This window comes from Neoarius graeffei, chromosome 5 (assembly GCF_027579695.1).
Source record: "Neoarius graeffei isolate fNeoGra1 chromosome 5, fNeoGra1.pri, whole genome shotgun sequence".
Lineage (NCBI taxonomy): Eukaryota > Metazoa > Chordata > Actinopteri > Siluriformes > Ariidae > Neoarius > Neoarius graeffei.
Genome location: NC_083573.1, coordinates 72,911,534 through 72,983,622, shown reverse-complemented (window position 1 = coordinate 72,983,622; position 72,089 = coordinate 72,911,534).

The window sequence follows — 72,089 nt, the reverse complement described above, 5'->3', positions numbered from 1 at the left end:
AATGTTCATTCGCGTAGTCTGGAATCATGACCACGTAAATTTAAGGTTTACAGTACAATCCCAGTCAGATTGTATCTCATTCTCAGGTAATAATTGTATAACAAATACCTTGGTCAATATGCCATTACACAATACACAATAACACATTAATTAACAATTACCACTGTTCAAAATGAATAGCTCCAACATTACAAATGCAGTAGTAGGTCTTGTTTAGTTAAAAATATAACGTAAATATTTGTGTCAGTGGTTGTAAATGTGTAGATATCATAGTTTATTGGGTCAGCTTCTGTTAAAACATTGCATAAGTCTAGTCTTGTCTAGTCTAGTCTTCTTGTCTAGTTAAGTCTAGTCTAAATGCGGAATAAACGTGGAAACACTGTCGTTCAAGCCAAGTGCCTCTGTCAGCTCTGGGGGCTAAGCACCCCCAAAGATCAGATGCTAGAATCGCCCCTGGTAGGAGGAAACTAGAACACATGGAGGAAACCCATGCAGGCACAAGGAGAAAATGCAACCTGCACATGGAAAGGTCTCTGTTGACTAGCAGGTTCAAACCCAGAACCTGTTTGCTGTGAGGCGACAATAGTGTGAACCACTGCACCACCACGCCAAAAGCTTTACTCTTATTGCAATTAATCACAGTGCATTTATGTGACAGTCTTTTTAAAGGTGCACTATATTTTTGTTTCCAGGTGCAATATGTACTGTATATTAAATATATATTTTAAAAGTGCAAATATATATATATATATATATATATATTTTTTTTTCTGAGTGTTCAGGCTACTTTTAAGTGTGGAATAAAGACTCCTGGTGCATATATATATATATATATATATATATATATATATATATATATATATATGTGTGTGTGTGTGTGTGTAATGGCTGAGGTTAGGCACATGTACCACAGAACCTCAATGAGGTGTCTCCCGTTTTGGGCAATATGGGAATAGTGCACTTATACAATTGCCCCCTGTCGCTCAAACCCGACACTACAGCAACGAGTCCGTGCGTTCAGGCAAAACCTGCTGCCTGCGCTCACACACTCATTCCCAGTGCCATACAAACTTAGGTGTGCTCTGTACCCGAAATCATGAATGCAGCGTGTGCACATCGATAACAGGCGCTGGAAATGTTTAAGGGTAAAAACCGTAAAGAGAGATTTATTCTTAATAAGAGACATCCTTCAGTCCAGTGTCCGCAGAGACGCACGAAATGTGTGCGCGCTCTTTCACTGAACGCTTAATTTCAGCAGCACTCAGGAGATTTAATGGCTTTAGATACAAGGGTCTCTCTCTCTCTCTCTCTCTCTCTCTCTCTCTCTCACACACACACCACAGTATTAGCTTTCTATATTGTATAAGCACAGCTTTTTTAAAAAAAATAACTCTGCAGTTATGTGCAACAGCCAACGTGCGCAAAAACTGCGATTGTAAAGTGCACGTTTATAACCAACTGAACTCTTAAGCACTCAAACCTGTCGAAATGTCTATGAAGTTATGTGCATAGTCCCATTCCTGTCACTGGGTTAAAAGAGAACGAGAGAGCGAGAGAGAGGCTCCAGAGAGCTGGAAAGGACAGACTTCACACTTTTAAAAGGAGACTACAAGGTGATAATCCAGAGGGAGATCCGACTGGAAGCAAGTGCGGCGCCTCACAAAGGGAAATGAGAAGAAAACAGATGGCACCATTCTCAGATGACTTTCTAATCAATTTCCTATTTATCTTAAATGTTCATTTTGCTCATGGGAGATATTTTATTTATTATAGACTCAGAAATGTAACGGATTTATAACACGGTATCCTTTATCAACCCGCCTTTATCAATAGGCAGCAAGCCTCCCTCAAGGACCAGGTAGAAACAAAATACGCAGTAACAATAGATAAGTAATTATGGATCCTTCTTTTGGTTTAAAATATAATATACATATAAATGGAAAATAAACAAAAAATTTCCAGGTGGTCTTATGTGGTGCCATGAAGCCTATAGGTTAACCAGATTACTATTCCCACGCAAATGTAGGTATATACTCAGTTTCTAATGAGGTCTTCACTTGCTTTCTATACTTTTGAAATATAACTATGTTTGGGATAAACACATCGGACTATGAGTGTGAAGTTCTCCACACACACACACACACGTCTATGGGAATATCGGCAAAGAATGCAGGGGATTTACCTTTCTAAACTTGGCATCTCCACTCGCCAGACGCATTCGTTCAGAAGCCTTTCCCCAAAGTCCTCTACCATGCCGCCAACTTGTGAAAAAATAAAAATAAATTAAAAAAATATATATATATATGTCCAATTTTCCTTCTTTCAACAGGCTTGAGCTGCTCAGTTTGTCTTGCGCGGATTTCAGGGGGAAACCCGAAACAAGCTTCAATTAAATTAAGAATCCGTAAATTCAGAGCCAGTTCAAATGTCTCAGTAAATGTGTCCTTGAGGAATTCTCCGTGTCACCAAGAAATGTGTGCAATACATCCGAAAGTCTTAGTATTGTTGTCCTGTTTGTTTGAGACGAAAGTGTCCCTCGGGGTGAGTGCAGGCTCCGGGGAGATATGCTCGGGTCTGTCTCGTGTCCTCTGTGCTGAGGGACTGTGCAATTCCTGCTCGCGGCTCTGTCCTGATGTCCCTCTGCCCGTCTGTCTGTCCGCACTAAACACATTCGGGCTTTGAAACCTGGGGGTTCGTCACTGAAATGTTTATCCTGCAAATGCGCCCCCTAGTGGAGATTCAGCAATGAGCAGGTCACACTGAGAGAGAGAGAGAGAGAGAGAGAGAGAGAGAGAGAGAGAGAGAGAGAGTTCTTTGAAGGGAGTGCGCCAAGAGTCACTGAGTAAGATACTAGATTACTAGGCATAGCCTTGTTTAATATTTAGGAATTGTCTAACATTTATTTGTTTATTTGTTTAAATAAGCAGCGAGCTTGTACAGATGGCTCCAGGGTCCCTGGTTCCATCCGGCATTCATGTCACTGTCTGTGCAAGTTCTGCTTCTTCTCCTTGTGTGTGTCGGGGGGTTATCTGGATCATCTGGGTTCTCTGGTTTCCTCTCAACTTCCAAAACATGTCAGGAGATGGATTAGCAAATTGTCCCTCGGAGTAAATAAGCATGTACAAGGTGTCCCATAATGAACTGGCGTCTCATCCAGGGTCCACCAAGGCCAGTGTTCCTGTTATTCTGTAGTTCCTGTGATACGGATTGTGAAGTTTACAACCAGTGACTGGCATGGTTTGTAGTTTACTAAGTAGGCTAATACTTTTGCTGCAAAAAATTTGAGCAGCCAATTATATCATCTTTTATTTAGAAAGTACTAGGAATAGGCACGGGGCGGCACGGTGGTGTAGTGGTTAGCGCTGTCGCCTCACAGCAAGAAGGTCCTGGGTTCGAGCCCCGGGGCCGGCAAGGGCCTTTCTGTGTGGAGTTTGCATGTTCTCCCCGTGTCCGCGTGGGTTTCCTCCGGGTGCTCTGGTTTCCCCCACAGTTCAAAGACATGCAGGTTAGGTTAACTGGTGACTCTAAATTGACCGTAGGTGTGAATGTGAGTGTGAATGGTTGTCTGTGTCTATGTGTCAGCCCTGTGATGACCTGGCGACTTGTCCAGGGTGTACCCCGCCTTTCGCCCGTAGTCAGCTGGGATAGGCTCCAGCTTGCCTGCGACCCTGTAGAAGGATAAAGCGGCTAGAGATAATGAGATGAGATGAGGAATAGGCACATCTTTCCCTCAGAATTGTTTTGGCTTTTCAGGTAGCTAGAGCCAAAAACAACAAACAGAAACTAACACTGACATATTAAATGTGTTATGATTGAACTTTCTATTTATTAAAAGCAAGCAAGCAAGCAAGCAAACAAACAAACAAACAAACAAATAAATAAATAAATAAAAAAAAACACATAGGTTTTGTGGGATCTTATATCACCCAAAGCAAAAATGGTTTAATCTGCCCAAAAGTTAGATTCATCACTTAAACACAGCAAATATCAGATGAATGCTGAGAACCTAAAATTACATTACTCAGTCTGGTGACAATAATGTAAAAATATTGTTGTAGCTGTACCTTCCCATACACCCCACCCTCATTGATGCCCTGCATCATCTAGTATCCTGCTGCAGTGAGAAGCTTCACCCATTCTGGTGCTTCTCAAAGCCCTATGATTATGTTCACCCAAGCTGAGACTTTGTCTAGCTTTGGGATTGGTTTTCAAGGCTTCAGCTCAATGTCACCCTGTAGTTCTACCCTCTTGCAGATCCTGCATGCCTTGTTCTTTTGAAAATGGGCAGCTTCCTGCATGCTGTGTGCTGACAGGATTTGTTCAGTCCCAGCATGGCTGTAGGAGGCTTATCATATTAAAGCTGTTCTACAACCCCAGAAAAGTTGGGATATTTTCCAAAATGCCATAAAAAATGTGATTTGTTAATTCACATGAACCTTTATTTAACTGACAAAAGTACAAAGAAAAACTTTTCAATAGTTTTGTTCAACTTAATTGTATTTTGTAAATATAAATGAAATTAGAGTTTGATGCCTACAACACACTCAAAAAAATTGGGACACAGGCATTATTACCATTGTATTACATCACCTTTCCTTTAATAACACTCTTTAATCATACAGAATCTGAGGATACTAAATGCTGCAGTTTTGCAATTGGAACTTTTGTCCATTTTTGCTTGATACAAGACTTCAGCTGCCCAACAGTCCATGGTCGCCATTGTCCGAGTCTCCTGTTCATGATGCCACATACATTCTCAATAGGAGGCAGATCCAGACTGGCAGCAGGCCAGTCAAGCACATGCACTCTGTGTCTATGAAGCCATACTGTTGTAGTCCATGCAGAATGAGGCCTGGCTTTGTCCTGCTCAAATAAGCATTGACTTCCTGGGAAGAGGCATTACCTTGATGAATATGTCTCTCTAAAATCCCAATATATGCCCCAATATATCAATGGTAGCTTCACACACATGCAATGCAACTCACCCATGCCATGGGCACTGATGCCTCCCATACCATCACAGATGCTGGCTTTTGTACCTTTCTCTGATAACAAACTGGATGGTCATGTTCACCTTTGGCACTGAGAACTCAACGTCTGGTTTTCCTAAAAACAAGCTGAAACTTGTTTTTCAGTCCATCTGAGAGGAGTTTGGGCCCAGAGAATCAGCATTGTTTCTGCACAGAATTGATGAATGGCGTCCACCTTGTGTAATACAGTTTCATGTTGCATTTCTGGATGCAGCGGCAGACTATGTTAACAGTTAACAGTGACAACAGTGACAACAGCTTTCCGAAGTACTCCCGAGCCCATGTGGCTATATTTGTCATGTTAGCATGATGGTTTCTCAGGCAGTGGCGCCTGAGGGCTCAAACATCATGTGCATTCAACAATGGTTTCTGACCTTGCCCTTTATGCATTGAAATGTCTCTGAATTCACTGAATCTCATCTCATCATCTCTAGCCGCTTTATCCTGTTCTACAGGGTCGCAGGCAAGCTGGAGCCTATCCCAGCTGACTACGGGAGAAAGGTGGGGTACACCCTGGACAAGTCACCAGGTCATCACAGGGCTGACACATAGACAGAGACAACCATTCACACTCACATTCACACCTATGGTCAATTTAGAGTCACCAGTTAACCTAACCTGCATGTCTTTGGACTGTGGGGAAAACCAGAGCACCCGGAGGAAACCCACGCGGACACGGGGAGAACATGCAAACTCCACACAGAAAGGCCCTCATCGGCTACAGGGCTCGAACCCAGACCTTCTTGCTGTGAGGCGACAGCGCTAACCACTACACCACCGTGCCGCCCTTCCCTGAATCTTTTCACAATATTATGTACTATATATTTTGAAATACCTAAAATCTTGCATTGAGAAATGTTCTTTTTGAATTGACTAACAATTCTCTTATGAATTTTGGCACAAAGGACTAAGCCACAACCCATCTTTGCTTGCAAAGATTGAGCCTTTGGTGCATGCTCCTTTTATACCCAATAATGATAGCAATTAACCTGCTTATTGTGGAATCTTCCAAAATGGTGTTACTTGAATATCCTATGAACTTTTCAGTCTTATTTTGCCTCTGTCCCAACTTTTTTTTTTTAATGTGTTGTAGGCATCAAATTCTAACTTCATTTGTATTTACAAAATACAATTAAGTTGGTCATTAAAACTATTGAAAATAATTTTTTGTACTTTTATCAGCTGGCATGGTGATGTAGTGGTTAGCACTGTCACCTCACAGCAAGAAGGTCCTGGGTTTGAGCCCAGTGGCCGACAAGGGCCTTTCTGTGTGGAGTTTGCATGTTCTCCCCATGTCTGCGTGGGTTTCCTCCGGGTGCTCCGGTTTCCCCCACAGTCCAAAGACATGCAGGTTAGGCTAATTGGTGGCTCTAAATTGACTGTAGGTGTGAATGTGAGTGTGAATGGTTGTTTGTGTCTATGTGTCAGCCCTGTGATGACCTGGTGACTTGCCCAGGGTGTACCTCACCTCTCGCCTGTAGTCAGCTGAGATAGGCTCCAGCTTGCCCATGACCCTGTACAGGATAAGCAGCTATAGATAATGGATGGATGGATGGATGGATGGATGGATGGATGGATGGATGTACTTTTGTCAGTTAAATAAAGGTTGACACAAATTAACAAATCACATATTTTTGTTTCGATTGCATTTTGGAAAATATCCCAATTTTTATTGAAATGTGGTTGTAGATAAAAAAAAAAAAACTATCAAGAAAAAAAGATTGTGCCAGACTTCAGTGAGCCTGTTGTCATGAAGTCTGTGTCAGGCTGTGTCAGTCACACTGAAAGTTGTTTTTTTTTTATGACAGAGTAATGGTTGAACAAGCATAGTCTGAGGAGTAAGGGTAAAAGTGTGCACATGTGTTAAATTTGCACTCTGTGCATCTTTGCTTTTTGTACTTAGACTATGGGTCCAGGGAACTATTCCATTTTTTTAAAATATAAATTATTATGGAAAGCAATAAGCCTGCAGTGATATCATTTATTATGTGCCTTGTCCAATATGTAGGTTTCAGACAAGAAGGTCCTCTTATTATGCTCAAGATCATGGATTATTTATTGAAGGTTTTTTTTTTTTTTTTTGTCCTTGGCCCAAGCCTCATGTCTGGGGAAATCTTTTGAATTTATACTGAGATCTTAGAGGGATCCCCTCAGTCTGATTTATGTCTCTTGCACACAGCAGGCTATACATAAACAGACTTGTACATGTATACAGAGAATCACCACTTTAGTTGGTGATAATATGAAAAATTCTGTGATTATATTGTGAATTATATGTCTGGTTTTAAGCATGTAGCACAGAAAACCATTAAAATAATATAAATGCTGCACTATATTGCAGAGAACAGAAATATACAGAAAGCTTAACTGAGTGCACCTGACTGAATGTGACTCACCTTCAGCCAATCATCTTATTTCAGCACCAATTCTAAATTACAGTTTTCAGATGCGTTACACTTTTGTGAATTATATGTGGCAGTCTTAGAAAACTCTCATATGGTCAGATTTCAACATTTTCTATTATATATAGTGGGGTCCAAAAGTCTGAGACCTATAGTGAAAAACATTCTACTTTGCATTCCTTTCTACTTTACTGTATTAATTTTCATTTCAAATTATATTTTGACAACAACTTGAGTGAAAAGTAGAATATATTATATATTTACATGAATTTCAGAGTTTCTTAGAATTTTTTACATCCCCAGTGTGCACTTGAGCTGGCACAGACTCCACAACTTTGTGCAAAACCTTATGATCCATTTTAGATCAAATCCATTGGAGTGTTGTCTGAACACATGCTTCCATAGAAGACATTCAGCATGCAGAAAGTTTGACCTTTTGTACAAGGCAGTTAACATGCTCAATATCACAAATGTGCTTACATTTAAATAGTTACCTGTAAATAGTGCAGAATCTTGAAGAGTAAATATTCAATATCTTAAAACTTTCTTTGTTTTAAATATTTCAAAGTTCTAAAACCTTCTGTGTATTTCCAATTTTAAATGAAAAAAAAAAATCCCAGATTTTCAAAGTGGTCTCAGATCTTTGAACCTCACTGTATAGTCTAGAAAACTGCAGGCATCCCTGAACTGAAATGTGTGCATTATTTGCACATACTTGATCTCAATCAGAGGTAAAGTTGCAGCACTTTAAATCCAGTTACATGAAATAGGAGGAAATTGCCTTTCAAGATTCCATTCTAATTTTACTGAAAGACACCAAAACACTGATAATCTAAATAAACTGATATTTATTGATTTAATTTCCATTTAACTAAACAAGTAATAAATAAGATATACACATTATAAACTAACATCTTTGGAACATTGACTGACAGGTTTTTCTGAAGTCCCATCTCTCCAGCTGTAATTTTATGCTTAATAATAATAATAATAATAATAATAATAATAATACAACCTGAATTCCAAAAAAAGTTGGGACATTGTAAAATGTAAATAAAAACAGAATACAATGATATGCAAAGCTCATAAACCCATATTTTTTCCACAACATATCAAATGTTTAAACTGAGACATTTTACTATTTCATGAAAAATATTAGCTCATTTTTTAATTTGATGGCAGCAGCATGTCTCAAAAAAAGTTGGGACAGGGCAACAAAAGGCTAGAAAAGTAAGTGATACTAAAAAGAAACAGTTGGAGGAACATTTTGCAAATAATTAGGTTTATTGGCAACAGGTCAGTAGCATGACTGGGGATAAAAAGAGCATCTTAGAGAGGCAGAGTCTCTCACAAGTAAAGATGGGACGAGGTTCACCAATCTGCAAAAAACTGTGTCTACAAATTATAGAACAATTTTAGAATTACGTTCCTCAACATAAAACTGCAAACATGCCCCTGTCCCAACTTTGAGATGTATTGCTGCCATCAAATTCAAAATTACCTCATTTAATGGTGCAGTTTCTTGGTTTAAACATTTAATATATTGTTTCTGCTCTACTGTGAAAAATATGGATTTATGGGATTTACAAATCACTGCATTCTGTTTTTATTTACATTTATACAACATCCCAACTTTTTTGGAAATGGAGTAATAATAATAATAATAATAATAATAATAATAATAATAATAATAATAATACATTTGTAGATTATTAGAAATAATATTTACAAAATGTTTTTTGAATCCTAAATACTTCTATCATTCCCTGATTATCCCAGTTGGAATCTTGCTTTCTATTATTCTAAGCTGACAGGTGTCTGAACGTCCCACCTACCTCTATATTTATAACCTAACCTACTTATGGTAAAACAATATTACTGTCAAATTTGAAACAATTATACTTTTACAATGGGAAATGAATTCTCATTTTGATTATCAGCATTGTCCACATCAGTCTGTCTCATCACCTGAAGTAAAAGTTACTTAAGGCACTTAAACACAAGCCTCATCATTGCCTGTCCACTGCACTAATCTCTATCCTCTACATTGCTAAGGAAATAACTGCTGATTCATTCCATCAGTTCTGTTGACTAAGTTTCTTATCCTTTATGAAGTCATTTAAATTTTTAAAAACTTTGTCTGCTGTGATCTGGACAAAGCCTCAAAGTGTCAGGAATGCAGGCAACAGACAAACAAAACAACAGATAAAGGCAGAGTAATAAATAAATAAATAAATAAATAAATGCAATGGTCAGGCAAGGCACAAACAGGATATCAAAGGCAAGAACAATAGGCAAAGCTCAAACCACAAACTATGTCCAAACCAGAATATCAGTGCAATAATCAATGGTAAAGTCAGGCAATGATACACTGTAAAACATTTCAGCCTTGTTTAGTTATGTCCACTTACTTTTTCTCTTTAACTCAATGAGCTCTGAAAAGTGTTTTAATTTGAACTAATCTGTACAATTTTTCAAAGGTGAGACTTAAATTACTTCATTGTCTTGACTAAAGCCTTGGTCACAACCGGCCGTATGTGCTCCTACGGCCGGTCTACGTGCAAAAAATGCAAGAAACGCACGGAGGGCGCACGTGAAACGCACGGAGGGTGCGCGTGTGACGTGCTGATTTTCAAGCCGTAGACTGGCCGCAGACCGGCCACAGAGGTTCTTTGTCATGTCAAACAAACTCTACGGGCATTTACATTTTTTTCAGGTTGCAAGACAAACTTACGGCCAACGTGCGTCTTTCTCCATGGACAAAAAATCCACAGTGATTTGGGAAATGCCAAAAATCGCACAGCCAAAAAATCGTACATCCGGTTGTGACCTAGGCTTAATTGAGACTTTTTTTCTGAGTTGAAACAAAGATAATCGTCAAATTGAGTTAACTTGCTTTTTCAAGGCAGCAGGTGAACTTGCATTTCCAAGTTAAACCAATTTGAAATGTTTTCCAGTGTACACTAAGCACTTACTTCATAGTAAGCAGAGAGAACTTATGTCCTTAAAGAGATGCAGTGAGATAGTGGTTGTAATCAAGAACAGGTGTGTGTGTGTTTGTGTGTGATTAGAACTCTGGAGACTGTGAGTGGTGAGGTGCAGGATGGTTGTTGTAGTCTGTGGTTACCATATCTGAAGGCTGCTGTAAATTCTGGGAAGTGGAGTCTTGAGTGCAAGCAGGTGCAGACATGACACAAAGTTCTCTGTTTTGATGAAGAACATTGCAGACATTTTGTGAGTCTGTGTCTGATTACAAACTGAATTGATTAGACATATGTCTATTTCACCATTGGACAATTATCCAACAACTTAAGCAAAGTCTGATATTTCTTGTGTGAGAAAATCACACCGAGCAAGGTTTTAGACATCTTCAGACAAATTGACTCTTTTTACCACCACAGTTGTAAAACTGGCTTTTTATCCAATATGATCCCTGCAGACAGTCAGCCAAGGCAGGATAACAAAGTATCCTAAAAAAATCTTCATGTCATCATGGTAATTAATATATATATGCACAGTGGTATGCAAAAGTTTGGGCACCCCTGGTCAAAATTGCTGTTACTGTGAACAGTTAAGCAAGTTGAAGATGAAATTATCTCCAAAAGGCATAAAGTTAAAGATGACTCATTCCCTTTACATTTTAAGCAAAAACAATTTTTTTATTTTCTTCTTTTACATTTCCAAAATGACAAAAAAGGAAAAGGGCCCGAAGCAAAAGTTTGGGCACCCTGCATGGTTAGTACCTAGTAACACCCCCTTTGGCAAGTATCACAGCTTGTAAACACTTTTTGTAGCCAGCTAATAATCTTTCAATTCTTACCTGGAAGATTTTCACACATTTGTCCTTGCAAAAGGCTTCCAGTTCTACAAGTTTCTTGGGCTGTCTTGCATGCACTGCTCTTTTGAGATCCACAGATTTTCAATGATGTTGTTTAGGTTAGGGGACTGTGAGGGCCATGGCAAAACCTTCAGCTTGTGCCTCTTGAGGTATTCCATTGTAGATTTTGAGGTGTGTTTTGGATCATAGTCTTATTGTAGGACCCATCCTCTTTTTAACTTCAACTTTTTTACAGATGGTGTGATGTTTGCTTCCAGAATTTGCTGGTATTTATTCAAATCCATGCTTCCCTCGACCAATGAAATGTGCCCTGTGCCACTGGCTGCAACACAACCCCAAAGCATGATCGATCCACACACATGGTTCAGAGTTGGAGAGGTGTTCTTTTCCTGGAATTTGGCACCCTTTTTTCTCCAAACATACCTTTGCACATTGTGGCCAAAAAGTTCTATTTTGATTTCATCAGTCCACAGGACTTGTTTCCAAAATGCATCAGGCTTATTTAGATATTCATTTGCAAACTTCAGACGCTGAATTTTGTGGCTAGGATGCAGGAAAGGTTTTCTTTTGATGACTCTCCCATGAAGGTCATATTTGTTCAGGTGTCGCTGCATAGTAGAACAGTGCACCACCACTCCAGGGTCTGCTAAATCTTTCTGAAGGTCTTTTGCAGTCAAACAGGGGGTTTTATTTGCCTTTCTAGAAATCCAATGAGCAGTTCTTTCAGAAAGTTTTCTTCATCTTCCAGACCTCACCTTGATCTCCACTGTTTCTGTTAACTGCCATTTCTTAGTAACATTACAATCTGAGGAAACAGCTACCTGAAAACACTTTGCTATGTTCTTGTAGCCTTCTCCTGCTTTGTGAGGATCAGTTATTTTATTATTCAGAATGCGAGGGAGTTGCTTAGAGGAGCCCATGGCCGTTGATTTTAGGGACAAGTTTGAGGAGTCAGAGAATTTATACAGCTTTGAAATCTGCATCATCTGACCTTTCCTAATGAAGAATTTGAACAAGCCACAGCTCAATAAGCTAATTAAGGTCTGGAACCTTGGTAAAAGTTACCTGAGAACTCAAATGTATTGGGGTGCCCAAACTTTCGCATGGTGTTCCTTTTCTTTTTCACTCTCCAATTGTACAAAACAAAAATAATACACAAATTTTGTAGAAAATGCTGAAAAGAAATGTGTCATCTTTACCTTTATGTCTTTTGGTGATCAGTTCATCTTCTGCTCACTTAACTATTCACGGTAACAGACATTTTCAGTAAGGGTGCCCAAACCTTTGCATACCACTGTATATATATATTTTTTTCTTAAAGTACAGATATCAAAGCAGATAATTTGTGAAAGCCTGGTTATTTGTCATTTTTGGCTGCCTTCAATTAATCAGTCACAATGACATCTGGCAGATTTTCCAAATCTGACATACAATATTGATGTAAAACATACTGTGATTCCCCCTTGCATTCAGTCAGAATAAGGAGATACTTTAAGCCACATTAACCAAAAAAATTCATTCAGGAAAAGAAGCATGATGAAATGTTTTTCATGCAGTGTTCACATCAAAATATTTGGATATTGTCAGTGTTTGGTGTAAAGATTCTCTATCTCAGACATTGGTGCAGTTCTCTTGCACTCAAGCTGCAGTACTGTGCAAAAGTCTTAGGCACCCATTTTTTCCATACAAACTTTGTTATAGATTTCTATTTTATGACTTCTACATTATCGAGTCAGTACACAAACATTTTAGAGTTCAAAACATTCTTTTTCCAGCACAAAATTAAATGTTACAGAAAAAAAAGGTTGTATCTGATCAGCATATTACATAAGAGACCACTTTTCAGATTAAAAAAGAAAACATAATGAAGGCTGCTGGGTTTTGCTGAAAAATTAAGAAGCAAGTATGACAGTCAAAGCGTCCAGAAGAACCGTGGCTGATTCTGCAAGATGCTCAGTAAAACCTACAACTCATTTCTTTATAAAACTGCACTAACTGTACCTGAGACTACTATTTTTTTTAAGCAAAGGGTCATCTCACACCAAATATTGACTTTGTTTCATTTATTACACACCTATCTTACGCTCACTTCATTGGCTGACAGTGGAGAAGAGAATAATATTCAAGATCTTGTTGATGACCTTCAAAGTACTCAATGGATTGGTGCCATCATATCTCAGTGATCTACTGGTGGTGAAGAAGCCACTACAGTCACTACGCTCTAACAGTAATAACATCATCGTTCTTTCTATGCCACGGTACAGAACCGATACTTATGGAAAGCGTGCGTTCGCTTCATGTGCACCGAGATTGTGGAATCAACTTCCAAAAGCCTTAAAAGAATCAACTGACATTAATGACTTTAAAAAAGGACTTAAGACTTATCTTTTTGATTTACATATCTCATCCTTTTAGTTTTTATTTTTGAACTTTTAAGTCTTGATTTTTTTTTCTCTTTGATAATGTTTTATGTAAATGAGTTTTCAAGGACATTAGATATTTAATTATTTGTTATTGTTATTTTACATATATTATTGTAAGGGCATTGAGATTCTTATGGAATGCACATAGAAATAAATTATTAAATTATTATTATTATTATGGCTTACTGCTCTCTCTCTCTCTCTCTCTCTGTATATATATATATATATATATATATATATATATATATATATATATATATATATATATATATATATATATATATTTTTTTTTTTTTTTTTTTTTTTTTTTTTTCCTATTGGTTCGTTCCTAACAGAAACGGAATTTTAACGTTTCCGGTTTTGGGTTCCACCATTAAATAGACGTTCCCGAACCGGTTAGAACAAAAAAATTTCATTCCCGGAACAGTTAATTACATTCCCTGTCAGCTGTTTAACAAATGGCTATAAAATTATGTCTCTGTCTCATCCAGCTTAAGCCAAATGTAGGCTAATTCTATTACAACCTTCATTAAATAAGACAAGAAATAATTCAAAACAATTATTATTTCAAATGTTGGCGATTTGGATTCTCAGTATGTCTTCCCATCTACACAAACAGAAAAAGTGCCAAAAATGAAAGATAATTCATTTAGTGTGTTACCAAAGGCTAGTCAGGCCCTATGCATTGATAGGCTAACAGAGGTTAACGTCATTTAATGTTCGCGAGCCTCTCATTAACATGGACAAATATATTGATTATCGTGTTTGACATTTTTGAATAACGATAGACTGCAATATTTACCTCTTATTTAAGATGTGGAGACGTGATAGTAGTCCACCCTCCCGCTCTCTCCATTCAGTCAGCGAACGTTACACAGGAAGTGAACCCCAGCGGGTCATAGAAACTTGCGCAGGAGAAGAATGACTTTTTTATTTGTAGGCTACGGAAACGCTGAGGAACAAAATAAAAAAAGTTCCCGGTTTTTGTTTTCGTTCCTTGAACCGGTTCAAAGCCCTGATATATATATATATATATATATATATATATATATATATATACACCGGTATATATATATATATGTGTGTGTGTGTTGAAACATTTAATTTCATTATTTTAAAGCCATTTTTGGTCTACAGCATTTCTTTATATGTACCTAAGAATTTTGTACAGTACTGTACCTCTCTTTCTGACACATAGCACTGCCACATGACTGAGATGCAGCTTTACAAAGATTATACAGTCTGAGAGCAGGAGCTCATGTAAACTTGAAAAGCTGGTGTCATATGGATCTCTAACCATTAACTGCCATGATTTATTCACTACATTGCCAAACAGTTATAAATGAGTCACTGCAATATTCATGGAATGCAAATTTAGCATCTTTTCACAGATTTCCAGCCTATATGCTTTAAAGCAGTATGTATATAGAATTTCATGTTAATAGTGTTGACCCAATGACTGCTGAGATGGATTTAGCCCATTCTGTTAACACTTGTGTTTTCATTCATTCAGCATGTATTGATGATTCAGCAGTGAGGCAAAATCCAATCTAAATGTAAACCTCAGGAGTTAAAGGATACGTTTTTTTTTTTCATATTTATCAAGTACACCTACCATATAGGTGTACATTGTAGGTATATAGGTATGCAAGTCCATAACATCACCTTATACCTTCTACATCAATTAAAACAGACCACCATTATATCATTTAGTAGAAAAGTCTGCAGTACTGACATTGACATGAAAAACACCCACTATTATGTCAGTGTCAGTACTGTATGTAGACTTTGTATGTCAGTACTATATGCAGTGCTGGTCTATTTTTTTTTAATTCTCATCTATTATTTGAACCTAGAACTGCATGATTTACCTTACAAAGGGAAATATGGGCTTGGAGGTCTATTTTCTATGGTCATGTTACTGTATATATGCCATCCATTTGTGTTGATTATTATTGTTAACTCAGAATATACAACCCCGATTCCAAAAAAGTTGGGACAAAGTACAAATTGTAAATAAAAACAGAATGCAATGATGTGGAAGTTTCAAAATTCCATATTTTATTCAGAATAGAACATAGATGACATATCAAATGTTTAAACTGAGAAAATGTATCATTTAAAGAGAAAAATTAGGTGATTTTAAAATTCATGACAACAACACATCTCAAAAAAGTTGGGACAAGGCCATGTTTACCACTGTGAGACATCCCCTTTTCTCTTCACAACAGTCTGTAAAGATCTGGGGACTGAGGAGACAAGTTGCTCAAGTTTAGGGATAGGAATGTTAACCCATTCTTGTCTAATGTAGGATTCTAGTTGCTCAACTGTCTTAGGTCTTTTTTGTCATATCTTCCATTTTATGATGCACCAAATGTTTTCTATGGGTGAAAAATCTGGACTGCAGGCTGGCCAGTTCAGTACCCAGACCCTTCTTCTATGCAGTCATGATGCTGTAATTGATGCAGTATGTGGTTTGGTATTGTCATGTTGGAAAATGCAAGGTCTTCCCTGAAAGAGACGTTGTCTGGATGGGAGCATATGTTGCTCTAGAACCTGGATATACCTTTCAGCATTGATGGTGTCTTTCCAGATGTGTAAGCTGCCCATGCCACATGCACTAATGCAACCCCATACCATCAGAGATGCAGGCTTCTGAACTGAGCGCTGATAACAACTTGGGTCATCCTTCTCCTCTTTAGTCTGAATGACACGGCGTCCCTGATTTCCATAAAGAACTTCAAATTTTGATTCGTCTGACCACAGAACAGTTTTCCACTTTGCCACAGTCCATTTTAAATGAGCCTTGGCCCAGAGAAGACATCTGCGCTTCTGGATCATGTTTAGATGATCCAGAAGCATCTAAACATGATCCAGATTTTTTTCTCTCCGTGCTTCCACGGAAGGCTTTCGCATTTTCTCTGCTCTCCCTCCTTTTTTTTCCCTGCTTGTGCTTCTTTGTTTCGTCTCATCTGCTGTACTTTTTGAAGAGACTCTCCCCGCATGACTTTCTAAACTAAAAAAAAGCATGGAATTGATAAACTGGTCTCCTAACGAAATTGACACAGGTTTCTTGACGAGAAGCCTGGGTTCGGGGGAACTTGCCTGTCCGGCCGGAACGTTTGTGGCTGGTTACACGATGGACGCGTGGGAGCGGTGGTGGGTCATGTGCCTGGCGATTCTTTCTGTGGAGGACATTGAAGATATCTACCTATTCGGAACCATGATTACAGGACTTTTGCTGATTGGATTAGACATTGCCCTGGCATATCGAGGAAATCAGACAATGGTGACAGCTGTTCAAAGCCCCACAAAGCTGCCCGATATGATTGAAGCGGTGGGCAAAGCTGTCGGCACTCAGACTGTGGCTATTCAGAACTTGAACCACAATATGGTTGTTATCTTGGAGAAGCTTTTGGCTTTGCAAGGAATAAATATTTCGGAGACCAATTTGAACAGAATGGACGGAATGGACAGATATGGAGGAGTGGTGTGGATGTGCAAAGACTGTGTCTGGAAAGACCAAACAATTTCTATCTTATCGACATTCGGCTCCCTGAGACAGCACCGGCATTGGTTAAGGCCGTTGCTGAGAAAACATTTCCCCCTGAAGGTCACTGCTGGGAGACGCTCTCGCATTCCTCGCATTCCTTGTCCAACTTTCTGCGATCGCCATTTTCATCCCCAGTGTGACAAACGGGTGCATGACCAGCGCCCTCATGGCGGCAGGAGCAGACGGCTGCTTGCTTGTGCTGGGTTACCTCTACCTCGTCCCCTCCCCCCCTTACCCCCCACCCCTGATTGCCCCCTCCTTTCCCCCCTCCCCCCTCAAGTCCCGTGTTTTAAAGTGTACTTGTGTTATTGTGTGCTTATGTGCGGAGGTTTTTTAAATGTTCCCACACTGTATTCCTGACAGGAGCATAGTGGGGGGGGGGGGGGGGTGTTCTTTTTTTTCCTCATCTCTCCTCATGTTACTACTGTGTTTCTTTTCTTTTATCCCTGTCTTCCTGTCCTGTTCCCCTCTATAAGGACAGGTTGATGGTCAATTTCACTGGTACAGTGATAATAAAGGGTTCATTCATAGATACAGCTTCTTCTTTGAACGATAGAGTTTTAGCTGGCAACAGCGGATGGCACGGTGAATTGTGTTCACAGATAATGTTCTCTGGAAATATTCTTGAGCCCATTTTGTGATTTCCAATACAGAAGCATGCCTGTATGTGATGCAGTGCCGTCTAAGGGCCCGAAGATCACGGGCACCCAGTATGGTTTTCCGGCCTTGACCCTTACGCACAGAGATTCTTCCAGATTCTCTGAATCTTTTGATGATATTATGCACTGTAGATGATGATATATTCAAACTCTTTGCAATTTTACACTGTTGAACTCCTTTCTGATATTGCTCCACTATTTGTAGGCGCAGAATTAGGGGGATTGGTGATCCACTTCTCATCTTTACGCTATCATTCAAAAGTTTGGGGTCACCCAGACAATTTTGTGTTTTTCATGAAAAGTCACACTTTTATTTACCACCATAAGTTGTAAAATGAATAGAAAATATAGTCAAGACATTTTTCTGGCCATTTTGAGCATTTAATCGACCCCACAAATGTGATGCTCCAGAAACTCAATCTGCTTAAAGGAAGGTCAGTTTTATAGCTTCTCTAAAGAGCTAAACTGTTTTCAGCTGTGCTAACATGATTGTACAAGGGTTTTCTAATCATCCATTAGCCTTCTGAGGCAATGAGCAAACACAATGTACCATTAGAACACTGGAGTGATAGTTGCTGGAAATGGGCCTCTATACACCTATGTAGATATTGCACCAAAAAACAGACATTTAGTAGAATTTAGCTAGAATAGTCATTTACCACATTAGCAATGTATAGAGTGTATTTCTGATTAGTTTAAAGTGATCTTCATTGAAAAGAACAGTGCTTTTCTTTCAAAAATAAGGAAATTTCAAAGTGACCCCAGACTTTTGAACAGTAGTGTACTTCTGAGAGCTGCTGCCACTCCAAGATGCTCTTTTTATACCCAGTCATGTTAATGACCTATTGCCAATTGACCTAATGAGTTGCAGTTTGGTCCTCCAGCTGTTCCTTTTTTGTACCTTTAACTTTTCCAGCCTCTTATTGCCCCTGTCCCAACTTTTTTGAGATGTGTTGCTGTCATGAAATTTCAAATGAGCCAATATTTGGCATGAAATTTCAAAATGTCTCACTTTCGGCATTTGATATGTTGTCTATGTTCTATTGTGAATACAATATCAGTTTTTGAGATTTGTAAATTATTGCATTCCGTTTTTATTTACAATTTGTACTTTGTCCCAACTTTTTTGGAATCTGGGTTGTAACAGTTACACTGCTCAAATTTCCATTAAAAACAAACAAACAAACAAAAACATAGACAAAGTCTGACACCAAACTTTCATGAAACTTCTGTAAAGCACCATTAAAAAAATTCTGCCTATTACCAAAAAAAAAATAAAAATAAAAATGGCATGTTATCTTTTCATGAGAACCTTGGGGCATGTCTTATTCAAGGAATAAATGTGGCAGAAGGGAACTTTCTCTGCCAACTGGGGGAAAAATGGTTTTAACACAGCCCAAAGTGCGTCAACACTGAAAGCATCATCACATCCTCCATCTGTCTGGTTTAGCTCTGCAGCCACCCACTCCAAGATCAAGCCACATCGCACTGTCAAAGTCATTGACTGCAGCCTTCCAACCAATAACGATCTGCATAAAACAAGGGCATAGACGTATGCCTGTGAATTAGTCACAACTTGAACACATCGCTTATTCCTCACACTTCCTTTGAGTAAATGAAAATAAGTCTGTTAAAAGTAGGAGAAGCACTGTATCTCTGTAACCCAGACCCACCACAGCCATCATCTTAAAACTAAATCACTATTTGAAGTACTGCAGTGGCATAATCAGTGTGACCCGTGACAGTCCATATTTACATATCTATACACACTGTATTTACATATCTGCATTAATGACTGCATACAAAATGTAAGTACTGTACACTTTGTGGATTGTTCATCTGCTATTATGCATGACTATTTCCTAAAAATTAGTTGGTATATAGAGAGCAAGACGAAACTCTACTTGTTCATGAAACAAAGGCTTGCCATTGGGAAGATACCCTCAAGGGTACAGCTTTTGAATCTTTTATTTAAAGTACTAAGAAAATATACTGGAGTTCAACTTTTCATTTTACATATACAGGTGAATAATTTGCTGTCACTTCAATGATACATTTACAGTTTTTATACATTGTGAAACAAATTTGTCTTTTTTCTGTACCTTTTCTGACCCAAAAATGTATTCAAATTTGACTACTTAACTAAAATTACATTGTTCCAGCAGAAACTAAACACACATCTAATACACACCTATCTGATAAAATAGTGCATACAGTGGTGCTTGAAAGTTTGTGAACCCTTTAGAATTTTCTATATTTCTGCATTTTGACCTAAAGCATCATCAGATTTTCACACAAGTCCTAAAAGTAGACAAAGAGAACACAGTTAAACAAATGAGACAAAAATATTATACTTGGTCATTTATTTATTGAGGAAAATGATCCAGTATTACAACCCCAATTCCAAAAAAGTCGGGACAAAGTACAAATTGTACATAAAAATGGAATGCAATAATTTACAAATCTCAGAAACTGATATTGTATTCACAATAGAACATAGACAACATATCAAATGTTGAAAGTGAGACATTTTGAAATTTCATGCCAAATATTGGCTCATTTGAAATTTCATGACAGCAACACATCTCAAAAAAGTTGGGACAGAGGCAATAAGATGCTGGAAAAGTTAAAGGTACAAAAAAGGAACAGCTGAAGGACCAAATTGCAACTCATTAGGTCAATTGGCAATAGGTCATTAACATGACTGAGTATAAAAAGAGCATCTTGGAGTGGCAGCGACTCTCAGAAGTAAAGATGGGAAGAGGATCACCAATCCCCCTAATTCTGCACCAACAAATAGTGGAGCAATATCAGAAAGGAGTTCAACAGTGTAAAATTGCAAAGAGTTTGAACATGTCATCATCTACAGTGCATAATATCATCAAAAGATTCAGAGAATCTGGAAGAATCTCTGTGCACCATACTGGGTGCCCATGATCTTCGGGCCCTTAGATGGCACTGCATCACATACAGGCATGCTTCTGTATTGGAAATCACAAAATGGGCCCAGGAATATTTCCAGAGAACATTATCTGTGAACAGAATTCACCGTGCCATCCGCCGTTGTCAGCTAAAACTCTATAGTTCAAAGAAGAAGCCGTATCGAAACATGATCCAGAAGCGCAGACATCTTTTCTGGGCCAAGGCTCATTTAAAATGGACTGTGGCAAAGTGGGAAACTGTTCTGTGGTCAGACGAATCAAAATTTGAAGTTCTTTATGGAAATCAGGGACGCCGTGTCACTTGGACTAAAGAGGAGAAGGACAACCCAAGTTGTTTTCAGCACTCAGTTCAGAAGCCTGCATCTCTGATGGTATAGAGTTGCATTAGTGCATGTGGCATGGGCAGCTTACACATCTGGAAAGACACCATCAATGCTGAAAGGTATATCCAGGTTCTAGAGCAACATATGCTCCCATCCAGATGACGTCTCTTTCAGGGAAGACCTTGCATTTTCCAACATGACAATGCCAAACCACATACTGCATCAATTACATCATCATGGCTGCGTAGAAGAAGGGTCTGGGTACTGAACTGGCCAGCCTGCAGTCCAGATCTTTCACCCATAGAAAACATTTGGCGCATCATAAAATGGAAGATACGACAAAAAAGACCTAAGACAGTTGAGCAACTAGAATCCTACATTAGACAAGAATGGGCTAACATTCCTATCCCTAAACTTGAGCAACTTGTCCCCTCAGTCCCCAGATGTTTACAGACTGTTGTAAAGAGAAAAGGGGATGTCTCACAGAGGTAAACATGGCCTTGTCCCAACTTTTTTGAGATGTGTTGTTGTCATGAAATTTAAACTCACCTAATTTTTCTCTTTAAATGATACATTTCCTCAGTTTAAACATTTGATATGTAATCTATGTTCTAGGGCAGCACGGTGGTGTAGTGGTTAGCACTGTCGCCTCACAGCAAGAAGGTCCGGGTTTGAGCCCCGTGGCTGGCGAGGGCCTTTCTGTGTGGAGTTTGCATGTTCTCCCCGTGTCCGCGTGGGTTTCCTCTGGGTGATCCGGTTTCCCCCACAGTCCAAAGACATGCAGGTTAGGTTAACTGGTGACTCTAAATTGACCATAGGTGTGAATGTGAGTGTGAATGGTTGTCTCTGTCTATGTGTCAGCCCTGAGATGACCTGGCGACTTGTCCAGGGTGTACCCCACCTTTCGCCCGTAGTCAGCTGGGATAGGCTCCAGCTTGCCTGCGACCCTGTAGAACAGGATAAAGTGGCTAGAGATAATGAGATGAGATGAGATCTATGTTCTATTCTGAATAAAATATGGAATTTTGAAACTTCCACATCATTGCATTCGGTTTTTATTTACAATTTGTAGTTTTTCCCAACTTTTTTGGAATTGGGGTTGTACATCTCTGTGAGTGGCAAAAGTATGTGAACCTCTAGGATTAGCAGTTAATTTGAAGGTGAAATTAGAGTCAGGTGTTTTCAATCAATGGGATGACAATCAGGTGTGAGTGGGCATCCTGTTTTATTTAAAGAACAGGGATCTATCAAAGCTTGATCTTCACAACACATGTTTGTGGAAGTGTATCATGGCATGAACAATGGAGATTTCTGAGGACCTCAGAAAAAGCGTTGTTGATGCTCATCAGGCTAGAAAAGGTTACAAAACCATCTCTAAAGAGTTTGGGCTCCACAAATCCACAGTCAGACAGATTGTGTACAAATGGAGGAAATTCAAGACCACTGTTACCCTCCCCAGGAGTGGTCGACCAACAAAGATCACTCCAAGAGCAAGGCGTGTAATTGTCGGCGAGGTCACAAAGGACCCCAGGGTAACTTTGAAGCAACTGAAGGCCTTTCTCCCATTGGTTAATGATCATGAGTTCACCATCAGAACACTGAACATCAATGATGTGCATGGCAGGGTTGCAAGGAGAAAGCCACTGCTCTCCAAAAAGAACATTGCTGCTCGTCTGCAGTTTGCTAATGTTCATGTAGACAAGTCAGAAGGATATTGGAAAAGTGTTTTGTGGATGGATGAGATCAAATTAGAACTTTTTGGTTTAAATGAGAAGTGTTATGTTTGGAGAAAGGAAAACACTGCATTCCAGCATAAGAACCTTATCCCATTTGTGAAACATGGTAGTGGTAGTTCCATGGTTTGGGCCTGTTTTGCTGCATCTGGGTCAGGATGGCTTGCCATCATTGATAGAACAATAAATTCTGAATTATACCAGTGAATTCTAAAGGAAAATGTCAGGACATCTGTCCATGAACTGAATCTCAAGAGAAGGTGGGTCATGCAGCAAGACAACGACCCTAAGCACACAAGTCTTCCTACCAAAGAATGGTTAAAGAAGAATAAAGTTAATGTTTTGGAATGGCCAAGTCAAAGTCCTGACCTTAATCCAATCGAAATGTTGTGGAAGGGCCTGAAGTGAGCAGTTCATGTGAGGAAATCCACCAACATCCCAGAGTTGAAGCTGTTCTGTACAGAGGAATGGGCTAAAATTCCTCCAAGCTGGTGTGCAGGACTGATCAACAGTTACCAGAAACATTTAGCTGCAGTTATTGCTGCACAAGGTGGTCACACCAGATACTGAAAGCAAAGGTTCACATACTTTTGCCACTCACAGATATGTAATATTGTATCATTTTCCTCAATAAATAAATGACCAAGTATAATATTTTTGTCTCATTTGTTTAACTGGGTCCTCTTTATCTACTTTTAGGACTTGCATCAAGATGGCGGCGCTCACACGCAGCGGCTCCTCTCTGTCCCGACAGAATGGTGTTTTCGTGTTTGTGTTTTAAAACAGTGTGTATCTGTTCGTCTTTGTCGCGTCCATTAGTCTCAAGGCACACATACTCCCATGAGTTTCTGCTCGACATCCGCAGAACTTTATTCATGGATATAAATCCAGTGGACGCGGAAGTGCTACGCGGCTACAGTTTGCTCCGGAGGCCTGCTCAAGCACTGACCCCCACTCCTGCATCCAGCCCGCAGTGGAAGCGCCACAGGCGGAACATGTGGAAGCAGAAGAGAGGCAAACATGGAGGTATTCGAGCTAGGCTAGTGGCTAGCCATCACCAGCCAGCTATCCCTACCATCACTCTGACCAACGTACGCTCGCTGGACAACAAGCTGGATTATGTCCACCTGCTCCGCTCATCTTTTAAGTCTGTGAGTGAGTGTTGTGTCCTTGTGTTTGTGGAAACATGGCTTAATGACAGCGTCCCGGACTGTGCCATTCAGCTAGCCCGGCTAACATGCTACCAGTCAGACAGAGTGCTAGTCGAGGGGGGGAAGACTCGCAGCGGAGGACTCTGTGTTTACATCAGTGATGCCTGGTGCCATGATGCTGTTGTAATCTGCAAACACTGCTCACCACTGGTGGAGTTTATGATTATTAAGTGCCGGCCATTCTATCTGCCGAGGGAATTTACAGCCATACTGCTGGTAGCATTATACATCCCTCCCGGCTCCAATAACAACAGGAGTGAAGCACTGAATGAACTCTATCAGCACATCAGTGAGCAGCAGACAGCCCACCCAGATGCTTTCCTCATCCTGGCTGGGGATTTCAACCATGCAAACCCCAAAAGCGTGTTTCCAAAACTCTATGGACATATCAACTTTCCCACACGTGGAAACAATACTCTGGACAATGTTTACACCATGCATAAAGATGCCTACAAAGCCCTACTCCTCCCCCACCTTGGGGCCTCAGATCACTCCACTGTTATGCTAATGCCAGCATACAGGCCGCTGGTTAAAGTCACCAAACCAGCTAAAAAGCAGATACGTGTGTGGCCAGAGGGGTCCTCAGAGGCAATACAGGACTGTTTTTCCACCACTGACTGGAGCATGTTCAGACAGGCGGCCACCTACAACAACACCACAGATCTCCAGGAATACATGGAGACCATCACTGCCTACATGAGGAAGTGCATGGACAACGTTACGGTCACCAGAACCATCTCCATTCGGACCAATCAGAAGCCATGGCTGACAGGGGAAGTCTATAGGCTCCTGTGGGCTTGGAATGCCGCCTTCAGAGCTGGGGACGAGGTGGGCCTGAGGACAGCTAGGGCCAATCTATCACGAGGCATCAGGATGGCCAAGAGACAGTATTCCAGGCACATTGCTGACCATTTCAATGACAGCAGAGACACCAGGAACCTGTGGCAGGGGATTCAGACCATCACAGACTGCAAGCCCTCGCCACAGACCTGTGACAACTCCACATCTCTGTTGAATCAGTTGAACGACTTCTTCGCTCACTTTGAGGCAGACAACAGCACCACGGCAAAGAAGACCCCACCACCTCCCGGCGACCAGGTGTTGACGCTGTCCCCAGACAGCGTGAGGAGAGCTCTCAGGATGACAAATGTACGAAAAGCCCCGGGTCCTGATAACATTCCTGGTCGCGTCCTGAGAGATTGTGCCGAGGAGCTCACAGATGTCTTTACAGACATCTTCAACATCTCATTGAGCCAGGCTGTTGTCCCCACGTGCCTCAAAGCCACCACCATCATCCTGGTCCCAAAGAAGCAGTCTCCCTGCTTCAATGACTACCGCCCTGTCGCACTCACTCCCATCCTCATGAAGTGCTTCGAGCGGCTAGTCATGAGGCATATCAAGTCTGCCCTCCCCCCCGCCCTGGACCCTTTCCAGTTGGCATATCAATCCAACCGTTCGACCAATGACGCCATCTCCACTGCCCTCCACTCAGCCCTCACCCACCTGGAGACAAAAGACTCGTATGTCAGAATGCTGTTCATAGACTTTAGCTCAGCATTCAACACAGTCATTCCTCAGCAGCTCATTCACAAACTGGACCAGGTGGGACTCAACACCTCCCTGTGCAACTGGCTGCTGGACTTCCTGACGGGGAGACCACAGACTGTACGAGTCGGCAGCAACTCCTCCAGCACCATCACACTAAACACAGGGGCCCCCCAAGGATGTGTGCTAAGCCCCCTCCTCTTCACTTTGCTGACCCACAGCTGCACACCAACATCCAGCTCAAATATCTTCATTAAGTTTGCGGATGACAGGACTGTGGTGGGTCTCATCAACAATGGCGATGAGACAATCTACAGGAGTGAGGTGAGCTGCTTGGCCATGTGGTGCAAGGACAACAATCTCCATCTGAACGTGGAGAAGACGAAGGAGATTATTGTGGACTTCAGGAGAGAGCACATCCAGCATGCTCCACTATCTATCGACGGTGCTGCAGTGGAGAGGGTGAGCAGCACCAAGTTTCTGGGTGTACACATCTCTGAAGACCTGTCCTGGAACAACAACACCGCATCACTGGCCAGAAAAGCCCAACAGTGTCTGTACTTCCTCTGCAAACTGAGGAGAGCAAGATTCCCAGCCCCCATCATGCACACATTCTACAGAGGCACCATCGAGAACATCCTGACCAGCTGCATCACCGTGTGGTACGGCGCCTGCACCGTGTCCTGCTGCAAGACTCTGCAGTGCATCGTGAGAGCAGCTGAGAAGATAATTGGTGTCTCTCTCCCTTCTCTTATGGATATCTATAACTCCTGCCTCACCCGCAAAGCCATCAGGATTGCAGGTGACCCCACCCACCCATCTCACAGCCTTTTCAGCCTGCTGCCATCGGGGAGGAGACTGCGGAGTCTCCAGGCCAAAACCAGCAGGCTCAAGAACAGTTTCTTTCACCAGGTGGTCAGGAGGCTCAACTCCATCCCTGTTCTGCCCCTCCTCCCCCCTCTGCCCCCTGCCACAGATTCTGCTCACACACACCCCTTCAGCATCTGACATGTCATCCTCGCAGTTCCCCCCCCCAACACACACACACGTATACATACATCTCATCGTTCATTAACACACTGAACTCAGGGACCGCACATCTCACTTTACCTCACCCATTTGCACTATTCGGCACTACCTCACCTTAACAGCTGCTAGTTTGTTTATTCTGCTTATTTCATGTTTCATGTTTACCTGCTATACCTCAAGTGCCCTTGACTGTTTGGTTATTTGTACCAATTTGTGTGTGTGTGTGTGTGTGTGTGTGTGTGTGTGTGTGTGTGTGTGTGTGTTTAGTCTAGTTAATATCTAGAGTGTTTATACTGTTTATATTGTCTGTTTGAGTGTTTAGTCTGTCTTGTTATCTAGTGTTTATACTGTTTATTTATACTGTTTATATTGTTTGAGTGTTTAGTCTAGTTCATATCTAGAGTGTTTTATACTGTTTATATTGTCTGAGTGTTTAGTCTGTCTTGTTCTTATCTAGTGTTTATACTGTTTATTTATTCTGTTTATATTGTCTGAGTGTTTAGTCTGTCTAGTTCCTATCTAGAGTGTTTATACTGTTTATATTGTTTTTTTTTCAATTATTCTATTTTTATTTATTGCATTGCCTGTTTGCACCGTGGGTCAGAGAGGACTGATATTTCATCTGTGCTGTATGTTGAGCATGTATATCATATTTGACAATAAAGTTGACTTGACTTGACTTGTGTGAAAATCTGATGATGTTTTAGGTCATATTTATGCAGAAATATAGAAAATTCTAAAGGGTTCACAAACTTTCAAGCACCATTGTAATTGTACATATGTGTATATATAAACATACAAGCATCTCATCTCATCTTATTATCTCTAGCCGCTTTATCCTTCTATAGGGTCGCAGGCAAGCTGGAGCCTATCCCAGCTGACTACGGGCGAAAGGCGGGGTACACCCTGGACAAGTCACCAGGTCAGACACATAGACACAGACAACCATTCACACTCACATTCACACCTATGGTTAATTTAGAGTCACCAGTTAACCTAACCTGCATGTCTTTGGACTGTGGGGGAAACCGGAGCACCTGGAGGAAACCCACGCGGACACGGGGAGAACATGCAAACTCCTCACAGAAAGGCCCTCGCCGGCCACGGGGCTCGAACCCGGACCTTCTTGCTGTGAGACGACAGCGCTAACCACTACACCACCGTGCCACCCCACATACAAGCATATATGTTTTTTTCCAATTTAGTCTTTCGCCAATTATTAGTTAAACATTTGGACTGGAACGTATAGACATATAACACCTGTGCCATGTATTCACTGAAATCCCCCCCAGAACTCCATTTCTCCATTACACACACACAGTCACTGGTTTCACATTATTCTCACACCCTATATAAGCAGACTCCATACAATGACACTTTGTGAAGTCATGCTTGGTGTGCCTTTACTTGTCTTAACAAGCCTGTGTATTTTGTGATTGATATTCTGGTATCAATCACAAAATGCTAGTATTTTGCCAGGTTCATGTAATTCACCGATCATCTGACCTTTGCCTGAGTTTTAATACAATTTCTTAGTGCAATAGTATCCACTTACCATCTGCATTCATAACAACCTGAATGACTGTGGGTAAATTATTTGTTTTCCCTGACTTAATCTCAGTCTGTGCTCAGATTGTGTTGATTTCTTTTTCAATTATCCTTTAAATGTAAGGGAAATTGGTACACTGATCACGTCTTATGTTGTCTTGTGTTATGTTATGTCTTCAGTCTTTAAAGTCTTCATTTATTACATTTATTCATTGTAAAGTATATTATTCAGAACTTTGCTATAATTGCAGGGGAACTAATAAAAAGGTATGTAGTCATGAGTGAAGAACACAAATCTGGAATTACTAAAATGTCTTAGCATTTTAAGAGGTTAATCTGAAAATCTGAAAAGGTAGAAGCAAAATGATCAATGCCATAGTTATGACAGGTTCAGCAGCCCAATGAGGGGGTGGAAATTGGATAGTCACTAAAGAGACAGGATCACCTGTCCACTTAGACAGACTCTGCAAGCCATAAGTTGGACATAAAACCCATTTCACAACTACCCAATGAGAGCCTCGAAACCGGACAGAACAGGAATTCAGACCCAGAAATGTTTCATGGACTATGATTTGGAACTTTGAACATTGGTACATACAGAAACAAAGAAGAAGAGATTATTTACATCATGAAAATAAGGAGGTTGGATATTTTAGGAATTGGCGAGACCCATCTTAGAGGAGAGACCACTGGTAAAGACCTAGGAAATGGCTTTACTCTCATCTCAAGCAGTGTCAAAGAAGGGAGATCATATGCAGGGGTTGCCATCAATGTTGGACCACGTTTAAAAGATTACATCCAGAACATCACTATCATAAATGAAAGAATAGTGAGTGTTCAAATAAGAGTAAAGAATAGCACATACAGCATCACTCAAATATATGCTCCCCAACAAGGATGACCAGAGGAAGAGAAAGATCTCTTCTATGATCAATTCGAGATGACCATCAATCATATGTCCCCCTTAACAGCACACATCATAATTGGTGATTTTAACAGTAGGGTGGGAAGAGACAGAAATGGAATAGAGAATATCACTGGACCATTTGGAGAAGAAACTAAAAATGAAGATGGTAAATGACTCATTGACTTCTGCATCAGAAACAACCTTGCAATCATGAACGGCTTCTTCAAACACCAATACAGCCACAAGATGACAAGATATCGCTGGAACAAAAACATTGGACAATATGATCATGTCTCAATAATTGTTGATTACATCCTTACATCTGACAAACGAATCATAAATGATGTCAAAGTCATGCCAGGAGACCACTGACATCTAATAACAGATCTTAATATTAAGAAGCCAAGGCTAAACAAACCCTACACAACCAGGAAGATCAAAGTAGAAAACCTAAAGAAACCAGACATGTACCGTATGCAGCCTACCACAGTAAATGCGAAACAATATTCCTAACAGAGTCAAATGGCCCAGACCTCTGCTGGAAAGAACTAAAAGAGAAAATAACCAAAATCGCAACAGAAACTCTAGGAATCCAAAGAACAGGGGACACAAGGAAGAGACGTAACCCTGGTGGAATGAAACTGTTAAGGACAGTCTAGTGTCCATTGAAGTCAAGAGAACAATTTTTAATACCATCCTGAAACCAACGCTCCTGATCAGAATCACAGGTGCTGACAAAAAGGAACGTTAGTAGACTGTAGGCAGCAGAAATGAAAGTTGTGCACACCATATTGGGTAAAAGTAGAGCTGACAGAATCTGAAACACCAAGCTTAGGAGAATGATGGGAATAACCTCAGTTATCGAAGATATTGAAAGATAATCCCTCAAGTGGTTGGGACACGTGTAAAGAATGAACAGTGACAGAATCCCAAAGATGGCCTTCGACTTTAAACCAACAAGAAAGCTTCCACCAGGAAGATCAAGGAGAAGATGGAGGAAGAGCATCCAGGAAATGCTCACAAAATATGGGATTAGGAGAATTGCCGAACTCGAGGAGGAGGGTTTTTTCCTGAACCGTGAAGAGATGAAAAGATGCTCTTGACTGACAGGCCCTAAGGTCTAACTGGGGAAGATATAATGTGTGTGTGTGTGTGTGTGTGTGTGTGTGTGTGTGTACAGTATCTTGCAAAAGTGTTCCTCCCCCTTGGTGTTTGTCCTGTTTTATCGCATTACAAGTGGGAATTAAAATGGATTTTTGGGGCATTACCACCATTTGATTTACACAACATAACTACAACTTTAAAGGTGAAAATTATTGTTTTATTGTGACACAAACAAGAAGTAAGATGAAAAAAAAACAACAACAGAAATCTGGAGTGTGCATAGGTATTCACCCCCAATGTCAATACTTTGTAGAGCCACCTTTTGCTGCAATTACAGCTGCAAGTGTCTTGGGGTATGTCTCTATTAGCTTACCACATCTAGCCACTGGGATTTTTGCCCATTCCTCAAGGCAAAACTGCTCCAACTCCTTCAAGTTAGATGAGTTGCATTGGTGTACAGGAATCTTCAAGTTATGCCACAGATTCTCAGTTGGATTGAGATCTGGGCTTTGATTATGCTATTCCAAGACATTTAAATGTTTCCCTTGAAACCATGCCAGTGTAGTTTTAGCAGTATGTTTAGGATCATTGTCCTGCTGGAAAATGAACCTTCTTCCCAGTCTCAAACCTCTGGCTGACTGAAACAGGTTTTCCTCCAGAACTGCCCTGTATTTAGTGCCATCCATTATTCCTTCAGTCCTGACCATCTTTCCTATCCCTGCAGATGAAAAATATCCCCAAAGCCTGAAGCTGCCACCACCATGCTTCACTGTAGGAATGGTGTTCTCAGGGTGTACGGTTTGCGTCACACATGGCATTTCCGATGATGGGCAAAAAGATCAATTTTAGTCTCGTTTGACCAGAGAATCTTCTTCCATGTATTTCGGGAGTCTGCCACATGCTGTTGGGCAAACTCCAAATGTGTTTTCTTAAGCAATGACTTTTTTTTCCTGGCCACTTTTCCATAAAGCCCCACTCTGTGGAGTGTATAGCTTAAAGTGGTCCTATGGACAGATACTCCCATCTCCACTGTGGATCGTTGCAGCTCCTGCAGTGTTATCTTTGGTGTTTTTATTGCATCTCTGATTAATGCCCTCCTTGCCCGGTCTGTGAGTTTTGGTGGGCGGCCTTCCCTTGTCTGGTTTGTCATGGTGACATATTCTTTCCATTTTGCAATAATGGATTTAATGGTGCTCCGTGGGATATTCAAAGTTTGCAATATTTTTTATAACTCAACCCTGATCTATACTTCTCCACAACTTTGTCTCTGACCTGTTTAGAGTGCTCCTTGGTTTTCATGTTGCTTGCTTAGTAGTGTAGCAGGGTCAGGGTCCTTCCAGAACAGGTTGATTTATACAGACATCATGTGACAGATCATGTGACACTTTGATTGCACATACCGGTAGGTGGATCTTAATCAACTAATTATGTGACTTATGAAGTGAATTGATTGGACCAGCTTTTATTTAGAGGTTTCATATGAAAGGGGGTGAATACCTATGCACACTCCAGATTTCTGTTTTTTTCATCTTAATTATTGTTTTTGTCACATTAAAACAACAATTTGCACCTTTAAAGTGGTAGGCATGTTGTGTAAATCAAAGGTGCTAACCATCCAAGAATCCATTTTAATTCCATCTTGTAATGCATCAAAACAGGACAAACACCAAGGGGGATGAATACTTTTGCAAGACACTGTATTTGTGGACTGTGTATAGATTAGACAAAGACAGAGAGAAAGAAAAAAGGCTGTACAGAGAAAGTGAAAGAAATGCAGCAAAGTGTTTAAATATAAACAGGATTTTCAAATCAGCTGCTAGTGATTGTGATGGGAAAGAGAACAGTGCTGAGAAAGCAGTAACATAGCCTAACTAGTTAAATAAGGCTAAGGAATGAAGCATTTTTTTTTGCATCAGCCTTTATTTACAACTAGTTTGTGTTTGTCTTGACAGAAACAAAACAGCTTTCATTGTCTTGTCTATGAGAAATTTCACTATTTAAAGTAAAATGCTGGCTAGCAGGTGGTGACTAGTTAATATGTCCTGCAACAATGGTCCTTTGAAACTGCCGTTAACAAGCTAGCTTAGTATTAGCAAGCTGTGCTACTTCATTGTAACACTTCACCTCCATGACTTCACTCGGTGGCACACATAATGCAAACTGTACATACACTGTATTGGTGTCCCAAGCACCAATTTGGTGGATCCTTCTAAATTTTTGTTTGTGCTTATTGCTGAAATCTAATGAAAGTTTTCTTGAAGAACTTATTAAGTTTTGTTGCCCCTGTCCCAACTTAAATGCAAATGTTGTCTTTTGTTGCTTCTGTCCCAGTATTTTTGAAACACCTTGCTGACACCAAATTCAAACTGAGCATATATTTAAAAAAAAATAAAAAAATAAAATTTCTCAGTTTCACAATTTGATATGTTGTCTTTGTACTATTTTTGATGAAATATAGGGTTTCCAATATTTACAAATCATCATATTCTGTTTTTTTTTAAATTTTATTTTCATTTTACACAATGCACCAAATTTAGGGCGGCATGGTGGTGTAGTGGTTAGCACTGTTGCCTCACAACAAGAAGGTTCTGGGTTCAAGCCCAGCAGCTGATGGAGGTCTTTCTGTGTGGAGTTTGCATGTTCTCTCTGTGTCTGCATGGGTTTCCTCTGGGTACTCCGGTTTCCCCCACAGTCCAAAGACATGCAGGTTAGGCTAATTGGTAACTCTAAAGTGACCGTAGATGTGAGTGTGAATGGTTGCTTGTCTCTATGTGTCAGCCCTGCGATGATCTGGTGATTTGTCCAGGGTGTACCCCACCTCTCGCCCACAGTCAGCTGGGATAAGCTCCAGCTTGCCCGTGATCCTGCATAGGATAAGTGGTTGTGGATAATGGGTGGATGGATGGGACAATGCCCCAAATTTATGGATTTGGGGTTGTATTTCAATAATGCTATTTTGGACAAATGTAGAAGTACACATGAAATTTAATTGCTGGTTTTATTTTTGTTCCCAGTCTGCTTCTGTGGCTAAGTCAGATTAAAATGGACATGGTGTTTCTGTTATTACAGTACGTTTAAAAGCACATATTAGTGGTCACACAACTCTGTTTATAATTCTGACACTCTCACTCTTGTTTCCCTTAGAGTAAAGGAAAGACAGAATAAACAATTGAAATAATGAAAGATGGTAAAGAGTACAGAAAAAATAAGCAGTTTATGTGTGTTTGACTTGCTGGTTATTGTAATCTTTTACTCAGAGCATATACACTGGATAGGGATAAGGGATGCAGACAAATAGCCAATCCAAATGTTGCTGTATCTAAAAACAACATCAATTGCAATTTACATGTCTATACATATTTTTTTCTTCTTGCTTTTTCTCACCTCCTACATACAGTTATATCCCTCAATATCATTTTTATTGCCAACTCCAACTTTGTCTCTCTGATAAGTCTGATATGCGTCACTGGTTAAATGGGCTATTTGAGAACTGAATATGAGGGAGTGCTAATAAGAATGGAATTTTAAAGCTTATTAAACTTGTTAAAGCTGAGCTAATTGCCAGTCATAGATCATCTGCAACTCAATTGAATGCAAGACTGTGATTTCATACTTTCATATGAAAAGTATTGAGAATGCTGCATGAATGCCATGTTGTAAAATTCTTGAAGTTTGAGAATAGAATGACTGTCATAGGTGTATGGTAGTATGATTTATGAACCATACCATTTGTCCTGCATTTGAAATTTCAGCTGATGAAGAAAGGGGTTTTGTTTTATTTATTTATTTATTATTTTATTTTTTTGTAATGTGTGTAGCAGGTGGAGGTATTTAACATGCATCTGCACTTGGAGGAAGGTGTTTAGGGACAAGATAGAGGGATAATAACTAACATAGCACACCTGAGCCCTGTTATTCCATATTTTTTATATGATCGCTCTCTCTTTCTCTCTGAGCATTGAGTTGAACATATGTTCTGTGTCCATGAGTGAAGCAAAGCCAAAGCTGAGATGAATATCAGGTGATCTGCTGGAAAGGTGTGATATTATTTGTTTTGCAAAAAGTTTTACAGTTCTGTCTGACTACTGTGTCAATGGGGCATTAGCACAAACACACAAAGCTCACTTATCCTGGGTATGTTGTACTGCCAAGTTACAGCTTGTGAAAATACCTCGGAGTGTGAGGTTGGCCAGAGGAGGCTGGATGCCAGTTCAGATAGAGTCATGTTAGAAAGGAATTTTCTGCTTCATAATTGTTTTTCCCAAGTTATCATAGTTACAAATTTCAGATACCCCCAAAATGCAAAACAACCTTTTATGTGTAGAACTTGCTCAATAAGCTCATAATTTTTTAAATACACAAATTAGTGTAAGTAGAATTATTTGGACTCATTGTTCCTTGTTCAACTATATCATGGTCTTTAAAAATATAAAATTAAACATTAACCATATGATGCCAAACGTATGGGACACTCAATACAGCTGTGAGATGGCAATACTACCCTGCACTAATGGGTCACCCATATATCAAATGATCTTATATCTGCACATGATGTGATGTAATTACAGAGATGCCTGACATGTAATCAGTAAGAATTGAATTTTCACAGGTTAATTGATCCTCATTTGAGTTCTACAACCCATCAGATGGTTTGCAGCCTTAATTTTAATGGGTCTCTACATAATAGCTTTATTTTATTTTAATTGTATCTTCAAGTAAATGGAGCAGTAATACAATTGTGGAAAAATGGTGATAATGGCAAAGGGCAATATAAGACTGGAGCTAATTTTGCTTACCCTCAGTTAAGATCTGCATTTATATGTGATCCACTCGGTAGATACAAGTCTAACTGAACCCAGAGCTGTGTGGACAGGAGGATAACGATTACGATAAAAATCCATTCGAACACATTTAGGAGATTATGCTGTAATTGTTTTAAAGCCACATTCAATACCACCATCATCATATATCTACATCTAGGTATTGACAAAAGCTGGAATGAAGACAAAACACTGCTGCTGCATTGTGTCCCTGTGTGGTTCAATCAATAAGGAGGTTTAAAGAAATAAGAATAAAATCTCTCTAAGCTAACCCTAATCATTTTCTGTGATACATAAAGGCCACAGGAAGATAAGTGGCAAGTGGTATCGTTTTGAGAGTGCAAACTACAATGAATTGAGAGAATGAGTGCAAAGAGAAAAAAAAACATGGTCATACCTGCACATGCACCTTACATCAAGGTTCAGAAGAAAGTACAAAATCCCATCTTTATGAATCAAGCAACAAAATGCATCATATGCTTTGCAGTAATAAAAATGTGCACAGGGTGCTTTGAACGTCAGGAGCCATCCAAATAAGTGTCATTTGAGATTGCGTGAAAGAGTATCTCGTCTGTGTTGGACCACTGGAAGTGAAGAATAGTATTATTTTACCTATAATAATACAACTCCGATTCCAAAAAAGTTGGGACAAAGTACAAATTGTAAATAAAAACAGAATGCAATCATTTACAAATCTCAAAAACTGATATTGTATTCACAATAGAACACAGACAACAAATCAAATGTCGAAAGTGAGACATTTTGAAATTTCATGCCAAATATTGGCTCATTTGAAATTTCATGACAGCAACACATCTCAAAAAAGTTGGGACAGGGGCAATAAGAGGCTGGAAAAGTTAAAGGTACAAAAAAGGAACAGCTGGAGGACCAAATTGCAACTCATTAGGTCAATTGGCAATAGGTCATTTACATGACTGGGTATAAAAAGAGCATCTTGGAGTGGCAGCGGCTCTCAGAAGTAAAGATGGGAAGAGGATCACCAATCCCCCTAATTCTGCACCAAGAAATAGTGGCGCAATATCAGAAAGGAGTTCGACAGTGTAAAATTGCAAAGAGTTTGAACATATCATCATCTACAGTGCATAATATCATCAAAAGATTCAGAGAATCTGGAAGAATCTCTGTGCGTAAGGGTCAAGGCCGGAAAACCATACAGGGTGCCCGTGATCTTCGGGCCCTTAGATGGCACTGCATCACATACAGGCATGCTTCTTTATTGGAAATCACAAAATGGGCTCAGGAATATTTCCAGAGAACATTATCTGTGAACACAATTCACCGTGCCATCCGCCGTTGCCAGCTAAAACTATAGTTCAAAGAAGAAGCCATATCTAAACATGATCCAGAAGCGCAGACGTCTTCTCTGGGCCAAGGCTCATTTAAAATGGACTGTGACAAAGTGGAAAACTGTTCTGTGGTCAGACGAATTAAAATTCAAAGTTCTTTATGGAAATCAGGGACGCCGTGTCATTCGGACCAAAGAGGAGAAGGACGACCCAAGTTGTTATCAGCGCTCAGTTCAGAAGCCTGCATCTCTGATGGTATGGGGTTGCATTAGTGCGTGTGGCATGGGCAGCTTACACATCTGGAAAGACACCATCAATGCTGAAAGGTATATCCAGGTTCTAGAGCAACATATGCTCCCATCCAGATGACGTCTCTTTCAGGGAAGACCTTGCATTTTCCAACATGACAATGCCAAACCACATACTGCATCAATTACAGCATCATGGCTACGTAGAAGAAGGGTCCAGGTACTGAACTGGCCAGCCTGCAGTCCAGATTTTTCACCCATAGAAAACATTTGGCACATCATAAAATGGAAGATACGACAAAAAAGACCTAAGACAGTTGAGCAACTAGAATCCTACATTAGACAAGAATGGGTTAACATTCCTATCCCTAAACTTAAAGCAACTTGTCTCCTCAGTCCCCAAACGTTTACAGACTGTTGTGAAGAGAAAAGGGGATGTCTCACAGTGGTAAACATGGCCTTGTCCCAACTTTTTTGAGATGTGTTGTTGTCATGAATTTTAAAATCACCTAATTTTTCTCTTTAAATTATACATTTTCTCAGTTTAAACATTTGATATGTCATCTATGTTCTATTCTGAATAAAATATGGAATTTTGAAACTTCCAGATCATTGCATTCCATTTTTATTTACAATTTGTACTTTGTCCCAACTTTTTTGGAATCGGGGTTGTAAATTACAACCCATTTTATTAGGGTCGAGCTGCATCTCTTCACAGATGTGCACTGGCTTATGAGCGATTCTTACCCTTGCTGTGAGTACGCAGGCACTTACGGATGTATGTGCGGCGGAAGACAGCTTTAGAATAGCAAACCAAGCCAAAGCGAGAGACAGGAATCATAGTCAAAGAACAAGCTAGGGTCAAGCGATTGGCGAACAGAGTAACGTGGGCAAAACAGAAATATAGGAAATGAGAAAACACTAGCAAAGGTCAAACAGGTAGAAAGGCAGTCAGAGAATAACAACGCTTGGTATGTACAGAAAAACCAGAACGATACTTCGCAATGTGTGCTTGTGTGACTGGGGTTTAAATACTGAGACAGGTGATGAGGAAATGTCAACTGAGAGTCAGAAGGTGAGAGATAGAGGGCACTGTGTGTGCTGGGAGTTGTAGTCCAAGCTGTCCATATTTGTTGTCTGCTCATCTCCAGCGGGTTTACTGACAGAGGCCCCCACCCAGAGGAGCTACCTCTGGGAGCTATACTCTTTCGGGGGCGTCCTCGACCTCTGGGTGCTGGCTTGCTGGGGTGTTGGATGTGGAAGTCTTGCTTGAGCAGAGGGTCGAGGATGTCCTTGGACTTGACCCAACTTTGTTCTTCCAGCCCATACCCTTCCCAATCTATCAGGTACTCGATCTGGCCACCTCTTCGCCTGTAGTCGAGGATTTTGTTGACCTGGTAGATGGGTTCCCCGTTGAGATTCAGAGAAGGGTGATCTTGAGTGGGTGTGTTGTCGGAGAGTGGACCTGGGATGATGGGTTTGAGATCGGAGACGTGGAAAGTGGGAGAGACTCTGCTGTGCAGTGGAAATTCTAGATGATATGAGACATCGTTGATGCACTGTAACACCTTGAAGGGTCCGATGTAGCATGGTTGTAGTTTCTTACAGACGTGTGTCTCTCATAGGTTCTTAGTCACCACCCATACTCGATCACCGGGAAGATAGGTGGGAGTCTCTCCTCCATGTCGATCGGCATACATCTTGTACTTGACACAGACGACCTCTAGTCACTGATGGATCTCTTCCCAAATGGTTTGGCTGTGCTGGAACCACTCATCTACTGCGTGTACCTGATTGGGTACATCATCCCAGGGGACCAAGGGTGGTTGATAGCTGAGTATAGCTGAGTCACAGAATGCTTGAGGGAGGTCTGCGCATACTCTGCCCATGTCAGGAAATGTGCCCAGTCCCTCTGGTTGTGCATGCAGTAGATTTGCAGGAAGCAGCCGATTTCCTGGTTGGCCCGTTCTACCTGCCCATTGGACTGGGGGTGGTAGTCGGATGTGAGGCTAACGGACACCCCCAACCTCTCTGTGAAGCAGGACCAGTACTTGGAGATGAATTGTGGGCCTCGGTCACTGACGATGTCTTCAGGGATGCTGTAGTATCAGAATACTTGTTGGAAAAGAAGCTCAGCCATTTGGGCGGCCATAAGGATACCCAGAAGAGGGATAAGCCTCAAAGCTTTTGAGAACCAGTCAATGGTGACCATGATTGTGGTATTGTTTTGTGATGAAGGAAGGTCTGTGATGAAGTTGATCCTCAAGTGTGACTAGGGTTTCTGCAGGACAGGTAGTGGCATGAGTTTGCCACTCATTTCTCTCATTCACTCATGAGTTTGGAGGAGCTCAAGGAACTTTGGCCTGGGCACAGTTGGAACAGGAAGAGATGAACCAGTTGATTTCGGTCAGCATGTTGTCCCACCAGTACCTATTCTTCAGCATCTGGTAGGTACATTGACTGTTGGGGTGACGAGCAGCCTGAGAGGAGTGCGCCCAGGTGATGAGTTTGCTGCGTAGATGTGCTGGCACAAAGAGAAGACCAGATGGGATGTGATTAGGTACAGATTGTGGTTGAAGAATGGGTGAAGAACAGCACCCTCCTGGCCTGACATGGATTCAACCTCTTGGTCTTCTTGATATACTCTAGGGTCATATGGTCAGTTAGGATGATGAACAGATGAGTTGCTTTCTCAGTGTCGCCATTCCTCCAAGGCTAGTTTGATGGCCAGCAGCTCGCGATTGCCCATGTTGTAATTCCTCTTGGCAAGGGTTAGCTTCTTGGAGAAGAAAGCCACTGGGTGTAATTTTGGGTTTTCACCAAACCACTTGGACAAGATGGCTCCTACTTCTGTGTCAGAGGCATCTACCTCCACAACGAATGGTTTCATGGGGTCTGGATGCTGGAGAATCGGAGCTGACATGAAGGCAGTTTTCAGCTTGTTGAAGGCTTCTTCTGCCTGAGGATTCCATCGGAGGCACTTAGGACCCCTTTTCAGGAGAGTGGTCAATGGAGCGGCCAAGGTGCTGAAGTTCCTGATGAAACGGCAGTAGAAGTTGGCAAAATTTAGAAATTTCTGGAGGTCCTTGACTGACTTAGGTTGGGGTCACGAGGTAATGGCCGAGACTTTGGTTGAGTCCATGCTGACCCCTTCCGAGCTAATGATGTAGCCCAGGAAGGAGATCTTGTCTTGGTGGAATTCACATTTTTTGGCTTTGATGTAGAGGTGGTTCTCCAGCAACCATTTGAGGACAGTTCTGACATGGCCCTGATGATGGGGAAATCTGAGGAATAGATCAAGATGTTATCTATGTAGGCAATGATGTATTTTCCCAGCATGTCCCGCAGCACGTCACTGATGAAACTTTGGAACATGCTGGGAGCCGAAGGTAGATCATATGGCATGACCCCATATTCAAAGTGACCGGTGGTTGTGCTGAAGGTGTTCTTCCACTTGTCACCTCATTTAATCCAGATCAGGTTGTAGGCACTTCGAAGGTCCAGCTTGGAAAACACCTTGGCCGATCTGAATTGCTCCAGAGCTGCTGGAACCAGAGGGAGAGGATATGGATATTTAACGGTGACTTCATTAAGCCCTCTATAAGTCTATGCAGGGTCAAAGTCCACCTCCTCATTTCTCCACGAAGAAGAAGCCGGCCGAGGCAGGAGACTTTGATGGACGGATGTAACCTTGTTTGAGAGTCTCCTGGATGTACTCTTCCATGGCAGCATGTTCTTTCTGGGAAAGGGGATAGATGCAACCTCATGGTGGTGCCATGCCTGGCAACAGCTCAATGGTGCAGTCACAGGGTCTATGCGGTGGTAGTCCGCAGGCCTTCCCCTTCCTGAAGACCTCAGAAAGATCCTGATAGCATTCTGGAACACTGTCCATGGAGTCAGGGAGTGGGCTCTCAACTGAGGTGGAGGAAATGAGTTGGGGATGAGAGAGGCAGCCCTGAAAGCATGTAGGTGACCACTGGAGTATCTCCTTGTTCTGCCATGAGATCAGGAGATCATGGAGTTGTAACCAGGGGTAGATATCATGATGGTCAGTGGTCATGATATACAAAGAGATTAGTTCATGATGTAGAGCCCCCACTTGTATCTGCAGCAGCTGTGTCCGTGATGTGACTAGGCCGTCGCCTATGGGTCCACCGTCAATAGTCCCGATGCTAAGCGCACTTTGCAAAGAGGTGACTGGCAGGTTGAGCTTTTGCATGAAGGCTTTGCTGATGAAGTTTTCCTCTGCTTCTGAATCTATGAAGGCCGATAGGACATGAGTGGTGGCCACCATCTTCAGTAACACTAGGATTTTGAAGACTTTAGAGTTAAGTCCGGTAAGAAAACTTTGGGCTGGGACAGGTCTCTCGGTTGAGGTTCCCTGGGCAGGTTGAACTGGGCAGTGTTGGCTGTCATGACCAGTGCTCCCACAGTAGAAGTACAAACCCTCCTTGCACCTTCTGGCACACTCAGCATGGGACAACCATGTGCATGACAGATCCATGGGTGCATGGTCCTCGGGAGGCGATGTTGGCTTCTTCTCCATGACGAGTGAAGGCTGGTGCTTCAACAGCTGGTCTAAATGTATGGCCAGTTCAATCAGGGCATCCAGTGAGAGGTTCTCATCCCTACATGCCAGCTCACTGAGTATTTCAGGGCACAGTCCCTGGCGAAAGACTGCTTTGAGTGCTGGGTCATTCCATCCACTGGAGGTTGCAAGAGTCCTGAAATCCAGGGCACACTCAGTGATGCCTCTGGTGCCCTGTGAGCTGGTGAGAAGGCTTTCCCCAACTTTGAGTCCCTCAGGCTCGTGATCGAATACCTTCTTGAATAAGGAGAGGAACTGTTCATATGAACTCATTGGCTTTCCACCTTTGTTCCAGCTGGCTATAGCCCAGCAGAGTGCTTTGCTAGTGAGGAGAGACAGAAATTTAGCGATTTTGTGTTCTTCCGGAATATCCAGCATAGTGGCGAAATACAATGAGCATTCTAACAAGAAGCCCTTACATGTGGCGGGGTCGCCAGTGAACTTTTCTGGTGTGGGGAGTTGCAACGCCGAGCAAGGAGGAGATTCAGTGCACGCTAGGAGGGCCTGCGACATAACAGTTGTGAGCTGCGTCATCCTAGTATTCAGATCGGTGAGCATCTGGTGATGTTCTCCTAGCAGTTGCCCCTGTGCATTGAGAGATGTCTGTTTGTGATCCTCCGCTACATCCATGTTGGCGAAGTATCCTGTGAGTATGCAGGCACTTACGGATGTATGTGCAGCAGAAGACAGCTTTAGAATAGCAAACTAAGCCAAAATGAGAGACAGGAATCATAGTCAAAGAACAAGCTAGAGTCGGGCAATTGGCGAACAGAGTAATGTGGGCAAAACAGAAATCGAGGAAACGAGAAAACACTAGCAAAGGTCAAACAGGCAGAAAGGCAGTCGGAGAATAACAAGGCTTGGTATGTATGGAAAAACCAGAACAATACTTCGCAATATGTGCTTGTGTGACTGGGGTTTAACTACTGAGACAGGTGATGAGGAAATGAATGTCAGCTGAGAGTCAGAAGGTGGGCGATAGAGGGCGCTGTGTGTGCTGGGAGTTGTAGTCTGAGCTGTCCATGTTTGTAGTCTGCTCGTCTCTCTCCAGCGGGTTTACTGACACTTGCTAATATGGCAGGGCACTGACATATGAAAATAGTGAGCAAAAAGTGGCTAATGTGCCATCTACAGTATATTTCCCATCTCCATGGGAGGGGATGTGAAACAAGTTCAAAGGAATATGTGTGGATTCCTTTGTTTAATCGGCTGAAATTTTAAAATATTCATTTTCAATTCCAAAGCCATTCATACATAACATAATATGGGAAACCTTTAGCATACATTAACAGTTCCTCTAGAACATGAATTTTTGAACAAAAAACAAACAAACAAAAACCCACCTATACTGCATGTGCCAGATATTCACTTAGGATTTAAAATAGGAATTTTTCAGTAATATCACTCCTATCTTCTATCTACTTGAATTCAGTAAGACCCACATACTAGAAATAGATTAACAAAGTGATGTTTCCAACACAGATTTTTGTGTGTGGCTGTTAAAATTTGAAATAAATGGTGTAACGTCAGGTCTTTAGCTCTAATCAAAAAGCATGCTGCTCAGGTTGCGGTGCATGCACAATTCTACAAAAAAAAAAATGCAGAAATGCTTTGTATATCTCTACATTTGTTGGTGTGAGAATCTGAAAGGCCACATTTTTTAAAGTAAAAAAACAAAACAAAATAAACACAATTTCCTGATCATGGCAAGAGCCATGTGTAGCGGTTCTCGTATAAGGGTGGAGCACAGAAGACGGCAGGACAGAGTTCAGGTTGGTACAGCATTTTATTGCTACACTTTTCAATGAACACTTATTTCGAATTTCACAGACACACAGAATCGGCGTCTGGTTTGGGGAAGAGCTCCCTCTGCTCTCGCTCTCCCTCCTTAAGTAGGGCGCGGTCACTGGGAAGACACACAAACACAGGTTAATTGCCCTCAGGTTCAGTGATTCTGCCACTTACCTTCCCTGACTCCGCCCTCCTGTCACAGACCGGCACTTGACCACGCCCCCGCTGCCACATACCCCCACCGCCCAACTCAGGCCAGGCGGCCGTCCGGCCTGCAGCCGACTCCCCCCCCCCCTTGACGGGAGAGGAAGTCTGCCACGACCATCTGCGCCCCTGGCCTGTGGACCACCTTGAAATTAAAGGGTTGGAGTGCCAGATACCAACGGGTGATCCGCTCGTTGGCATCCTTCATGCGGTGGAGCCACTGGAGGGGCACGTGGTCCAAACAGAGGGTGAAAGGGCATCCCAGCAGGTAGTAACGGAGGGCGAGGACCGCCCACTTGATCGCCAAGCACTCTTTTTCGATGGTGCTGTAGTGCCCCTCACGCACCGACAGCTTCCTGCTGATGTACAAGACTGGGCGGTCCTCCCCCTCCACCTCCTGGGACAAAACAGCCCCCAGCCCTCTGTCCGACGCATCCATCTGCAACATAAAGGGGAGAGAGAAGTCAGGGGAGTGTAAAAGTGGCCCCCCACACAGTGCAGCCTTTACCTCAGAGAAAGCCCGCTGGCATTGCTCCTTCCACTGGACAGGATCTGGTGCCCCCTTTTTAGTCAGATCAGTCAGCGGGCTGGTGACATCCGAATAATTAGGTATAAACCTATGATAATAGCCAGCCAGCCCCAGGAACTGTCTCACCCCCTTTTTGGTCTTGGGCCTCGGGCAGGCCGCAATTGCTGCTGTCTTGTTAATTTGGGGACGCACCTGCCTGTTGCCCAAGTGGAAGCCCAGATACCGTACTTCCACCCGCCCAATCTCACACTTCTTTGGGTTGGCTGCGAGACCCGCTCGCCTCAGCGACCTAAGGATGGCCCTCAGATGTTCGAGGTGCCTCGGCCAGTCATTACTATAGACGATAATGTCATCGAGGTAGGCAGCCGCATAAGTGGCGTGGGGGCAAAGGACCCTGTCCATCAGCTGCTGAAACGTAGCGGGCGCCCCAAACAGCCCAAAAGGAAGTGTGACGAATTGGTGTAATCCGAACGGTGTGGAAAAGGCCATTTTTTCCCGGGATAGTGGAGTCAAGGGGATCTGCCAGTAACCCTTTGTTAAATCCAGTGTCGAATAAAAGCGAGCCGTGCCTAGTCGATCGAGCAACTCATCAATACGAGGCATTGGGTACGCGTCAAATTTAGACACCACGTTGACTTTTCTATAGTCCACACAGAACCGGACCGACCCGTCGGCCTTGGGTACCAAGACCACCGGGCTGCTCCAGTCACTGTGGGACTCCTCGATGATGCCCATTTCGAGCATGGCCTCGAGTTCTTCCCGAACCACCTTTTTTTTGTGTTCGGGTAGCCTGTAAGGGCGGCTATGCACTACCACCCCTGGGGGCATCTCAATGTGGTGCTCTATGAGGCTAGTGCAACCGGGCAGGGGCGAGAACATGTCCGAAAACTCGGTCTGCAACTGGGCGACCTCCGCGAGTTGGGTCGGGGAGAGGTGGTCTCCACAGGGGACCGGAGAGGTACGTGACGCCAATGCCCCTTTTTGAACCTCCGGCCCCAGCTCCGCCTTCTCCGGAACCACCAACACCAACGCCATGGGGACCTCCTCATTCCAGATTTAAGCAGATTGAGGTGGTAAATCTGTAGTGCCCCACCCCTGTCCGTTTGCCTCACCTCATAGTCGACATCTCCAACTCGCCGTGTGACCTCAAAGGGTCCTTGCCACTTGGCGATCAATTTGGAGCTCGATGTGGGCAACAGTATGAGTACTTTATCTCCCGGTGCGAACTCCCTAAGGTGCGTACCCTTGTTGTACAGGCGGGCTTGCCGTTCTTGGGCCTGCCGCAAATTCTCCTGGGTTAGGTGGGTAAGCGTATGGAGTTTTGCGTGCAGGTCCATAACATATTGAATTTTGTTTTTACTTTGTGAAGGTCCCTCCTCCCAATTTTCCAGCAGCACATCTAGAATGCCGCGCGGCTTACGCCCATATAATAATTTGAACGGGGAGAACCCCGTGGAGGCTTGGGGGACCTCTCGCACTGAAAACAACAAGGGCTCGAGCCACTTATCCCAATTACGTGCGTCCTCACTCACGAATTTTTTAATTATATTCTTGAGGGTGCGATTGAACCGTTCAACTAAACCGTCTGTTTGTGGGTGATACACGCTGGTGCGGATTGGCTTAATCCCCAATAACCCATATAGTTCGCGCAGTGTCCGTGACATAAACGTGGTGCCTTGATCAGTCAGAATCTCTTTCGGGATTCCAACTCAGGAGATAACGCGGAAGAGCGCCTCCACAATACTGTGTGCTGAGATATTGCGCAGAGGCACTGCTTCCGAGTATCGCATTGCATAGTCCACCAGAACTAATATAAAGCGGTACCCTTGTGCTGACCGATCTAATGGCCTGACGAGATCCATCCCAATTCTTTCGAACGGGGTCTCGATTAATGGTAGAGGGCGCAAAGGCGCTTTTGGAATGGCCGCTGGATTTACTAACTGGCATTCACGGCATGCCGTACACCCCCTACGAACATCGCCGCGAATCCCTGGCCAACAGAATCGGGCCATTATTCGGGCTAGTGTCTTATCCTGCCCCAAGTGTCCAGCCATGGGATTAAAGTGAGCTGCCTGGAATACCAATTCCAGGTGGCTCTTTGGAATTAAAAGCTGTGTGATTTGCTCTTTCGTCTGAGTATCCTGCGTCACTCGGTATAATCTATCCTTCATAATAGAAAAATAGGGGGAAGGACGGGGTGGCGTTCGGCGGGAGCGTTTGACCATCGATTACTCACACTTGGTCAAATGCATGCCGCAGAGTCTCATCTCGCGACTGTTCTAACGGGAAATCCGCAAGGGATTCCCCGAGAGAGAGAGGAGGAGCCTGTGGCTCCTCACTCTGACGCGGAGATGACATAGACGGCTCTGTGACAGCTGCTCCTGCCAAGGCGACACCAGGACCTCCCCCTGCTGACGTGTGGCAGGACCCACTCTTCACTAAACGGCTCATCAACTCCCCGAATCCCGGCCAATCAGTCCCCAAAATTATCGAGTGGGTGAGGCGAGGATTAACTGCCGCCTTTACTATAAATTTTTCCCCTCGGAGAAAAATGTGGACCGACACCAAAGGGTAGCTGTGAACATCCCTGTGCACACACAACACCTTCACCCCCTGTGCTCCCCCCAATGCCTCATTTTGCACCAGGCTTTGATGAATTGAGGTTTGATTACAACCGGAATCCACCAATGCCTGATATGTATCCCCTTGAATACTCACCGGTATGCGATATGCTCTGGCCCGATCGAGGGTGGCTCCTGGCGCGTTGGGGATCCGAACCACTGCGCCCACCTCCATTGCCGTGCACTGCTGTTGGAGGTGGCCAGGCTCCCCACAGCGCCAGCAAACTGGCCCAGGCTTCCTCTCTGCACCGGTGTTCTGGGGCTCACTCACCTGAGTGGGGGAAGAGACAGACACAGAAGGGAGAAATGGGAGGGCACTGCAGGTGCAGCGGGCCGGCTGGGGTGGCGCCGGCCCCCGCCTCTGCAGTGGGGGAATGGGGCGAGGACGGGACACAGGAGGAGAGGGAGAGAGAGAGAGAGAGAGAAGAGGAGAGAAGAGAAGAGGCTGTCTGCTGTCCTGCCGCCGGGACAGCCGCCAAATGGTCCTCTGCCAGCTCGATGGCCTGATCCAGCGACGTAGGCCGGTGGCACTGGACCCACTCCGCGGTTCCTGCTGGCAAGCGTGCGATGAACTGTTCTAGTACCACCTGGTCGACGATCTCCTTGGCGCCACGGTTGTCGGCCCTCAACCACCGCCAGCAGGTGTCCCGGAGTTGCTGGCCAAATGCGAACGGCCGGCCGACTTCTTCCAAGCGCAAAGCGTGGAAGCGCTGGTGCTGCTGTTCAGGGGTGCGCCCCACACGCTGGAGGACGGCCCAGCGAAGGTCTGTGTAGGCCAGCCAGCAGTCAGCAGGGAGCTGCAGCGCAGCCAGCTGCGTCTCTCCCGTTAGCAGGGGGAGGAGGCGCGCTGCGCGCTGATCCATCGGCCACCCCGAGGTCTCCACGACTTGCTCAAAGAGCATGATAAATGCCTTGGGGTCATCCTGCGGGCCCATCTTTGTTAGGGTGAGGGGGGACGGGCCCGCTGTGGGAGCGTTGGTAGACCCCGCCGATGCGAGGAGGTGCCGGAACGCCTGTCGATCCTCTTGCTGGGCCAACATCAGGGCCTCGAACCGCTGTTCCTGCTCCTTATGGAGAGTGACTAGCACCTGATGCTGGCTTTGCTGGGCCGTGGCGAGGGTGTGGACCAGATCGGCGAACGGGGAAGACTCCATGGGGCTGTTTGGCTTCTGCGCTCCAGATCCCTGGTTTCAGCACCACTGTAGCGGTTCTCGTATAAGGGTGGAGCACAGAAGACGGCAGGACAGAGTTCAGGTTGGTGCAGTGTTTTATTGCTACACTTTTCAGTGAACACTTATTTCGAATTTCACAGACACACAGAATCGGCGTCTGGTTCGGGGAAGAGCTCCCTCTGCTCTCGCTCTCCCTCCTTAAGTAGGGCATGGTCACTGGGAAGACACACAAACACAGGTTAATTGCCCTCAGGTCTAGTGATTCTGCTACTTACCTTCCCTGACTCTGCCCTCCTGTCACAGACCAGCGTTTGACCACACCCCCACTGCCACACCCTGATATGCCCCCACATGTTTACATTAAAAATAAAACTTTATAACAACAATGTATCCATTTTAAAAGTTATGATGCCCCTAGGGCGGCACGGTGGTGTCGTGGTTAGTGCTGTCGCCTCACAGCAAGAAGGCCCAGGTTCGAGCCCCGTGGCCGGCGAGGGCCTTTCTGTGTGGAGTTTGCATGTTCTCCCTGCATCTGCGTGGGTTTCCTCTGGGTGCTCCAGTTTCCCCCACAGTCCAAAGACATGCAGGTTAGGTTAACTGGTGACTCTAAATTGACCGTGAGTGTGAATGGTTGTGTCTATGTGTCAGCCTTGTGATGACCTGGTGACTTGTCCAGGGTGTACCCCGCCTTTCGCCCCTAGTCAGCTGGGATAGGCTCCAGCTTGCCTGCGACCCTGTAGAGCAGGATAAAGTGGCTAGAGATAATGAGAATGAGATGATGTTCCTAAAAATAAGCTTACCTAGATGCAACCATTTGCACTGAAACCTGATATCCGCCTGTGATGTAACTGGTAAACTATGACGTGGTTTACCTTTGTTACACAGAACCATCAAATAAAGGCTTTTAATTCTTAAAAATAAATAAATACATAAATAAACCCCCAGGTGCCACTGCTCGCTCTCTCTCTCTCTCTCTCTCTCTCTCTCTCTCTCTCTCTTTCTCTGTGTGTGTGTTGTCACTGCTTCAAATGGGTTGAATGCAGAGAAAGAACTTCACTGTGCTGTCATGTATATGTGACAAATAAAGGCTTCTAATTCTAAAAATCTACTCAGAAAATTTTTGTAACCATGTGATTTTTATTGGCAACAAAATTAAAAAATCAACAGACTTCACTTTTATGAAATCTGAATCTCACTCAGCTAGATAACGCATACGGAGTACTGACGCAGTTACTAGTAAACAAACCCATTGCCATAGCAATGTGATTCTTGCTGTATAAAAAGATCTCTTTTCTCAGTGATTAAAAACAAACAAAAGCATGTCACATAAAAATACAAGGAAAAATGTAACTTTTTGGACACTCCCCCCCTAAAAAAACCCAACAAAAAACAAACAAACAAAAAAACACTGAGAGTGGTCAGCGATGGAGTTTATAGGCAGCAAAATGCTCCAAAAAGCTGGGTATGAGTCTGCTCACTGTTTACTTGTGTGTGTGCTCACTGCTTCAGTGATTGGGCTTATTTTTATAGCCAAATGCTTGACACTCGGGCATCTTCAGGATTGTTTATAACAATTTAGAGGCTATGTATTGACTAGATCGACTAGCCTCAGTAAGTCTGTTTTGTTCATTTATACACTCAGTACTTGGTTGGTGCTCCTTTACCATGAATTACTCCATCAGTGCAGTGTGGCATGGATGCGATCAGGCTGTGGCACTGCTGAGGTGTTATTGAAGCCCAAGTGGTTTTGATACTGGTCTTCTGCTCATTGTCACAATCCAGCCCAGAACTTCCAGATCCTGATCTGCGCCTTTGCGCTCTGCTCTGCATTTTCCCCCGTTCTCCTTGTGCGGCATTAGCACACCTGCTACGTGTTTGTTATCATCCACCCCATATAAACACACCAAAGAGATTCATGCAGCATGGATAAATACTCGCTGTAAGTTTTATCTTGCTCACACTCTGTTCCTTGACTTTGTTTACGTTTTTGGATTACAATTTTTGTCTGCCGTTTTTGGGACCTCTCATTGTGACTTTGGCTTCAGACTTTGTGTACGTGTTGATTATGACTTTGCTTGCTGTTTTTTGGGACTTAATGCTGTCTTCTGGGAAAGCAGTAAATTGGCTTTGGACTGTGCTGCTGCACCTGTCACCTGTCTGCCTACCTCATGAATCAACTCCTCAGGTACGCTTCCTCTCATTTCCTGTAGTTGCACATTGGGTCCTATCTGTTTCTATGGCCTTTGGGTTGTGACAGAATTTATCTGCCACCACCATGGACCCAGCTATCTATGATGTGCTTAAATCAGTGTTGGCTAAGCAAGGCTCTGTCCTGGGTCTCCCCTGGTTACACCTCCACAACCCCCACATTAACTGGAGTGATGGGATCATTCTCTCTTGGAGTACTTGTTGCCTGGACTCTTGCCTATCATCTATTCAGACTCCCCTGGCTCCTCTTGTCACCAGCCCTGATGAGACTATTGATGTCTCTAATGTGCCTTCCAAATATCTGGGCCTTTGTGTGGTGTTCAGTAAGGCTCGTGCCACCTCCCTTCCTCCACACTGACCCTACGATTGTGCCATTGAACTGCTACCTGGAACCACACTTCCCAGGGGCTGTATCTACTCTCTTTCCCCCTTGGAGCAGGTGGCCATGGACAAATACATCTTGGTGTTTCTAGCAGCTGGCATCATTCGCCCATCATCCTCCCCTGCTGAAGCAGGGTTCTTCTTTGGGGAAAAGAAAGACAAGTCCCTCAGGCCCTGCATTGACTAGCAAGGGCTTAATGCTATCACTGTCAGAAATTGCTATCCTTTCTCACTCATGTCCACCACCTTTGAATTGTTTCAAGGGGTACAGTTTTTTTTTTTTTTACCAAGCTAGACCACTGCAACACTCATCACCTAGTAGGAATAAAAGAAGGAGACAAGTGGAAGATGGCATTTAACACTCCTACAGGCCACTGTGAGTATTTTGTTCTTCCCTTTGGGCTCACTAACACCCCCTCTGTCTTTCAAGCCCTGATCAACAATGTCCTGTGAGACTTCATTCACCAGTTTGTTTTTGTTTACCTTGATGATATCCTCATCTTCTCCCCCACATTGGAGGTCCATCAGTCCCATGTCAGACAGGTCCTGCAACGACTCTTAGAAAACCAACTCTTTTTCAAAGCAGAAAAATGCGAGTTTCATAAGTGCACTGTGTTCTTCTTGGGCTTTGTAATATCCCCTGGGGTGGTCCAAATGGACCCCAACAAGGTCAAGGCGGTCCTCGAGTGACCTGTTCCCTCTTCCCGTAGGGAACTGCAATGCTTTTTGGGGTTTGCCAATTTTTACAGAAGGTTCATCAAGAATTATAGCACCATTGCTGCCCTTCTGACTGAACTCATGTCCTCCAAGTACCCATTCTCTTGGACCAACCATGCTGAGAAAGTCTTCTCTTCTCTTAAGAGCAGATTCACCATGGCCCCAGTCCTCATCATCCCAGACCCTGCCATTCATTTCATTCTCGAAGTGGACACCTCTGACACTGGTGTCAGGGCTTTTCTGTCCCAGAGGTCAGCCAAGGTCAACAAGGTACACCCCTGCACATTCTTCTCTCATCGCATGACCCCAGCTGAATGCAACTCTGGCATTGGGGATCATGAATTGCTAGCTATCAAGCTGGACCTAGAAGAATGGAGGCATTGGTTGGAGGGGACTGAGATTCCATTTATCATTTGGACAGACCATTTTGACAGGCCTACACAGTTAAGAAACTACTAAAGGTCCACTGAAGAGGTTGGGGACTACAGTATCTGGTCAAGTGGAAGGGCTATGACTCAGAGGAGAGGTGTTGGGTGCCAATGTGGTTTATCCTTGACCCTGTGCTTATCAGGGATTTCCATTGCAAGAACCCAGGAGCCATGTCTAGGATGCCCAGAGGCATCCGTGGGGGGGTGGGGGGTGGTACTATTACAATCCAGCCTGGAACTTCCAGATCTTGATCTGCGCCTTTGTGCTCCGCTCTGCATTTTTCCCCATTCTCCCCGCGCTGCATTAGTACACCTTCTACATGTTTGTTATCAGCCACCCCATATAAACACATGAGGAGATTCATGGAGCGCAAATAAATACTCTCCATAAGATTTGTCTTGCTTATGCTTACATTCTCATTTATGCTCATGCTCTGTTCCTTGACTTTATCAAATCAAATCAAGTTTATTTGTATAGCGCTTTTAACAATAAACATTGTCGCAAAGCAGCTTTACAGAATTTGAACAACTTAAAACATGAGCTAATTTTATCCCTAATCTATCCCCAATGAGCAAGCCTGTGGCGACGGTGGCAAGGAAAAACTCCCTCAGACGACATGAGGAAGAAACCTCGAGAGGAACCAGACTCAAAAGGGAACCCATCCTCATTTGGGCAACAACAGACAGCCTGACTATAATATTAACAGTTTTAACAGGTATAACCCTCAACTGTCCTCATGGGGCCATCCTTCACAGGAGTGGTGCGATAAAACTCTGACCAGACACAGGGCACCAGGATGGATCAAGCAGGTCCGAGGGGCAGAAGAGGCCAGCATCTCAATCCCAGGATCAACATGTAACTCAGAGGGACAGATTGGGGGGGGAGAGAGAGAGAAAGAAAACACGTTGTTAGGTATGCCCTAAAAATGACAAGTATTAAATCTGTGTGGTAGGCTAGCAGAGACGAGAGTCTTTACATCAGGCATAACACACAACAATGGCATGTTAATATGGTAAAATATATCATGACCTGCTCTGGCTGGATGCTTGATTGGGTGATGGGAGCACACTCCTCAGCAATGATGAGATGCAGATGGGACCCTTAGGGCTGGCCAAGACAATTCAGTTACATTTCACCGGGTCTGGGACATGCGACAGGATGTCTGACGGCCGATTCCCTGCAGGCTACGATAGCCAGTCGAGGTCACCACCCTCTCCACCAAAAGATTTCCTGTTGACTCCATGTAACTCAGAGGGACAGATTTGGGGTGGGGGGGAGGGAAAGAAAAACACAGGTGGTTAGGTATGCCCAATGTCACCTGAATAAGTAGGAACAGTATACATATTGCACCGAGTACAAACAGGGACTCCGGCAACTAACTATGACAGCATAACTAAAAGGAGAGAGCCAGAAGGTAACACAGGCATGAGGGAGCCCCGGGACATAAAGCAGCCAGCCACTACACCGTCAACAAACTCGAGTGAGCAAGCGAGTGGGGACTGACAGCATCCATACATCCCAGTTTACCAAAACACTCTATGTCTGAGGACCCTCCAGATCTACTCCTTTACCTCATAAACACCATTAACAAAAGGCTTGACTAAACAGATATGTTTTCAGCCTAGACTTAAATGCTGAGACTGTGTCTGATTCCCGAACATTACTTGGAAGGCTGTTCCATAACAGTGGGGCTTTGTAAGAAAAGGCTCTGCCCCCTGATGTAGCCTTCACTATACGAGGTACCAGCAGATAGCCTGCACCTTTTGATCTAAGTAGGCGTGGCGGGTCATAGAGGAGCAGAAGTTCACTCAGGTACTGTGGTGCGAGACCATTTAGTGCTTTAAAGGTCAATAGTAGTATTTTATAATCAATACGAAATTTGATTGGGAGCCAATGCAGTGTGGATAAGACAGGCGTGATGTGGTCATATTTTCTAGTTCTAGTAAGGACTCTTGCTGCTGCATTTTGAACTAACTGGAGCTTGTTTATGCACTTATTGGAACATCCAGACAGTAAGGCATTACAATAATCCAACCTGGAGGTAACGAAAGCATGGACTAGTTTTTCTGCATCATGAAATGACATTAAATTTCTTATCTTTGCAATATTTCTGAGATGAAAGAAAGCTATCCGGGTGATGTTATCAATGTGAGTTTCGAATGAAAGACTGGGGTCAATAATCACTCCAAGGTCTTTTACTGCTGCACGTGAAGAAACAGAAAGGCAATCCAGAGTTACTGTGTAATCAGAAAACTTACTTCTAGCTGCATGTGGTCCTAGTACAAGTACTTCAGTCTTGTCAGAGTTAAGCAGAAGGAAATTAATAAGCATCCAGTGTCTAATGTCCTTAACACATTCCTCAATTCTATTAAGCTGGTGTCTCTCATCAGGTTTTGCAGAGACATACAACTGTGTGTCATCAGCATAACAGTGGAAACTAATACAATGTTTATGAATAATATCGCCCAGAGGTAACATATATAGAGAAAAAAGCAGTGGACCCAAGACAGAACCTTGTGGAACACCAAACTTTACCTCGGTATGTCTAGAAATATCACCATTTATATCAACATACTGATAATGATCAGTTAGATAAGACCTGAGCCAGGAGAGGGCCATTCCCTTAACTCCCACAACATTTTCTAGTCTATCCAGAAGAATGGAATGATCAATGGTATCAAATGCTGCACTAAGGTCAAGCAACACAAGTAGCGAGACACAGCCCTGATCAGATGCCAACAGTAGGTCGTTTACTACTTTAACCAGTGCTGTCTCTGTGCTATAATGAGGTCTAAATCCTGACTGATACATTTCATGGATGTTATTCCTATGTAAATATGAGCTAGAGGTCTGCGCGGGTCGGATTTTTCAGTCCCGCTCCTGCCCGCGCCCGCATTGTGCAGTCCCACTCCCGCCCGCGCCCGCAAAGAATTATGATTTTCAGTCCCGCCCCCGCCCGCACCCACAAAAAAATTATGATTTTCAGTCCCACTCCCACCCGCAAATCCCGCATGATGCAGACTGCAGACCGCGTTATTTCTCAGGAAAGTTCATCTTGACACAGCGTGATGGTGCCCCCCCCCTACTTTGAGTGGATTTGAGCATAAATATCAACAGCTCATGTTTGTTATTGTTTACCTTCTTTCTGAATTCAGCATGTAGTATCTCTAATAATAATAATAATTAGTGCTGTCAAACGATTAAAATATTTAATCACAAATTTTTATCACATGAGAAACCATTGCAATTCTCTGATCAGCATAAGAAAAGTGAATGGGCTTGTTTTGTACTAATGTTTTTTTTTTTTTATTGTAAAGCAAAGCTAGTAAAAGAAATGAATTGATTTCCAGCTTGCGTTAGTCTACAGCTTTAATCAGAGAGACATGTTACACAGTGACGGTAGGCTTGACTCAATGCTATCCCAGAAATCCTTCCTGTAATATGCAAATTTGGCCGCCTCTGATTGGACAGCCAAATTTGCATATTACAGAAGGGATTTCTGGGATAGCATTGAGTCAAGCCTACCATCACTGTGTAACCTGTCTCTCTGGTTAAAGTTGTAGACTAACGCAACAAGTAATTCCATTCGTTCATGGTTCTCTTACTAGCTGGGTGTGATCTGCGAGTCATTAGGGTGATCAATGACAAGTTTAAGACGCTATTTCTCACTCAATCCGGCAATCTGACTTTCTCTGCAAATTTAGGCATCTTAAAATGTTTTTATTAATGCAAAATAAAATATCCAGCACAAATTATATATGATAGACATAAATTAATAATTTATAAATTTTATTTCAAGCACGTTTTTAGTTAGCGGGACTGCAGCTTATCACCGCTCCCACCCGTGCCACATGTGTGCACTCCCGCTCCCGCCTGCGACGCATATGTGCACTTCCGGTCCCACCCGCGCCCGCAATGAGCTTTCGAAATTTGCCCCGCGCCGCACTGCTTTGCGGCGGGTCCCGCGGGAGTGCAGGGCTCTAATATGAGCATAACTGCTGTGCCACAGCTTTTTCAAGGATCTTGGAGATAAAGGGGAGGTTTGATATTGGCCGATAATTGGACAGCTGACAGGGATCAAGGTCAGGTTTTTTAATCAGGGGTTTGATAACTGCTAGTTTAAAGGATTTGGGTACATAGCCAATCATAAGAGAAGAATTGATTATTTTTAGAAGCGGTTCAATTACTCCAGGCATTATCTGTTTGAATAGATGTGTCGGTAAGGGATCTAGTACACAAGTTGAGGCTTTTGATGTAGAGATTAATGAAAGTAATTCAGTTTCTTTTAGGGGAGTAAAACATTCTAACTGATGATCTGATACAGTTATATTGTTAACTACAAGGTCACTTTCATTGTCTAACCTTAAATTAGTAGTTTGAATTTTTTGTCAGATATTCTCAATTTTGTCATTAAAAAAATTCATGAAGTCGTTGCTACTACATACTGCAGGTGTGCATGTGTTGATAGTGGACTTATTCCTGGTTAATTTTGCTACAGTATTAAATAGGAATCTAGGATTATTTTTGTTATCTTCTATTAGGGAGGAGAAATATGTTGATCTCGCAGCACTAAGAGCTTTTCTATACTTCAGGAAGCTCTCCTTCCAAGCTAATTTGAACACTACCAATTTTGTTTGACGCCATTTACGTTCCAATTTTCGAGTGGTCTGTTTTAATGTGCGAGTGTCATCATTATACCAGGGTGCTAATTTTTTGTCTCTGACCATTTTCCTTTTTAGAGGAGCTACATTATCTAAAGTATGGCGGAATGTTGACTCTAAGCATTCAGTTGCCTTATCAAGTTCTGCAGGGGCTGACAGTGACCCAATCAAAGTTGACAGCTCTGGGAGATCATTTATAAAGCTCTGTGCAGTAGTTGACGTGAAAGTACGTTTAATACAGTAGCATGGTGAGGTGCATATATTATTACTCAGACATATTTTGAATGAGATGAGACAATGATCTGAGATAACTTCAGACTGTGGAAGTATGACTATATTGTCTACGTTTAATCTGAATGTTAGTATTAGATCAAGGGTGTGACCACCATTATGGGTTGGTCCTATGACATTCTGCTTAATCCCGACTGAACCTAAGATGGACACAAATGCTGTTTTTAAAGGGTCTTCTGGGTTATCGAAGTGAATATTAAAATCTCCGACAACTAAAGCTTTGTCTAAGGAAATAACCAGATCTGAGATAAAATCTGCAAATTCAGAAAGAAACTCAGAATATGGCCCTGGGGGCCTGTAAATAATAAGCAATGGAATTAACTGGGTAGACTTATTTTTCGAGGCTACATACATTATATGAGTATGAAGAACTTCAAATGTATTAAATTTATAACCAGGTTTGTGTGTTACACCTAGATAATCGTTATAAATAACTGCGATGCCTCCTCCTCTGCCAGTTAGACGAGGCTGGTGTATATAACTGTATCCAGGAGGACTCGCTTCATTTAATGCTATATATTCATTTGGCTTAATCCATGTTTCTGTTAAACACAGTACATTAAACTCCTGATTAGTAATGAGTTCATTAACCATTAGCGCTTTAGATGTAAGAGATCTAATATTTAATAGCCCCACCTTTAGATCAAAGGTGCTGGCAGCAGCTGTACAGTCAGTATGATCTAATTTTATATTGATTAGGTTACTGGAACAAACTCTCTGAAAATTTCTACCTTTTTTTTGAGCTCAGGGAACAGACAGTCTCGATGTAGTGGGCCCTGAGTGACGACTCTGTGCAGCTAGCAGACAGTCGGTTTAGCCTGTTCGTCTGCTCCCTGGCCATGGCTCTGGATTGTCAGAAATTAACTAGGCCTGTTCTGAGACTATGACCTATGCTGCAGAAATGAGAGCAGCACCTTCCCGAGTGGGATGGATACCGTCCCACCCTAACAGGCCAGCAGTGCCCTCAAAATTAGCCCAATTATCTATAAAGCCCACATTGTTTTCAGAGCACCACCTGGACAGCCAGCAGTTCAGCGACCATAACCTGCTGTAAGCTACATCGCCACGCCGCACTGGGATGGGGCCAGAGCATACTACAGCATCAGACATCGCCTTCGCTAATTTAAACACCTCTACAAAGTTACTCTTAGTAACCTCAGACTGACGAAGGCGTATATCATTAGCTCCTGCATGGATAACTATCTTTGAGAACCTGTGCTTGCCTAGGACCCTAAGATTACCTGCTATGTCTGGCGCCCTGGCTCCCGGTATACACCTGACTAAAGCTGCTGGTGCCCCTAAAGGCTGAGCTAATTTCACGTGCCATATGATAGAGTCCCCTGTAACCAGAGCTCTTTCAGGTTTCTCAGTGGGTGCATCACTAAGGAGAGCAAACCTGTTCAACACGTGACGCGGAGAGGAGTGGTGCTCCCGTGGGCAAGCCTCAGCGGTAGCTTTGGCTCTACGCTTATGCCGCCGAGCCGTCACCCATTCGCCCCGCTGTAAGGGCTCTAATGCCGGAGTTGGGGGATTGCTAACTCCACCTAGGGCGTCCAGACTTTCCCTAACAGAAACTACACTGTTCTCACGCTCACTAACCTGCTCTAAAGCCTGGACACGCACTTCTAGCACTGTAATCTTCTCCGTCAGAGAGCTAACTAATCTGCACTTATCACAAGTAAAGCTAATAGAGCTATTGCTAGTGACGGAGGAAGAATGACTAAACATCCTGCACTCAGCACACTGAATAGGCTGAAGGTGTGCCATGATGAAAAGTTTATATTTTTGGATTATGATTTTGCCTGCCATTTTTGGGACCTCTCATTGTGACTTTGGCTTCGGTCTTTGTTTATGTGTTGATTACAACTTTGCTTACTGTTTTTTGGGATTTAACGCCATCTTCTGGGAAATCAGTAAATTGGCTTTGGACAGTGCTGCTGCGCCTGTCACCTGCCTCACAAATCAACTCCTCAGGTATGCGTCCTCTCATTTCCCGTAGTTGCACATTGGGTCTTAATTGTATCCATGGCCTTTGGATCATGACACTCAACTGTATTTTTGGGTCAGGTGTTTCCCATCTTCTTCTTGATGACATCCCATAGATTCTCTCTGGGGTTCAGGTCAGACGAGTTGGCTGGCCAATCAAGCACAGTAATATCATGGTCAGCAAACCATTAGGTAGTAGTTTTGGCACTGTGGACAGGTGCTAAGTCCTGCTGGAAAAGGAAGTCAACATCTCCATAAAACTTGTCAGCAGATGGAAGCATGAAGTGCTCTAAAATCTCCTGGTAGATGGTTGCGTTGACTTTTGGTTCAGGAGTGGCTTGATATTAGGATTGCAACAGTTGTAGCCCCTTTCCTGAAGATGTCTGTGCATGGTGGCTCTTGATGCACTGACACCAGCCTCAGTCCACTCTTTGTGAAGCTCTCCCAAGTTCTTGAATTGACTTTTCTTGACAATCCTTAGGCTGTGGTCATCCCTGTTGCATGTGCACCTTTTCCAGCCAGTCTTTTCAGCAATGACCTTCTGTAGCTTACCCTCCTTGTGGAAGGTGTTGATGATCCTCTTCTTGACAACTGTCAAGTCTGCAGTCTTTCCCATGGTTGTGGTTGTGTGTACTGAACTAGATCGAGAGATACATGGTATTTGTACTGCATGCCATTAGAGACTTTCTTCCAAGTGATCAGAGGATATGAGGAATCAGCCATCACAGTAATTCACTCAAAATCAAAATGAAATATTCAAATATTTTGAGATATGTTTTTGGTTTTTGCACTGTAGGCTATATTAAAATAGAAAAATGCTTGAAGCATTTTGGTTTATGTCTAATGAATCTAGAATATACTAAATGTTCACTTTCTTAAAAATAACTAATGGAAAATATTTAACTTTTTCACAATATTCAAGTTTTTATATGCACTAGTGGAAGTATTTTTTATTATTTTTTGAAATTAATGCTCTTTGATTAAAGTTTCTATTTTTCGTCAAAATGCTCTTTGAATAAAATTCAAATCAGACACATTACTGGAGAAATAGCTGGACAGAGCAGCTTGTCCTTTAAAACTCAGGACAAATTCCCTCTGGTGTCCATCTCCATGACCTTGTAAATGTGTTACTTTTTTGCATGTTTTTGACATATGGAAATTTTGAACATTTTGTCACACACATGCTTGCACATGCACACCACCCACATCACTCTCTCTCTCTCCACACACACACACACACACACACACACACACACACACACACACACACACACACACACACACACTTACTTTAGTACTTTAGAGCATTTAGCCCAACTGCATTTAAAGGACAAGTGGGGCCAGATTGAGAACTCATCCATTCAAGCAAGGTAAAGGTGCCTGAGTCTGGATTTCACTTTGCATTATTTACCACATAAAAGTCTGTAGTGCTTAATGATTAATGCAGAGAGAGTCTATTGTGGTAGTAGACAAAAAGGCTGTACCTAAAGGAAAGTGTACTTGGAGATTTGGACTGAAGTCAAGTGCACAAGGAGGAACAGTACAGGAGGATGCTGGGATGGAAGAGCAGTAGAGGGGAGAAAAGCATTGTCATGGTTTCAATTCTATCCTGTACTCCTACAGCCCTACAACTTTGCTATACACCAATGTTGGTGGACTTATGACCTCAAATTCGCTACATCTTTCAAATGTGATGGGCAAAAAAGTATTGCTGCATTTTTGTGTTAAAATATATATTTTTTTCTATATGATGTTTCCATATATGAAGAATTCGGATTTAGCTTTATATTCATTTGAAGCTTTTTGTAAATTACGTACCACAGCTGAGCCACTGATGGAGTGTTTTAGTTACATGGAAGTGGTTACATGAAACTAACATCTCAACTGTTCCTGTTTTCCTGATTATGCTGACCCCCAGATTAACGATGCATGGTTAAATGTATAGTTATATGTTGGTTGGTTGTGGCTGAAATAATTATCTGTGTGTGTGTGTGTGTGTGTGTGTGTGTGTGTGTGTGTGTGTGTGAGACTGTTGGCAATTCTTTTTATTTTACAGAGTTAAGACCCAGTCTAGGAACATACAAAGCAAGAAATGAGTGTTGAGACCAAAATTGCATTTGCTTTGTATTTTATTCTCTCTCTCTCTCGTCAAAAAAAACCCCAAAAGGTTTCATCTTTAGAAGCCAGCCAGGCCAAAATAATAACTAAAATTACCTCTAACTATACACAAAATGAACTAATTAATCTAACAAACAAACAGAAAAAAGTACTGTTCCATAACTTAGTCCCTAACTACACCAAAACCAAGAGAAAATGGATGAAACATAAATGGCGCCTACTTTCTACTAACCACTATTTACAATGTACTATTTCCAAAAAGGTGGTTATTTATGTATTATTTACAAGAAACACTGAATACAGATGAAACAACCAGATCCAAAGAAGCAATAGACACTGTACTTCAACAACAGGCAGAGGTTCATACACAGAAGAAATCAGAACTTGTAGTCTTTGATCTGTATTACATTCAAAACAATACAGCAGCACATTATTTGATGTTTTACCTCGTGAATTTTATTTACTTGCTTTTATTTTTTCAAAATAAAATATTTCAGTTTTGATTCTTGCATCAAGAATAATGTAATGTGGCTGTTCCTTCACACAACAATTAAAAGATGCTTAGAGACTGAATTGATCAAGTGTTTCAGATGTTATTTTGTCCTGCTCTTCCTGTAAATAGGTCTTAATGTCTACAAGAGTACAGGGTCATCATTGTCAAATTTTTCATTTCAAAATTCGCCACACATTCTCTCTTTTGTATCCAATAGAGAGGCACCCTCTTCTTCCACAGCCATGCCTTTGTAATTTGTACAGAATGTGGTCTTGTATTGTCTTGTTGAACTATCCCTGGAAAACATGTCCTCTTGAAGGCAGCATATTTTGCTCCAAAATCTCAATGTACTTTTCTGTATTAACTCTGCCATCTCAGAAATGTAAATTACCTTATACTGATTTGTCTGATCACAATACACATTTCCACTGTGTGATGGTCCCTCCCAGATGCCTCTAAGTACAGAGAAGTTGACGATGCTTCTGGACACAGTTGACATCAGGCCTCCTTTTTGCACAGTAAAGTTTTAACTGGCATTTGTGGATGTAACTCTGTTTTGTAGTGCTTGACAAAGGTTTGCCAAAGTAATTCTTAGCCCGTGTGGTTACATCAGCTGCAGATGAATAACTGTTATTGATGCAGTGACATCTGAGGGATCGGCGGTCACAGGTGTTCAATTTAGGCTTCCGAACTGAAATTCCTTCAGAGTCCATGAATCATTTAATGGTATTATGCATTGTAGAGGGTTATATGTCTAAATCCTTTTCATATCTTTCTTTGAGGAACATTGTTTTCAAACATTTCAATAATTTTCTCATGCATTTGTTGACAAACTGGAGATCCTTGGCCCATCTTTGCTGCTCAAAGAGTAGGCCTTTACTGGATACTGATTTTGTACTAAATTATGATTACAATCACCTGTTGACATCACCTGTTTCAACTCACATATTCATTCATTCATTCATTCATTCTCATTACTCACCCTAAATTGCCCCCGTCCCAGATTTTTTTGGAATGTGTTACAGGCCAGAAATGCATGAATGAATGTATATTTACAAATGAAATGAAGTTGACCAGAAAAAAACAAACAAACAAACAAACAAACAAACAAACAAACATGAAATGTCTTGGGTTTATACTGTCTGCAATGAAATACAAGTCAAAGTAAATTTAATAATCACTGCTTTCTGTTTTTTTAAATTTGAATTTTCCATACCATCTGAACATTTTCTGATTTGGGGTTGTACTTCCTTGTGGTGAGGATGATGTGTTTGTGTGTTTGCATATCATTCATTTGATGATGCTTTATATTATAATTTTTGTTTTGCTTCAGCTATGTGAATGAGACACTCACTGGATTTTGCCATAAATCTCTTTTGGACAGCTAGGCAAGTTGTTAGTGTCATTGCACTTGGTAATGCGTATCCATGAATTTGGGGGACAGAGTTTCCTAAAGAGCACTGAAGGGAGGTCTGTATTTGTTTGGCTGTTGCATTCGAATATCTACAATCTTTCTCCAGAATCAGTGACTCCCCCTTTAACTGCTAAAGACTAAGGTGGCAGTGACGGACTGGTTAGAGTTGCTACCATGCAACTGTAGGGTCCTACCTGAGATGTGTGTGTGTGTATAGTACATCGTGATTGACTGGCATCCCATCCAGGGTGAATTCCCACCTCACATCCACTGTTCCTAGGATAAGTTCAGATAAAGTTTACTGAAGATGATTGTTAAAGACAGGAAAATACTAAAATTATAAAAGTCCAGAGCTAAAATACATCTCCTGTTATAACCTTTCATGTTCTGTAAGGAGGAATTCACTTCTCTATATGCAAAATATCTAACATAATCGTCTTTAGGATTAGATTCGATTTTATAGAACATTAGACACAAAGAAAGTGTCCCAGAAAAGAGACAGAGTAGTCTGAAATAAAATATAGATGCAATCTAAAGCTTCACAATCATATATTTTTATATTTTAGCATTTATACCCATTAATGATGTTCCCTAATGCTAGAATGTATATATGTGTGTGTGTGTGTGTGTGTGTGTGTGTGTGTGTGTGTGTGTGTGTGGGTGGGTGCTTGTAAGGAAAATGGTAATGCTGATTCCCCCGTTTCTCTTTGTCAGTCCTCAGGCTGCTGCTGGATCAAAGCCATGCTGTGACCAAAGCTGAGTGCAGAAAAAGACAATCAGATGTCAGGCCCAACACAGTAAACAGTTCAGAGCACAAGACAACAAAAATAACATCTCAGAGGTTTCATATCAAAAGGCAAGTGAAAACATTCTTCAGAGACCCTCAAAACCCACTGAGAGACAGAGAACATTTAGTTGGTTTTCCTTACACTGAAACCAACTCTGTGTTCTCAAATTTTAATTTGAAGCTCATTTTACCGCTTTTTTTTTTTCATTTTTATATGTCTGTTAAAGCCACCAATGGTTTCCGCTATTGTGCTTTCAGATGCTGTAAGTATGAGGTGAAACCTATACTTCATTATTCCTTATACTGCAAGCAATATTCAAGTAATTACATGTGTTTTCAGATATCTCAGTTCTGGAAGTCAACTATGCATGACTGCAGGTATTCATTACAACAGTACAACAACTATTTAAAATGTCTGTTTCAAACAGAAATTAGGTATCCTCATATACCATGTTCAAGGAAATCAACAATTAATAAATGGGGCTGAGTTTTTTTTATTTCTTATATTTAATAAAGATTCAATACTTCTGTGAAGAATATATTGTTATTTCAAAATATATAAATATGTCGAAACTATAAAGCACAGTGGCTGATGTTTCTTATTGATTCCAACTTTATGTTTTTAATTAAGTAAAATTTTCTGATATATTGATCCTGGCTCATTGGTCTGCATAGCTATTTTATAACCTTCTTAATATGTCTATGAATTGCTGAGTTCATCCAAAACCAGAGCCAAGACAAGCTTAGTCCAGCAGATCATTACATCGTGATAGGTCCCAAAGGACCCACATATAAAAGATTATTCAGAGCACAAATTAATATAGAATATAGATGCAAGGGCATTTTAAAACATGTTAACATTTGACAATGTAACACTGTAATGACACATCTAACTTATTACTAGCTTTCCTTCTCCCTGATCTCTCAGATGGTCTGTATTAGGGCTGAATTAGCAAACACTTAGGCCCTGTCCACACGGCAACGGATTCAGGTGAATCTGATAAAATTGTTTATCATTTCGGCCTGACGTCCACATGGCACCGGTGTTTTGGGTGCCCCAAAACTAAATCTTTTGATAACGGGTTCCAGAGTGGAAAAATCTGGCAATGGCGCCGTTGCGAAGTCATCTAGATGATAGAATGGATTTGTTTACGATGACGTCACAACCACATGACTGTCAGTGCTTCACGCCGGGTAGAAGTGTAATGAACTCGATGCGAGTTGTCAACGAATCCTATAACTTGGTTCATGAAACGCGCTTACAAAATATTTTCACTGCTTTCCAAAAACAAAAACAATCCCGCCAGCAAAAATAGGGGAAAAAAAAGGAGCGATCTCACCTCTTCAGATGTTGGTTTAAGTCCGACAATACATTCCTCAAAAAGGGCGTAGAAGAACAAAGTAATCCATCAATGTGTAACATTCAATATATTCCGGACCATTAAAGAATTCTGGAGGATATCAGAATGTTGGCGTACCGGCTTCTATCTACCCCCATTCATTCCTCTTTCCATGTCTTTCGCTTTACGCTACTGATTAATAATCAAAACTTTATGTGGCTGATGCTACAGAAGAAGGGGTTTATGCGCATGCGTCTACTTCTATGGTTCTGGTGTCTCCGATGGGACCGTCTTACAGCGCACGTAGAGGTGTGGCATGTGTATTGCATCGTTTTCAGCAAGTGTTGCATTGCCATATGAGCCTGATATTTTACTGATCCGTTGCCCATGTGGACACGATATTTAAAAAAAAAAAATCTCGTTGCCGTTGTCATGTGGATGTAGCCTTACACTCCCTATAGTAATAATAAGCACAGAGTCTCATGCATATCGATCTGCTCTACTGTGTTTGAGTTGATTGCCCATAGGGACACGGAGAGCTTTATGAAAGGGACTGCACACTGCAATGAAAGGGAAAGTTGGTGACAATCCCCAGGCCCTCACCATGAACCAACGAAGTGACAGGAAATCAATTTCTGTCACGTATAATTAAAGCCATGCTTATTTAGTGAAAATAGCTCATACCTTATTTTATTAAGGCCACTGAAAACCTACAATGGACATCATCCCATCACAGATGGCTTCAGGTCCATGCAGTTCCACTGTTCCTGACATGAACAGTGTTTATTTATTTACAAATAAATAAATTAATAAAGATAGGCAGGCAGGCATACAAACAGACAGACAAATAGAGTGTGACAGATCCCAGGTCATTCTTGAACTCAGTTACTGTTTGTCCAGAGGTTTTTTTATTCTCCCTTTGTTAAAAAAACAAACCAAAACAACAACAACAACAACAACAACAACAACAACAAAAAACCTCTGTACAGCTACCACCTTTTTTTGCCCACCTCATGTGTAGATTCATCTAATTATACTGGCAGAAGAACATTTCAAGTTCTCATTAATAATTAACTATCAGATTTCTCAGCAGTGCTATCGTTAAAGAGTGTCCCATGGTGTTTTACAAAGATTAAAAACAAAAGATATTGGACCAAAAACATACTTTAAATAAGCCCCTACTCTCATGCACTCTTTCTGTCTACTATTTTCTTTTTTCAGATCTAAAAGAATGTTGCATATTAAGCATAAGATTTCACCAGTACATCAGTAAAAGGGTTCCAGGTGTCTAGATGTGGAGCCCCTGTTCTGTGACGCTCTTTCCCATTCACAAAGCTGACATACCCCACCTGTCAGCTTCTCCTGTTAGTCACACACTGGCTCACCAACATTGCCTCTGGCGTCACAGGAGCCAGTGCTGGATATGAACCATGTCTAATGCTTATTTTCTTACAAATCACACACACACACACACACACACACACACACACACACACACACACACACACACTGTGTGTATCTATTTTTTTCCCCAAAAGCAGCAATTCACTCTGGTCAGCCATGCAAAACTGTTTGTAAATCATGCAAATCTTGATTGTGCTTCCTAAAAATTCATGCTGATTAAAACATTCTGAAAAATCCCCATATATTTTTCAAATCTAGTCTACCGTTTGGTGGTGAATAATTATGCAAAATTGAGTTTATTAAGAGGAAAGCAGAAAAAAATTGCTGCTGGGTTGTGCATGGCGGTCCATGATGAGATATTGCTATTAAAATGCTACTTGTTTTGCGAACCTGACAAAAATGATATATCCACTATCAGTCTGTATGCACAATAGAGAACATCTCATCTCATTATCTCTAGCCGCTTTATCCTGTTCTACAGGGTCGCAGGCAAGCTGGAGCCTATCCCAGCCGACTACGGGCGAAAGGCGGGGTACACCCTGGACAAGTCGCCAGGTCATCACAGGGCTGACACATAGACACAGACAACCATTCACACTCACATTCACACCTACGGTCAATTTAGAGTCACCAGTTAACCTAACCTGCATGTCTTTGGACTGTGGGGGAAACCGGAGCACCCGGAGGAAACCCACGCGGACATGGGGAGAACATACAAACTCCGCACAGAAAGGCCCTTGTCGGCCACGGGGCTCGAACCCGGACCTTCTTGCTGTGAGGCGACAGCGCTAACCACTACACCACTGTGCCACCACAATATAGAACATGAACATTCAAATATGATGTTTTTTTTTTTCATTCCTTTATCTGCAGTAACCATGTTACTGGCAGTGAGTTATTTTAATCTTGTCAGGGTTGTAGATTGGGCACACACTATGCAAACCAGTGTCAAAGATCACCGGACAGGCCCCGATATGGAATTCCCAAGAGGAAAGAGAGGCCAGCCAAGAAATGCCTGGTAAAGAGACCTCCAGGCAGACATCAAGAGAATGGGCCTCACCTGGAACCAGCTGGAGGAAAAGGCATAGGACAGAGTGCTCAGGAGATCTCTTGTTGAAGGTTTATACCCCAAGAGGGGTGAAGAGCCTAACTAATTAATGCCTTGGTCTCACCTAACCAGAATTACTTCACAGTAGACACTGGTAGACAATTTTGGACCTTCAGGGGGTCAACCGGCACATGTTATGGGCCCTTCTGTCGGAATATGTGAGAGCTGGAGAACTACCTTGACAACCAGGAGGGTGTGGCTTCCATCCCTGGAAAGTTTGGTCATGTTGAAAATTGCCATGGTTTAAGCACTGGATGAATTCATCTGTCGCAACTGTGAAGGCATCCGTGAGCATCCTTGAGGCATATGTGAGCATCCTTGAGACATCTGAGGCATACATGAGGCATACGTGGGCTACCGGGGGTTATCGTAGCAACCATTGAGCTTAAAATGTTCATGGAACAACATTCTGCAGAAAGTGAAAAGTTTGCCGAGGGGGCATGGCTTATTTCATCTTGCCATGGCTATGCCATACTACAGCCATAAAAACTGTACACATTGCCTTCATTGCTGTAAGGCAGTGGTGGCTGGTAGTCTTTCAAACAGGGGAGGCTGGTCGGTTACGATATTTCCAGATTTTAAAAGAAAAAACACATCAATTTTGCCCATACTCTTGCCTCTGATCTGGCTGATTGTTGGCAGGGTCACAAACTGTGAAATAACAGGTTCTTTTGGCCCATTAGCCTACTGTCCAATATACATGATGGTGGTGTTGGGGGGAGGGGGTATATTTTCACATTTTATATTTTAAAATTGTGGCATGTTGTTTAAAAATTGATCATTATTGAAAGCAGCTCTTTGTCAGGAACCTCAGCAGTAGAGCTGGGTGCCACACATTTCATTCAATGACACTTTCCCTATATTTTACTTATTTTGACTGAGAAATGTTTTATTGACAATTATGATAACCCTTCACTTTTAATCCAGGTCTGTAGTGTGAAATGTTCTCGGCTGTGTTTTTGTTTAAAAATGTTTTCCAAATTGTAGCTGTGTTTAATTCATATCCAGAAAAATATATATTCCAATATAATATACTCAGCATAAACATTTTAAATAGATTCTATATTTTTGGTCCATCCATGACATATTACTAAAGTAGCCTATTTACTGTTGTTGATGTGGGTCACTTGCTGTTAGCCAATTCACTTTCTCGTACCAGGAGAGCTGAAAGGAACGAGTATTCTTCCCTACCTTTTTCACCAAGTCAGTTTGAGGCATTGGTCTATCCTGCTCTTTAATTTAAATTTTTTCCTCGAAAGGAAGACTGGCAAATGGCTTCGCCAAAATTAAATCAGCAATGCTTGGCATCCGTGCGCAGCTTTCTTGCTAGCTGACTAGCCCCCTCAAGTTCAAGTTCAGTCACTCAAATAAACGAAATTTCTGGAACTAAGATAGCAAACTTGACAACACTATATTTACACTTTATTTACAATGAAAATATATACAAACTAAAAAAGCTGGTAGAAACCGTATGTAATGAATGAAATCGAAATGTAAGCTGATCTCTTACAATACAGCACTTGCGAATCCGCATGGGACTGAACTGATGTTGCCAGATACTGCTGACGTTATCCAGCCCAAAATATGTTCAAAACCCGCCAATATGCACTTAAAACCACTCAATTGAGTGGGAAACCCCCAATGGGGCAACACTGTACCGCTGCCTGTCTATAGTTGAAACGAGCTGTCAATCAAAGAAAATATCCGGCCGCTTTCACCAATCACCAGTCTCCTCGCGGAAACTGCCATGTCCCTCCCATGTGAGGCTCGGAGTCCGTGGGCGGGCGTTTTCGCAGTATTTGTCCAATAACCGTCTTGCATTTTGAGATTGAAAAGCGCAGCGCTCCCAAATGCCACTGAAGTCCACTGAGGCTGGGAGTCCGTGGGAGTCCGTAGGTGGGCATTTTCGCAGTATTTGTCCAATAATCGTCTTGCATTTTGAGATTGAAAGCGCAGAGCTCCCAATGCCATTGAAGCCCACTGAGGCTGTGCTGCATCCGCTGTCACGAGGGGGAGAAACTCACGCACACATTAAAGTTATAATGGCATTTTTAGAGGAGGCTGAGCCTCCCTCGTTGTCTTAGAGCAATCGCCCGTGCTGTAAGGCTATACGTTGTTATACGTCGCTGCCGCCATATATTATTGGTGAGGCAGCAGCATTACCTGTCATCACCTCTGTGCCATCAAATAATTTGTATTCTTGTATTATATTCATATAAGCATATTTTTTTTTTTTTAAAAAGGTAGTATAAAATATGTTATGCTTTAACGATGGGAACACATGATATCCACTATGGCAATAATGAAGCAATGTCCAGTCTGAAAATACAGTGTCTTGCAAAAGTATTCATCCCCCTTGGTGTTTGTCCTGTTTTGATGCATTACCAGATGGAATTAAAATGGATTCGTAGATGGTTAGCACCATTTGATTTACATAACATGCCTACTACTTTAAAGGTGAAAATTGTTTTACATTCGCATACCACACCTATCTTGCCCGTGCATGCACACAGCCTCACTCCCCTCCTCCTTGTCGTGCACCTGTGCACGCCCTCTCTCCCTAGCTCCTCCTCACCTTGTTAGTACGCAGCTGCGCACATGCTGCACACACGCCTACACTCACACACACACTCTCACACAGACACACATAAACACGTGATTTCCCTCTCACATTTTAACATCCACTCGCCCCTACACTGTAAACTTGCATATAGCCTATTACTTCTGATCACCTTTAGTGCCTTAGTTATCATCATATGCACTGCTGATTTCTTACTCTGTTTAGTACTGGTTACCTACAAACACTCTTTCTCTTCCTTCTCCTCTTCTGATGAGTACCATGTGAGGTATCCCCCTCCATCAAACTCATTATCAAGTAGCTCAGAGAGCAAACCTCCCCAAAGGTCAAGGAGGGCACAAATAAACCATTCCCCTGGCCTCTGTATGCGCCAGCTTGACTCTTTTGCAAAGGACATCGAGTGATCCGACCCCGATAAACAGAGTTATGCGGTAAATGCCGCGGTATGCGGCAACCCGCCGACAAGCCAGAGAGAGTCGCAAGAACTCTGAGACTAAGTTGCAAACCGTCCATCTAGGTCGACAGCCTGGCGATGCTTATTTAGTTTCTATGCAGGAAAGAGACCCAGTGATCCAAAGAATCTGACAGTTTGTCACAGACCCCCAGGAGTTTCCCATCACAGCACCCATGCTGCAACAATCTCCAGATTTAAGCCACTTTCAGAACGTACAGCATTGCCTGAAAATGGAGAAAGGGTTGCTAGTATATCATCCCCATGGCAAGGGACCACCCCGTTGGGTCATTCTAACTGACCATAGGGGGGCCATGATGTTGCATGCTCATGACACCCCATGTGGGGGCCATAGGAGCACCAGGGCCATGTATCAGACCCTCCAACAGGTAGTCTATTGGCCCTCCATGATCAAGGATATTACTGAGTATGTCAAAGGGTGTTTAGTCGGCTGTCAGTTCTGACCCTCTCAGCCGTTAAATTGGGCCCCTTTACAGGTTAGAGGGACCACATTTCCTTGGTCCAATCTCCAAGTGGATTGGATAGGTCCTGTACCTAAGCCTTCGTGGGGTAACAGATACCTTCTCACCGTCACTTGTGCCTTCACCAAGTGGGTTAAGTGCCTTCCAGCACCCAACAACACTGCCGAAACCACAGATCTCTTGCTGATGAACCACGTCTTCAGCCGGTGGGGTCTCCCCAGTCCAAAGGGGGGTGGATAGCCCGTAACGGCCTCACTCCACCTTTTCTTTTTTTTTTTTACCTTGCATGCGTCGCTAACCCCATAGGCATGCACCACCATTAAGTATTCACCCAGAAATCCAACAGAGGCTGCTTGTCCAACAGGACCAGCTGCAGGGCCTAGGCAGAACCCTGCAGGGAACCATTCTCACAGTCAACATGCACTCAGCATTAATAAATAACAACCTGCATGCTTTAGACACATTGTCAGGAATTGTATGGTCAGATATAACCTACGTGCGTGTAATTAGAGAGCTGATGCAGGACTTGCTGAGAGAAGTTAGTAGCTCAGTTAACAACTTAAGTGGTGGAAAAATCCTTCCTTACCTAGTTCCTCTTAGCATGGTCGAGAACATACTAAAAGCTACTACCACCACTACTGTATATACCTCATAAGTACACCTGGCATATAGTCTTGGCAGTGCTATTCCCATATTTGTTAACCTGCAAGACCTGGAAATAGGATTCATACTTAATCTACCCATCATTGAGAGACAGAACATCTATAGGTTGAAATCTGTCCTAAACGTAGGCTTCTGGAAAGACAACATACACATACATATCAAAACACCACCCATGTTAGCATACTACGATGACAATCCATCTCTCTACCTCATCCCTAACTTGAACATGTGCACCTCCACCAAAGATATACACTTGGTCTGCCCAAGCAACCCATTCGTTAGGGACACAACTGAGTGTTTGTGTGGACTGAGAACCAATGTCCCTGAACAAAAGTGCGTTGGTAGTATGTCAATCAAGGATGAGAGCGCTGAAACTAGGGTAGAAAGAGTAGGTAATTGATGGATAGTTAACACCCCAAACACTGAAATCCTGATGTCTTATGCCCAGCATGACACAGTCACTAGGATGAAAATTCCCAACCAGATAGTGTTCCTCAATGTCCCACAGGGAGCTACCATTCATATAGATGACATTGCGTTACATCACTTCAACCCTGACAGATATGAGACCGAAATTGAAATGACAGATGCATTCCAAGGTCACGACCTGCGCATTGATGACACCCTTCAACAGCAGCTCCTGGCTGAAGGGACTAAAATGGTAAAGTTCAATCTGGAACTAGCTGGACTAAAAGCCATATTCTCTAACCAATTAGACAGTCATCTAATCTAGGACACCTTGTCAGTCTGGTTGTCCTGGGACAACTCCTCAGTGGCTGGGTCTCTGGGTCAGTGGCTGACTCCTCACGGCAGGAATTGCGTACATGCTATGCAAACACATACAAACACTACAAACCAAACTTGATTCCATAGTCAGTGTACCCAACAGCTGGAAGCACTGCAGTGTCCGGAACACCCCCTCATCGCAGGCCACCACTAACCTTCCCAAAGAGTAGGCTTGCTAACTCCTATAACTAACACCTCTTTGTTTCTCTTTCCAGGTATACTTGAAAATATACTTGAAATGTGTTGAATGTATTTGAAAATGTAT